General features: G+C 35.1%; 5 protein-coding genes across 6 annotated transcripts; 1 reads left to right on the top strand and 4 right to left on the bottom strand.

Annotated features, from left to right (window-relative positions):
* Nucleotides 1–29,398: 29,398 nt before the first annotated feature.
* Nucleotides 29,399–38,484, top strand: LOC121246500. Its single transcript, XM_041144675.1, is given in 10 exon segments — nt 29,399–29,560; nt 29,793–31,374; nt 31,377–35,099; nt 35,181–35,434; nt 35,528–35,708; nt 36,002–36,200; nt 36,284–36,616; nt 36,702–37,405; nt 37,616–38,192; nt 38,195–38,484. Coding segments are annotated over 9 exon segments (7,431 nt in total). The 5' UTR covers nt 29,399–29,560; nt 29,793–29,979; the 3' UTR covers nt 38,260–38,484.
* A 1,062-nt stretch (nt 38,485–39,546) lies between these two features.
* Nucleotides 39,547–42,715, bottom strand: LOC121247519 (caltractin). Its single transcript, XM_041145864.1, has 7 exons — nt 42,474–42,715; nt 41,640–41,760; nt 41,508–41,544; nt 41,398–41,425; nt 40,836–40,988; nt 40,658–40,760; nt 39,547–39,923 (listed from the first exon to the last, which is right to left on the bottom strand). The coding sequence occupies exons 1-7, from the start codon at nt 42,474–42,476 to the stop codon at nt 39,862–39,864; spliced, it is 507 nt and encodes a 168-aa protein (XP_041001798.1). The 5' UTR covers nt 42,477–42,715; the 3' UTR covers nt 39,547–39,861.
* Nucleotides 42,716–44,246: 1,531 nt separating this feature from the next.
* LOC121247066 (red chlorophyll catabolite reductase, chloroplastic-like) lies at nt 44,247–46,335 on the bottom strand. Its single transcript, XM_041145399.1, has 2 exons — nt 45,956–46,335; nt 44,247–44,995 (listed from the first exon to the last, which is right to left on the bottom strand). The coding sequence occupies exons 1-2, from the start codon at nt 46,292–46,294 to the stop codon at nt 44,384–44,386; spliced, it is 951 nt and encodes a 316-aa protein (XP_041001333.1). The 5' UTR covers nt 46,295–46,335; the 3' UTR covers nt 44,247–44,383.
* Nucleotides 46,336–52,273: 5,938 nt separating this feature from the next.
* LOC121247527 (heat shock factor protein HSF24-like) lies at nt 52,274–55,571 on the bottom strand. Its single transcript, XM_041145876.1, has 2 exons — nt 54,700–55,571; nt 52,274–53,263 (listed from the first exon to the last, which is right to left on the bottom strand). Exons 1-2 carry the CDS (start codon nt 54,901–54,903, stop codon nt 52,649–52,651), a joined length of 819 nt encoding a protein of 272 aa, XP_041001810.1. The 5' UTR covers nt 54,904–55,571; the 3' UTR covers nt 52,274–52,648.
* Nucleotides 55,572–69,064: 13,493 nt separating this feature from the next.
* Nucleotides 69,065–70,817, bottom strand: LOC121247874. Of its 2 annotated transcripts, none has more exons than XM_041146338.1 (2): nt 70,242–70,814; nt 69,065–69,365 (listed from the first exon to the last, which is right to left on the bottom strand). In XM_041146338.1, exons 1-2 carry the CDS (start codon nt 70,708–70,710, stop codon nt 69,283–69,285), a joined length of 552 nt encoding a protein of 183 aa, XP_041002272.1. In that variant the 5' UTR covers nt 70,711–70,814; the 3' UTR covers nt 69,065–69,282. The 2 variants fall into 2 exon arrangements, with proteins under 2 accessions (XP_041002272.1, XP_041002273.1); XM_041146339.1 differs by lacking the exon at nt 69,065–69,365 and adding an exon at nt 69,596–69,674 and having other exon boundaries at nt 70,242–70,817.
* Nucleotides 70,818–72,089: the final 1,272 nt, after the last annotated feature.

Genomic DNA, 72,089 nt, shown 5'->3' with positions numbered 1-72,089 from the left:
CATCGGAGAAAAGAGATCAGAGGCCACCCAGCCATGAGAAATTGGCAAAAGCTCATGATCTGATCATAAACTGCCAGTACTCGGCCGCCTAACTATATATATAACATGGAGATAGATAGTACGTAGCCTAAAAATATATATTAACCATTTGGTATGAATTATAATTCCAAATGAAACAGGAAAGATCAACCGGCCGGGCTTAAATTGGAAACCCTGCAGATACGTGCAAATGCTGCCATGACAATATTCCGGCCAATACTTTCACCAAAACTGATATATTTAGCTTCATATATATATATATATATATATATATGTAATAATTAAAGGTAACTACGTACTACGTACTGATCTTGGCTCTCTCAACAAAAACAAGGTAAGATTAATGCTGCATGGAACGTCACTGCACAAAACAACAGAAGTTGGCGTACGTACGTAATGATCAGAGGGTAGCCATTCCTTATACTTGTTTAGCTGTACGTACGTGCGTGGTCTTCTGGGGCATGCATGCAGGAATTAACCCAAATTAAGTTTCTTCGATCTACAACGTTTTGTTGGCCCCTGATCAACTCTTTGTTAATTTTCAGCTTCAACATGCATGTTTTCCTAATTCTTCCTCCTCCTAAATACCGAGATATAAATAGATCTCTCTTTTTTTCTTTCCCTTTTGGGGAGGGGATCTTGATCACAGTTCACATTAACTTAATTGTATAATTATATAGACTAATCGTTTTCTGTTTCTGTTAACTGATCATTAGTAAAATCCCTACTCGATCATGATCTGATCAGGCTGCAATCCCCCCTAAAAAAGTGCAATTTCGATCAAAGATCATATAATAGTTATCATGGTTTATTTAAATAATGAGAACTACAATCATTTTTATAACGTTATTTTAAATGAAAGATTGATATGATTATAAAATAGTTATAGGAGTATCATTACTTATTAAAATGTCCTCCATTTAAAGCAAAGTTGTAAAAAACATTGTATCTATTTCATTTTCCAAAATTTACTTAAGTTTCTTCAAAATTGAAATTCCCTAAATGTCCATGTATTGTAACACAACGTTCTACCAATTTACTTAACAAATTCGTAGTTGTTAATTATGCAACTATTTAATAATAAAGCAATAACATAAGGTAAATAAATTGCATAACACAAAAATTGGTAACAAAGGAAAACCTTTTAAAAATCTCTTTAAAGGTAAAATCTTACGGGGCAGCTAAACCCTGAAAAATCAATTTTATTATTTAAAAATCAAATACAAGTAAGTCTCAATTACAAAACTTTTGTTAATTCACTCTTTTACTTGACACAATAAACGACATGTTTGTCTCTACTGCAGCTTCAACCAGAACCTCAAACGATCTTCAAACATTAACTTTTCTACTGGAACTCCAGGGGCTAAATCACAATCACGCTATCTCAATCTTAGATCAACAATCACACTCTTTGAGAGAAACAATATGAAAATTCTCCAACGAATTTTCTCACCAAAATACGCATTGTAAAGTGCTTTAAAAAAATATCCAGAACTGAATCTCTATATATCCTAACCAATAGGATCCCTTAAATAAACAATCTGAAAATAATTTGAATTGTAGTAGGATTCTGCTGACAGAGTGTCTCTGTCGCGATGGACTTTACTAATGGAATGTTGACACCTAGCATTTTATCTCAATGTTTTGAATATCGTTTCAATCGAGGCATTGAAATGAGATATTTCGGTACCAATACCGTTTCGAAATAGTCTATATATAAACAAATTATATATATAAATATATAAAAATTATATTCCAAAATAATAGTCTATATATAAATAAATTATATATAAATTATAAATAGTCTGGTCTGAATTAGAGGTCTGAAAATGAGAAAGAAATGAAAAAAAAAAGAAGTAAGGTCGAAATCCGAAATATCAGCTGAAATCCGAAATATCGACTGGTACATGTCGAATGGCCGAAATTCTGATCGGTACGAAACTCGGCCCTTCTTTGTACCGGTTACTTGGCCGGTACGGTATATTTCGACCATACTAGCCGGTACGAAACGAAATTTAAAATTTTGCTTTATCTTCTTAACAGTAACAGTTCCCATTCAAACTCTTTTCTGAATAATACTAAAACTCTCGAAACTCGATTTTTACACTCTTAACTTATCTAAAATACTTCATAATAACTTCTAGATAGAATCAAAATAGTTATAGATAAAGTTAAAGTGTTTTACATTCATCCAAATTACAAAATAAAAAATAAGATGAAGTCTATATCATCTTAGTCACCTAGCTCTATCCAAATTTATCAACTTAGTCACTTAGTTCTAGCCAAACTCTTACATCTACAAAAATAAATAATAATATTCATACAACTATTTATCCTATTTTAATTACAATCAATCAATGTGACACTATTACTTCATTAAAAATATTAAAAAAAGTTTTTATTTGACATGAGCTCCTAATTTCATTTAAGATAAGATACAGTTTGATCATTACTCATATAATTTGAACCGACTATATATATTGAACTTTTAGATTTTATATATATACCAATAATTAGAGCTCATCTAATGAAAACAAGTTATCAAACTCCGATATTAATGAAACATCTTTTCATATAGTTTACGGCGGGGAAGGGCCGGGGCCGGGCATGCATCGGTAAAATTAAGAAGACCCGTGAACAGTTGGAAGAGATCTTGTTATTTCCAATGGGCCGGGACTTCATAAGTTTCCACTTTCTCAAACATCCCATGCATTAGCCAGGAAAGAATAATACGTACAAGAAACTTCAAAGAATGGTAGTCATGATCATGGCTTTGGTTGAAAATATATAGCTGTGATTACACTTTATGGGGTTTGCTTTTCTTCCCCTCTTTACCTTTTTGGACCTTAATGCAACATATGTTGTGATGAGATGTACTGTTGTGATCTTGACTTGTTAAATTGCCACTAAACGACATCCATTCTTCAAGATGCGTCCCCAAAGTCTTTTACTGTCTGCACTTACGTTGGTAATGAAGTCTAGACTTTTAATGAAGTCCCCAAGAATCTGGCCTCTTAATTTTTTTCACTCTTATTTATCTTATCACAGTAGTCAAATTGTATCCTGTCATCTGTCATTGATGTTCTTGGAACAATGTGGCAGAAGGAGCAATGTCATGACAAGATTCTATACGGATGGTCAGCATGCATAAATCCAACAGCTACACTTAATGAGGGTTATATGTACATATCCAAGTACTGAAACGTATTTTCACAAGAATAGCAATTATGTAGCAGCGATGAGGAAAGCATGAATGCATGCATCCACGTTTCACAAATGGGAAGTGATGGGATTGTTACTCTATTACTATTTATCTGTTATTAAAGTGTATTTTAAGTTTTTTTTATTTTTTTATTATTGTTTTAAAATATTTTTTTTAACATTCTTAATCATTAAGAAAAAATTAAAAAAATATATAACTTTATTAATATTCATTTTCTTAATCATTAAGTAAAATAAAAAATTAAAAAAAATTAAATGCAAAAAGAGTAATAGATGAATAGTAATAAAATAGTAAACCTATCATTATTCTTTACAAATTAACTTATCCGAACTATTGTCACAAAACTGACGAGAGCAATTAATTTTTTGTTTTTTATTTGCTTTGAAAATGAGAAATTAAGACTTAGTAAGATGAGATAAAATAATTAGAATATTATTTTTTAATATTATTATTATTTAAAAATTTAAAAAAATTAAATTATTTATTATATTTTATATAAAAATTTAAAATAATAATAATAATAAAATAAAATAAATTGAGATGGTTTACACTTTACAATCTAAACGCGGCGGGGCCTAAGTGAATAGATCGATGTAACTTCAAAAGAGACAGTGGTGAAACAGTGGAAGAGTACATGAGAGGGAGGTAGGTTGCACTGGGCTGGTTGACTGAGCTTTGACCCATAAGTAAATTGGCAGTGAATGAGCTGGCGATGCGGACGGATCGAAGGGACCACGCGATGATGATCAGCAGGTGATTATAAGAAGAATTTGAAAATATAATTATTCGATAAATAATATGAGATTTTTTTTAATAATCAAATATCTAGAATTACTGGTGCATGTATATTACAACAATTGCTCTTTATCTAAGGCTACAAATTAAAGAATAGGTTTTTCTTCAAATGTTACTATTCGTTTAGAACTAATACGACAAGTAATATATCTTTAGTCGCCGTTACTGATGATGATAGTAGATTCATGCCCTTGACAATTACTTTACTGTATATTACCAACTCAAACCATTCGAATATTGCCTCTTATAACTTGACCTAGGGGTGGGCTCCGACTCCGACGGAGTCGGAGTTGTCATTTCCGACCTCCGACTCCGACTCAAGTCGGAGGCGGATTTTCCCTCCGACTCCGAAGGTAGTCGGAGTCCGATTCCGATCGGAGGTCGGAGCTCCGAACTCCGATCGGAACTCTGAACGGAGGTCGGAGCCCCGAACTCCGATCGGAACTCCGACCGGAGTTCGGAGCCCCGAACTCCGATCGGAACTCTGAACGGAGGTCGGAGCTTCGACTCCGAACATAATTTCCGAACTCCTCACAAAATTTTGTTTTTTTTTATTATTATTTAAATTTTATTGTTCAATTTCGTTTCAGATAGTGAGCAACATATATATTTTTTTTAAAGTGAAACGATCTACAAATATTTGGTTTATTCAAGAGTTTTCAATAATTTAAATATTCGTTCTGATTTTGTTACTGAATTTTGATTATATCTTTAATTTGTTTTATGTCCGCCTGAAATTTAGCATTAAAAGTGCTCATGACTCATGAGTTGAAAATTACATAAATTTAAAATTTTATAAAAAAGAATGATGGTACGAATTTCTATAATTCGATTAATTTCAGTTGGATAATAAATTCTAAACGTTTGAGAGAGGATGAATAAGTACTAATAGAAATTATAGAATAAAGAGTACTTATCTCACGTCTTTACTCGGGATATGACTACATAAATATAACTATATAAATAGTTTAAAAAGTAAATAACATGTATGATGTAGCCATAAGTTATAACAGTCTCATTATTAACGTAATAACAATATGACTATAATTTGAAATATAACTACAATTCGATTAAACACGGATTTCAGTCAAATAATTTTTGTTCCATTGGTCATGCCTGAAATGAAGATAGAAAGTAGCAATCAATAGATGAAAAAAAATTGATAATAAAAAATTGAATACGGTAAAAGAATAATTTGATTCTTACCAAGAAAGGAGGTTCTCCCAACTCCATCCCAACTCTCAAGTAGCGTCCGTTCCAGACTCTCAATCATCGGTAATTATGTTAGGGTTCACAATTAGATCTATAAAATCATAAAAATTAGAAGTTAGAAACATTAAAAATAATTAAATCATCATTTAAAAGCATATAAACTTACCCGATTCAAGCCTATAGCTCTCGGCATCAACGCCAACGGTATCTAGTCCAATAGGCGTTTCACTTATCCAATTCTGTGTGCAAACGAGGGCCTCCACGGTTGACGATGACAATGAACTCCGATAAGCATCCAACACGCGACCTCCAGTGCTAAATGCCGACTCTGAGGCAACTGTAGTGACAGGAATGGCTAGCACATCTCGGGCCACACGGGAAAGGACTGGATACTTGGTGGAATTAACTTTCCACCAAGTTAATAATTGAAATACATCACTAGGTGCCTCGACAGCTTCCATAAAATATCGTTCAACCTCAGATATACAATGCATAATATTCCTTGTTGACATGAGTTGATGATACTGCTGTATAATACGATTGCCTCTAACCCCTACAGATGGGTCAGTATCACCTGAGGAAACTGTCAATCCTATCGGCCTCGAATGTGAGGAGCTACCAACTGCGGATGAAGGCTGAGCACTAGTACTGTAGTGATGATATAAGTCATCAACATCACTTTTTAGCAATTTAATAAACTCTGCAGCCTTCACTGCCCCGAGGACGGAATTTACCCAAAATTATAGAACGGCCAACTTAACTCGGGGTCAAGGATCACAGCTACAAATAGCAATCTATTTATCTTCTCAATATTCCCCCAATATTTATCATATTTGATCTTCATCCTCGTAGCCATAGCAGATAACAATCCAGCAGAGTCAGTACAACTATTTTCCAACTGGAAGTGAAGCTCCGAGAGCTCGTTGAAAAATGAGTTCGCAGTCGTATATTTGGATCTAGATAGCCGCATGGTTATCTCATAAAAAGTTCTTAAAAATTCAACAAAATAACTCACACTGGTCCAATCATGTGCGTCCGGCGCACCGAGCCCTTGTCCTGCTGGCTCCAACAAAGCATACCTCAGGCCCCCATCCTCGACCTCCATCCGCTCGAATACTTTTTGATACTTCTGTGCCACATCCAACATCATGTATGTAGAATTCCATCGAGTCGGAACGTCCAAGCACAGCATACTAGAACATTCAATCTTCAGATCTTCTGCTATTGCCTTAAACTTGGCAAGCCTTTGAGGGGAACCCCTCACATATCGTACGATGTTGCGGACTCGGGTTATGGAATCATGAACCTCTTTTAATCCCTCAACAACTATGAGGTTAATGATATGAGCACAACATCGAACGTGAATAAACTCGTGGGCCCGAATGACATCATCTCTCACCGTCGTGTTCCGCTTAAACCAATCAATTGCTGTTTCATTCGCACTGGCATTGTCAACTGTAATACACAGCACTTTTCGAATTCCCCAGTCCTTTAAACAATCATCCATCTTCGCCCCAATGGATGCACCTTTATGATCCACAATTTCTTTAAAACCAATAATTTTTTTATGCAAAATCCACTCACTGTCAATGTAGTGTGCTGTGATACACATGTAGCAGATGTTCTGTATGGAAGTCCATGTGTCAGTCGTAAAAGACACTCTCTGGCCAGTGGTAATAAACATCTTCCTCATCTCCTCCTTGTCCTTCGCATGTCTCTTCATACAATCTCGCATCACTGTATACCGTGATGGAATGGGAAATCGTGGCTCAACAAAATTTAGAAACTTTCGAAAGCCTCTTTTCTCGACTGTGGTAAATGGCATCTCATCAGTAATTATCATCTCTGCAAGCATGTCCCTCAACATCTTCTCACTGTATTGAGGGATGACCAATTTCTTAGTCTGTGTACCATCAGTGGCTGTAGAAGTTTGGTAACTGAGGTTGGTCTGATCAGTGGCTTGCAATCCCTTCGCTATCTTATATCGTTGACAACCATTTAGATGTGCTATTAACACACTGGTACCTTGCTTTTTCGAATGGCATCCACAAAGTGATCCACAATAATGGCATCTTGCTACTGGGTTCGCAATTTCACCAGGAATTTTGGTGAAATGCTCCCATGTCCACGACCTCTTTTTAGAAGGTCGTGGTGGTTGATCTTGCTCAATGGGCATCTCCTCCTCTTCGTTGAACATATCCTCATCCTCTATATCAACTGAGAGTGGGAGTCGACTACTCGCACAAGATGTAGCTGCTCTAGATGTAGCTGCTCTAGATGTAGCTGCCCTAGATGTGGCTCTAGGGGTAGAAGTACCCACCAGTGTAGGAGTTGTAGCATTGGCATCCGCCACATTCTTTTGTGGACGATCATCTCCACTATGTCTAGGATCCATATCACAATCAATGAAGCTGAAAAAATTAAATTAGAAGCAAAAAATTAGTTTAAAAATAAACTAGGCTATTGTATTATACAATAGGACATGTATTATTGTATCATAATATATTATTGTATCGATGTATTATTACATCGAGGTTCGGTTGACTTGCGCTCGACTCAGCGGAACCCATCCAGAGAGGTTCGCTCGACGTGCGCTCGACGTTCGCTCGAGCGGAACCCATCCAGAGAGGTCCGCTCGACGTGCGCTCGACGTGGCGCTCGAGCAGAATCCATCCAGAGAGGTTCGCTCGAAATGCGCTCGACATGGCGCTCGAGCAGAATCCATCCAGAGAGGTTCGCTCGACGTGCGCTCGACATGGTGCTCGAGTAGAATCCATCCAGAGAGGTTCGCTCGAAATGCGCTCGACATGGCGCTCGAGCAGAACCCATCCAGAGAGGTTCGCTCGACTTGCGCTCGACATGGCGCTCGAGCAGAATCCATCCAGAGAGGTTCGCTCGAAATGCGCTCGACGTGGCGCTCGAGCAGAACCCATCCAGAGAGGTTCGCTCGACTTGCGCTCGACGTGGCGCTCGAGCAGAACCCATCCAGAGAGGTTCGCTCGACTTGCGCTCGACGTGGCGCTCGAGCCAATGTTCAATACAACGTGCGCTCGACTTGCGCTCGACACCTCGCTCGAGCGCAAGTCTGCAATACAATGTAAAATTCAGGGTTTTGAACGCCGTGTTGGGACTATATTGAATATTCAATACAACCAATTTACAAGAATCACAACTACTGGCTCCAATTCATAAGATACGTGCTTGAATTAAATTTAGGGCTCATAAATTTAGGGCTCACCGTAGGTGGAAGCTGAATAGAGGAGTAACGAGGAACGGCGGCACGGAGGAGCAACGACGAACGGCGGCACGCTGGCACTAGGACGGAAGACGCGAGAGAGAAGGGATGGTTCAGTCACTGGGACGGGAGACGCGAGAGAGAAGGGAGAAGGAAGAAGAAGAAGAAGAACTGGAGAAGGAAGAAGAAGGGGGGGAAGGGGAACGTATGAGGCTCATGAGGCTTCCTTAGGAAGACATATGAAACGACGCCGTTCCATATTAAGTGGAACGGTGTCGTTCAATAATTTTTTTTTAAACCCAGTTGTAAAACGACGTCGTTTTACAGCTGGGTTTAAAAAAAAATTCAGAGTCGGAGTCGAAGCTACATGGAGCTCCGACTCCAACTCCGCTTCCGAATCACTAGTCGGAGTAGTTCCGAATTCCGACTCCGAATTCCGACAACTCCGACTCCGTCGGAGTCGGCGTCGGAGCGGAGGTCGGACGGAGTCGGAATTCTCGGAATTTTGCACACCCCTAACTTGACCCATGTTGCAATTTACTTCCTAACATAACATAAGACCGGGACTATTAGGTTATGTGAGTGTAGATGGATATGTATTGTATGTCCTATGTGGCAAAATCCTATTGGCTGATGTGAAAACTGAATTTTCACCCATCCGGTGGGAGCTTTTCCCACATATATATATATATATATATATATATATATGTTAGGTTGTATTTGGTATGTGAAGTAGTCTTAGATTATTTCACTACTATTTATTACCTTTATAACACCCCAAATCCAAAACTATAAACAGACAAATTAATTATGTCTATATTTTTAAAACTTTCTCCTTGATTATAAATATATATCAAATACATAACCTCCAAACCATTCACAACTATAATACACTAATTCTCAAAAATTCACTCACAAGTTCGGTTAGAGTTATTAAATTCTAAATAATTACAATACAAATAATCCGACAAAAATGGTAAAAATAACTAAGATATGACCATAAAGAAAACTCTCTGTACAACCAAAACTATTTTCAAATAACAAAAACATCAAACTCCAAAACTTCTAAGCTCAAGTGACAAACCTAAGTCCACTATGAAATCTTTAGCTCAAAATCTATCACCTCAAAATAATAGACCTTCTACGACTCTGAAAAAGATGTGACATAAAGTAACAATTTAATGGGAGTGTAAGAGTTTGCAATTTTCTTGACTATAATTATAGTTAATATAGTGAATAGATTTATAATAAAATAATGTGAGCAATACAATTTTATCTCAACCAAATACCATATTTAAGGCCACATGATAATAGAAAAATCACTAATATGCCACGAAGACATCATGACGTGAGGGGCATCATATACCACAAAAATATCATGCCACGAAGACATCATACCACGAGGGACGTCAAACATGTCACAAAAACATTCATATCATAGGTTCAAAAATAAATAGGACTCTCACATTTAACTTTCAAATTTAATAAGTCACATAACATTTCTCAAACATTCAAACCGTTACAAAATTTGCACAAATCCTACAAGCAAAGCCAAAATAGCATAAGAATGTGCAAATCCAAAGTTTACACAAGTTTGAAACATAATACTTAGTGTACCATTCCAAACAAAACCAACAGTTCTTTTATTAAAAACCCATTAAAGAGTCACTTACCTCAGTTTCTAGTAAAAAATAATCATGATATTCTTTCCCAAACGGTCACTCAGAACCTATTTCAAGACCATTACAAACCGTTAACTTCTACACTAAAAATGATTTCATTTAACTCTAAAATTTTACCAAATCCTTAATAACATAATTTAAACTTGTCCTAAAAGATTATCCTCCAGAATTGATAAATCCCAAATTTCTAGATTAAAAATATGCTGTTGGACAGAACCTACACCAGCCTCTATTCTCTTATTATTTCAATGTAAATAAAATCTACACTCAACCATATAATTGATATCAACATGGATTAATTCTAGCTAATACCCATCACTAATACTTGAATATTAACTTTACCTTCAACACATTCTATTGGTATAATCAACTAAGTATATTTTCAACAATTTACAATACGGATCTTAACAAATTTTACATTCAAAATTTATTAAATATACTACTTATAAGAGAGAAGAATTTATCTAATATTGTAAAGAAAAAAAAAAGCAAGGAGAAGTGACTGTGGGCGGAGGTTATTACGTTGCAAGGACAAGAATTGAAAGGGAAATGGATGTAAATAAATTACTAAATACAGAGAGAGAGAGAGAAGAGTGTGATATGTACCGGGGTTGAGAGAGAGAGATGAGATATGATGTTGAGAGAGATGGGGGTAGGGAGAGACGAGGTGAGGGAGTGGGTGTGCGAGAGAGTAGAGAATGGGGGGTTTCGTTTTTTTTGGAGGGAGGGTGTTTTGAGGTGGGTTGGGCTTTTTTTTTTAATTATTACAACTATTCACAAATTATTCGATATTTTTTTATTATTATTTATTATTATTTATAAATCATCTAAGATCACATCATTATTATAATTTTAATTGTTTAACACTTGGGTCTGTGAGAAAATTACGGAGTCAAGATTTCAACTTTTACCTTTTCTACCTTAATAATAAAATTACATGTCCCTAAAATCTAAAACAAAAAATCATTTCTTTTAAGATAGTGTTGGAATGTCCCTAATTTTCTGCCAATTTAAGGGACATTTCCATCGGCTAGAGTGGTGAATGAATTTTTAAGCTTGGTTTCAAGATTTTTTTTTAACCTTCATGATTTCTAATTCTATTATGATTTAAGGGACATTTTCATCGGCTAGAATGGTGAATGAAAGAGTAGGGATGTGTATTTTTGTAAAGAGTGTTGTAGGGCTGTGCAGAAAACATTAGGACCCGATCCGTCCGTCCGTCCGGCCCGACCCGACTAAAAAAACGGGTTGAAGTAATTTACGGGTCGAACCCGCTGAAACCGACATCCTTTTAAGTCGTATGAGAAAAAGTTCGAACCAAAGCCAGAAGATAAAAAACCCTAGCCTCCATCAAGAACAATATATGCAGTCTCTGCAGCTTCCATTACCGGACTCTACGTGGCCATCAAGAACAACGTCGACGTCGAGTCCTTGCTCGAGAAATTGCGCATTGGTGGTGTCGGCTCCTCCACCAAGGATCACGCTCCCCTTGAAGATTCTTCTTCTTCTTCTTCTTCTTCTTCCGAGTTTGTGGTCGAAAACGAGACATGGAGAGATGACTAAGATTTCGCAGAAGTTTCTGTTGTTGGAAACATTTCAGGGGGTTCTTGTGTTTTTTACCAATTTACAACAAGAAAGAGGTGTGCTTTTTGTTTTTCTCTGTGGATTTGTTTAGTTTTTTCTTTTTCTTTTTTCTTTCCTACTTTCCTATTTAGTATTAACAATATAGCCATTGGAGTGGTGCTATTTGTTCTTTTCTCAGAAGATTCTAAAGTTTAATGCTTTTCTTTGCTTTGTGTTTTCGTGGATGTTTGGGTCGAAGTGGAATCGATTGGTTCTATTTGTATTGATATGATTGGATTGTATAGAGATAGTGGGATTTGTAAGGTTTTTTTGGATTTGATTGAACTGCTTTGTAACAATGGTGTACTCTGTAACAATGGTTGTTTCCGATTGGGGTTCCCATTACCTCCTTCCAATCTCGAGTCGGGGTCGGCCCATATCGGATTGATCTGCTTTTGAGCCGGGTCGAGTCAGGTCGGCCCTAAACATGAACCAGGTTGGTCGGGTTGCAGCCCTAGAATGTTGTAAGAGGAAGGACAATATCATAAATAAACTAGGCCAAAATATATAAGGACAATTTCCTCCTATTACTATCTTCACGAACTTAGTAAAGGTGATCAGGATTGGTAAATAAAAGGTGTATGATTGGTAAATAACATTTCTCCTTTAAAAATAAAAGGTGAGGATTTATAAATAAAGTTTAGGATATCATCTCCTTCTAAATAATAGGATTGCTAAATTAGGATCTCTTAGGTGCATATACTCTTAAGGCCTTTATTGAGATAGAGAGATAGACCACTTGTACGACTCATACAAGATTTAGGTAGGGTTTGGATAGTGAGATGAGATGAGATAGTTTTAGATGAAAGTTGAAAATTGAAAAAAATATTTTTAGAATATTTTTTTTAATATTTATTGTTTTGATATTTGAAAAAGTTGAATTGTTTATTATATTTTATGTGAAAATTTGTGAAAATTGTAATAATGAGATGAGATGAAATAGGTTGAGATGGTTTTGGTATTCAAACTAAAATGTGCACACTAGTATAAATGAGTTTTTTTTTTCTTTAAGTATTTTTTAAACATCCTTCATCATTAAGAAAAAAATATATAAAATATATAAATTCACTAATAAATCACTTTCTTAACTATTAAGAAAAAATAAAAAAAATATGAGTGAACACATTTGATGGCCGTATTTGATAGTTATATTATCATTTCCCTTTAATAAAACAAATGTTGTAAAACCTATCTTAAAATTTGCAATAAATATCATCATAGCCAAGCCACTTCATTTCTCTCTTCTCTCTTTCTCTGGTCGCTGGAGCTTATGCGACAGATCATATAGACCCAAATTAGAATTGAAGAAAATCTACAGCACCATTAGTCTAATGTGTTTCATTTTTCTTTTTCTTTTTTTTTCAAATTCGAATAATATCAACTTTGGCAGACCACATTTGAAAACCATCTCATTATACCCAAAAACATATAGAATATTAGTTACAAAAGGATTTTTAGATGTCCAAACACGAGAAATAAATATCATGATCCAATCAAATGAGTGTTATTTAAATTTACTGTTAATTTTTAATTAAAAAAAAGGAAAAAAAAAAAAAGAAACTAAGGGTTAGTCTGTCCTCATAACATGCAATTGATTCATATTTGTCAAAAGCCATTTTATAACATATGAATTATAGATTAAAAGTAAGCGAGTAACTTACATGCATGAATATTGGGCTTTTCAGCCATGATAGGACTGCTGCTTTCTTCCATGTTGTTGAAAGTGACAACTTCACTCCGAACAGCTTGACTAGAATACACGATTGACAAAAGGAGGCAAGCGAGTAATCTAGTGTAGAAGACAACACAAATACATGCCATCTTTTTTCTAGCATTTGTCATTCTCATGTGTGTTCATAAAACAAGTTCACTTGTTTGACCCATGAACAAACAAGTTTAAAACACAAATGCACGAGCATATAATTCATAGAAAGAGATGATAAGGAGGTAAGCAAATCATCAAAAGTAGAATACACTATTACAAAAGAAGGCATAAATTGTGCTACATATCAACCTATGTTGATAACTTCATAGAAAGGATGGACTACACCTTCTTTGTTCATCTCTTCCAATTTCACTATAATCTCTTGATTGGGCAATGATATTTTGGTTCCAGTTCGCATGCTGAAACTTCTCCAAAATTAGATCAAGTTCTGCTTCAGAAAAGTCACCGTGCTGGCATGAGAAAAACAATATGCATGCCATATTTGCATGCATTAAAAAATCTAGGAAATTGTTAACTCTCAATCCCATTAATCTCTATAAATATGGGTTCTCGTGGACAACAAGATCCCTCCCCCCCCCCCCCCCCCCCCCCCCCCGACAAAATAAAAAAATAATAAAAGAAAAAGCAGAGAAAAAAAATTAAGAGGTATAGTGTTTTTATGTATCAGTTTCATATAATATCTTAAAATGAGTAAATTGATATTCGAAATAGGAGATACCCCTGACAGCAATACTTTGCTTGCATGGAAAAACCTGTCCTCCTAAAATTAACTCACAAAAATGGCAACTCCATGACTTGAAGTGTGAATATAAGAGAGCATGCTGACACTATAGAATGTGTTCATAACATCCATAAAGAGACTAGCACATGGCTGTTGAGTTCAAGTACACTATTATGCGAATTTCACATTATTCATATGGAATCTTTACCAAGTGTCCTGTGAGTTCCTAACCAAGCTATAACAAAGAGATCATTGACACATGAATTATGGTTCTCACTGCAGAACACCCATCAACTGTTCTAGGATTTTGAGAAATGAAAGAGAAAAAGTTGAATAAAAATATTATAAAGTTAAAATATTGTAACAATATAATTTTTATTTTGGCATTTGAAAAATGCTGAATTATTTTTTGTGTTTTATTTAAAAGTTTGAGAAAATTGTAATGATTTTGTAATGATTAGATAAAAAAGTTGACTATTGGAATTTGAAAAGTGTTTATGTTTGTAGTCTTGGATATGAGTAATGCTACATACAATCATGAAGTGTGCAAGCGTCAGTCACATTGAAAAATAGTGGGATCCACTATTAAAAATTTAATTTTTTTTTATGTAGGTCCCATATTTATTTACTTTTTTCAAAGTCATTACGCAGCGCTTGCATACTTACGACTGTAACTATCATTTCTCTTTGGATATTAAAATGAGATGAAATGAAATAAGATGAGATAAAAGAATCTTGCTATCCAAACTAGGCCTTAGTCTATGGATTAGTTGATCATGAATGGCTGAAAATTTAAAAAAATAAGGATTTGCGTGATCAGCCTATATAATAGCATCCACATTTGGCCTCCGTATATTATTTGCCAAATTTTAGTTAAAAACACCTATTTTCTATTTTACCTACTAAATTTTTTGAGACTTTCTACATCTCACTCTTTATTATTTCTCTATTCTATTAAAATAATTTTTATTTATTTTTTATTTATTATTATTTTTAACTTATTTCTTTTCAATTTTTTCTAAACAAGAGTTATTTGTTTTTTCATGATTTTAATTATTTATCTCTAACGATTATTTTTTAAAAATTCAAATTATGTATTTCTCACAAAAGATAACTTTTTGACATCTATAATTTTCTATTAATAATAAACTCATTTTTAAATGATGATAAAATTGTAACAACAATGATAAAAACATAATTCACAATAAAAAAAAATTAAGTTATAAAATAATTTAAGAAAAGAAAAATAAATATTATCAATTTATCGCATATCTATGAAAAAACAATTAAAAGAAGCAAACAAGAAAATAAATGATAAAAAAAATAATAAAGTAAGTTTAGGGAAAGCTACAGTAGCTCCCCAAATTTGAGAATCTACCGTAGGGAAGTTAAATTTATCCCTCGAAATGCACAGCCGGATGGAAGAAGATTTTGACACTTTTTCTCCAAATTTTGGTTAAAAAGCCTTCATAGGGGGCAGATGGGAATGCTCTAGTGAGTCTTAAGCATAAAATTTGTTATAAATATAATTTAATATAAGTTCTCACCTTTGCTATATAAACTCTCTACAATCTCTCTGATTAGATTTTCTAGAAAAATGATCGAGAAGCCCTTTGTTTCTCTTATACTCTTCCCTCATTTGATCCGATCCCGACCCAAAACAAGCAAGCTCTCTCTTGTTGCCTCTAATCGAGATTTATATACTTCGTAGTTTGGACTCGTTGCATTTTGATGATAATGATTTTGGGCACCAAATTGATCCCAAAAGATATGGACGTTTCCACATCTAACTCTTTTTGTCCATGCAAGTAGTAGATATATGAAAATAAATGATTTTGACAAGAGACTTTTTCAATGACCATGTTTGATTTTGAAAACTCTTCTAAAGGTTTGTTCCGGTTTTCAATAAATTTCAAATTTTTAAACCAAATATTTTTAAATTTGAAACATTTACATCATTTAAACTTTTGAAGTTCTTAACTCAAGCATTATCCATGTATAAAATTCAAACCACTTTTACTAAATACCGAAACAAAAATCATTCTTAAATTATATTCAAACATTTTTTAGACTCTAACTATCCATTTTTACATGTCCCAATACCGAATTTATTCTCGAAAAAAGAATTATTCAAAATTTTCTTTCTCATTTTCCAAAACCAAATAAAACAAATATTTAAAAAATCCTCAAACATTCTTAAAATCTTTTATAACAAAACATAGCCTAGTTCAATATTTTATTAAAGTGTTTTTTGTTTTTATGTCCTTTTTTGCCGTGGTTGCTAAAGGGTAATATAGTTTCTGCCAAAAAAGTTGGTTATCAATTTATTTTAGGACATAACCCTAATGTTTTTTTGGTCATGGAATATTAGCCTAATGAAGAGAGAGAAAAGAAGGTATGCAATATGTTTGGACTGTCTTGGTCTGATTTTTTTTTTTTTTTCCAATTATATAGCTAAAAAAAAGTGTTGATGCGATTTTCTACATAGCTATGCTAGTAAAGAGTTCCCCTTACAAAATAAAGAAATAGTCAACAAAACTTCTGGGTTTGAGAGGATCAGCAATACTCTAATAATTAAATCAATATACTCTCTATATTATGATCAATTCAATATGTTCCTTATATGAGTTTTGTAAGTAAGACCCATTGGATAATTTATTCTCACATATAGAAAAAAAGAGTAAAATGATACCCAAGGTTTGTAGAGTTTTTTTTTTTTTTTTTTCGTTTGTAGTACTAGTTTGATATGCTTTTCCAATTTGAGTAATGACTTTTGGTACTTCATTTATTTTTAATAAAATGCGCCAAGTTTAGGAAGAAATGACATTTTGCTAAAGATTAATGTCGATGAGACCAAGGAAGTAATCCTACTCCAGTGAACGATCAAAGGAAGATGGCTCCTGCACGGGTGTACGCACTCACTGCTAAAGAAAACGATACTTAGTAACAGTGTTGGATCGATGTCATGAAGAAGTTGGATCTTTCATTAAAAAAGAAAATTTTTGTTTCGAAGAAGCTTATACTATTTTCTTATTTTCATGTAATGACAATTTTTATGAATATAATCTTTGTTGCATTTTGGAGTGACTGAAAATCTTATTTCTTGATAATTGTTTTGGGTTAATAATTTTTTTTTTTTTTTTTTTTTGGTCATAACATTTTCTATTCAGATGGCACCTCCGCAATTTGAGAAGGAAAATGGAGAATGAGACTCTGAAGCTTATATCAAATATAAACTAGAGTGTGCTCGTGCTTTGGGTTATGAGATAATAAAATAACGATCTTTGATTGTGTGCATTCCCTCTGTTAATAGGTACAAGTTTGCCAGTTCGTCTAAATCAAAGACCAAACCCACCAGTAGTAAATTGAAGAGAACTCCGGCGATGCTAGCATTTCTTGAAAGGATCACGAAAGAATGTGAAGAGATGGATAACGGAGGTAACTTTTAAGTTTTTAGTTAGTGGCAATATTTTAGAGCTGAGATAAGGTTTAAGGATATATTTTTAGGTTAATTAAATGTGTTTAATTCAACGCATCAGATTAGGGATTGAGGTACTCATGTGGTTACATATAAAGTATATATAGTTATTAATTATTTTTGTTTGTTTTTGTAGTAAGAACTTGAGATTAGAATTTTTGGTTGAAGAGGAAAATTGCTAGAGATGAATTTATTGATTTAGGTGTTGCAACAATAGGCTTAATATTTATGCTGCAGTGAATATTTTTAATTTTGAGGATAAGAAAGAATAAGAGAGATAGAAGGATTGGATTAAAACTTAGATTAAAAGTGGATTAAAACTTAGATTAAAAGTGTTCTAGTTAGAAGGATTGGAGATAGTTGCTTGTTATCCAAATTTTGAGGACGGAATTTTATAAGGAGGGAAGATTGTAGTACCCGGCCTTTTAAGCTAGCGCAACCCATTAATTTTTGTGTGAGAGAGAGAGAGTTACTCACCGTTTTACTTAGGGCCTTTAATTCTACTTTTCCATCTTACGCTCACATCTTTCATCTTCTTCCTCCTTTGTTTTTCAGTTTTCATTCTACAGAGCAGCTGCACCTCTTCATTTCTTTAGCATTTTACGTTACCTAGTTTAAGACTCTTTTGGTCTCTCTCATAAATATCCATGAAGATGAAATCATCATTCTTTCAGACCTGTAACGTAGTTTCCTTAATGTACGTTTAACCATCAATTTCTTTTCAAGTGAATGGTTTTACCCTTATAAAAATCCCAAAGTTTTCTTTCAAGAGGATTTGGAAATCCCTACCACTTCTCTCTCATAATAATTTATCTCTCGAATCTTCCAACAACTTGGTGGATTTCTACATGTTCATTATCTTGTATTCATTATATTTTTTTTTATTCTAAATCTGATTTTTATTTTTTATTTATCATGGTGTTACTTTTTCTTAAAATTTCACTATGATTTCAATAATTTTTCATTGAGCCATCTCGTTTGTATTTGGGTTTTCCTTACTTAGTGTAGATTATAATTATTTTTCTTTTATACATACATGGATTCTTTTTATTTTTTATGTTACTGTTTTAGTTTTGATAAAAGAAAACAGATTTGATGAAAATCATTGTTGTAGGCCGGGACTTTGGATGTTAATTTGTTTAGAAATAAAATCTGGGGAATAGAATTCTTATAAAGCAATGAGGTAATTCTTAGAGTGCAAAAATGTGCACTCTAATATACATGAACGTATTTCTAGTATATCATATTACTATCAAGAGACAAGTATTCAGTTTAAATGAAGGAAGGTTAAAAGAAAATCCTTATTATATGCTGTTGGGAATAAGTGTAGCTAAGACAAACTCGAAGTATAGTAGCGGAATTAAACGAAAGAAATTGATGACAATCACACAGAAAAAACATCAAGAATTAAGTGGTTCGACTCAAAATGAGCCTACGTCCACTGGTGGGGTCGGTATCGAAGATTTCACTATCAACAGAGATGGAGTACAAATCAATACAACAAAACTTCACAAGGAAGTTATCTCTCAAACTCACTCTAGACTTCTCTCTCAAGAAAACACTTAAAACAAGACCAAAATGTATTCTGAAGAAGTGGGGCAAGAAGTGGGCGCCGTTTGATATTTATAGGAAAAGTGAGAATTCACTTTTGTGAACATTGGCTCGAGCGAACGTCGAGCGAGTGTCGAGCGAACGTAGATATTCTGTACTTCGCTCAAGCCAACAGTTGTGCGAGAGTCGAGCGAAGCTCTCTGCCTGAACTCGATCAAGCTGGGTGTCGAGCGAGGGTCGAGCGAAGCTCTCTGACTTGGATATTGCTCGAGCTGAATGTCGAGCGATACTTGAGCGAAGCTCTCTGTCTGAATTCGCTCGAGCTGAGTGTCGAGCGAATGTCGAGCGAAGCTCTCTGTCTGAATTCGCTCGAGCTGAGTGAACCTCCGCTCGAGCGAACCTACGACACATGCACTGTTCAATCTGAATTCAAGCCACTTCATAACAAATCTCCACCTTGGCTTGAACTCTGCCAAAACACAAAAAACCTCCGACCACAAAACCAATCCCCACCACCAAATCCCTTACGGGAATAACAAAATGCGAACACCAATTAAGTCCAAACAAAGTTTGAACTTGTATACTGCAACTGGCTTAGTCATCATATCTACTGGATTCTCTGTAGTAGCAATCTTCAGAATCTGTATAGCACCCTCTATAACAATCTCTCTGAGAAAATGGTACCTGATATTAATGTGCTTCGTTCTTTCATGATACATTTGATTTTTGGTCAAATGTATTGCACTCTGACTGTCACAGAATACTGAGATCCCATCTTGTTGTAAACCCAAATCATTGACCAAGCCTTTCAACCAAATGGCCTCCTTAACAGCCTCTACTGCTGCCATGTACTCTGCCTCGATAGTTGATAAAGCAACAGTGGATTGCAGTGTTGCTTTCCAACTAATAGCTGACCCACACAGAGTGAAAACATAACCTGTCAATGATCTTCTTTTATCTAAGTCTCCAGCATAATCTGAATCAACAAAACCAGTAACTTTGGAACTGAGATCGACATCTCTATCAAATATTAACCCAAAGTTCAGGGTTCCCCTCAGATACTTGAGTATCCATTTCACAGCCTGCCAATGAGTCTTACCCGGATTAGCCATATACCTGCTAACTATGCTCACGGCCTGTGAAATGTCTGGGCGGGTGCAAACCATTGCATACATGATGCTGCCAACTGCACTTGCATAAGGAACACTAGCCATGAACTGTTCCTCTTCAGTTGTCTGAGGAGATAGGCAAGCTGAAAGCTTAAAGTGCGTAGCAAGTGGTGTACTTACTGGTTTGGAATCAAACATCCCAAATCTCTGAAGCACTTTCTCAATGTACTTTCCCTGGGACAAGTACAACTTTCCAGCTTTCCTATCTTTGAAGATTTCCATTCCCAAAATCTTCTTCGCAGCACCTAAGTCTTTCATTTCAAACTCATTTCTGAGTTGGGTTTTTAACAAACATATGTCAGATATGCTTCTAGCAGCAATAAGCATATCATCAACATATAATAGCAAATAAATGAAAGACTTATCAAATAATTCCTTATGATAAACACAACTATCATAGTTACTTCTCAAATAACCATGATCAATCATGAAGGAATCAAACCGCTTATACCATTGCCTTGGCGATTGCTTCAAACCATATAAAGACTTCTTCAATCTGCACACATGATCTTCCTTGTTTTCAACAATGAATCCCTCTGGCTGATGCATGTAAATGGTCTCTTCAAGTTCACCATGTAGGAACGCTGTTTTAACATCAAGTTGCTGTAGCTCTAAGTCATACAATGCTACTAAAGCTAGTAGTAATCTGATCGAACTGTGTTTCACCACTGGAGAGAAGACTTCAGTGAAGTCGATGCATTCTCTCTGACTGAAGCCCTTAGCAACTAAGCATGCCTTGTATCTTGCATCTGTATCACCTTGGATTCCCTCTTTTCTTTTGAAAACCCATTTGCAGCCAACAGTCTTTACCTTCTTTGGCAACAGAACCAAATCCCATGTTTGGTTTTTGTGAAGAGACTCAATCTCTTCAGTCATAGCTGCGCACCACTGTGCAGATTCTGCGCTTTTGACAGCTTCTGAATAACTGGAAGGTTCCTGACCAACAATATTCTCTGCCGTAGTAAGAACATACATCACCATATCTGCATGAGCATACCTCTGAGGTGGTCTAATCTGCCTCCTCTGTCTACCAGTCGCTATACTGTAGTCTTGCTCACCTTGTGCGCCGCTACTTGAATTAGAATCATGCTCATCTTCAATAGCATGATCTTGGGCGCCGTTGGGCAGCCCTTGTGATGCTTCCACCTGAAACTCCACCTGCTTTCTAACATCCTGTTCTTGTCCTGTAGACTCAGAATTCTCCTTCCTCGGACTAAGCATGGATTTTTCATCAAAAGTGACATCCCTACTGATCACAAACTTGGGTGATTTAGGATCAGTACACCACAACTTGAATCCCTTCACCCCACTGGCATACCCAATGAATATGCCCTTCTGTGCCCTTGGCTCAAGTTTTCCATCATTAACATGGAAATATGCAGGACAACCAAAAACTTTCAAATTTGAATAATCAGCAGGAGTATCAGACCATACCTCATTCGGAGTCTTCAAACCAATCGCTGTGGCTGGAGAACGATTGACCAAGTAACAGGCCGTGTTGATTGCTTCAGCCTAGAAATCCTTAGTCAAGCCTGCATTAGAAAGCATGCTGCGAGCTCTCTCCAAGAGAGTCCTGTTCATCCGTTCAGCTACCCCATTTTGCTGTGGGGTATGTCTAACTGTACGATGTCTGGCAATACCCTCATTTCTGCAGAATTCATCAAACTCACCTCCGCAAAACTCCATACCATTGTCAGTGCGAAGTCGCTTGATTTTCTTGCCCGTCTGATTTTCAATCAAAGCTTTCCACTGTTTGAAATTAACAAATACATCACTTTTCTGCTTCAAAAAGTAAACCCAAACCTTCCGTGAGAAATCATCAATGAACGTAAGCAAATATTGAGCTCCACCTTTTGACAGGACGGAAGATGGGCCCCAAAGATCAGAATGAATATAGTCCACAGAACTTTTGGTTCTGTGAACCCCTGTAGAGAACTGAACCCTGCACTGTTTGCCAAACACACAGTGTTCACAGAAATCCAGTTTCCCTATCTTCTGATTACATAACAAACCCTGCTTACTCAGAATTGACATTCCCTTTTCACTCATATGACCCAAACGCATATGCCACAAACGAGTGACATCTGTATCTGGATCATCTGAAACTGACACTGCAGCTGCACCTGTCACTGTAGAGCCCTGAAGGAAATAAAGACCATTTGTATTATCTCCTTTCATCATAACCATAGAGCCCTTACTGACTTTGATAGCTCCACCTTCAACAGTGTACTTGTAGTCCAGAGAATCAAGAGTACCCAAGAAATAAGATTCTTTTTCAAATCTGGAATGTGTCGAACATTAGACAATGTCCGGACAATTCCATCAAACATCTTAATTCTGACTGAACCAATTCCAGCAATTTTGCAACCCATATCATTCCCTAACAAAACGGAGCCTCCGTTGACCGATTCATAGTTAGTGAACCAGTCCCTCTTGGGACACATATGGAAAGTCCAAGCTGAGTCCATGACCCACTTGTCACTGAAGCGACTATTGGAGTCGCTAATTGCTAGAACAAGATCTAGGTCGTTAGACCTATCATCAGCAACACTAACGGCATTAGATGAACTAGTGCCGTCCTCTCTGTTTTTCAATTTTGGACATTCGTTCTTGTAGTGACCAAACTTATGGCAGTAATGACATTTGACGTTTTTCTTACTAACCGTTGTTTGTGAACTGCCCCTGGATTTCTCCTTATTCTTCTCTGAACTCCTGTCATTTGATCTACCCCTGCTTGAGGACCCTTTAACAAACAAGCCACTAGCTTGTTCATTAGTGCTCTTCACACTCAATTTATTCCTCAACTCCTTAGAATTCAAAGCAGACTTTACATCTACCAAGGAAATTGTATTTCTACCATACAACATGGAATTCACAAAGTTCTCAAAAGATGTGGGTAATGAACATAAAATAATTAACGCTTGATCTTCTTCTTCAAGCTTAATATCTATGTTCCTCAGATCCATAATGATTTTATTAAATTCATCTAGGTGTTCAGAAATAAGAGTACATTCTTTCATTTTGAGAGTGTATAACCGTTGTTTCAAATACAACCGATTGGTGAGAGATCTCTTCATGTACAGATTCTCAACTGCCGACCAGAGACCAGTTGCAGTCTCCTCGTCAGCAACCTCTCTTAAAACTCCATCAGATAGTGACAAAAGAATAGTACTGTGTACCTTTTCTTCTTCTTCTTTCGAAGAAGCCGGAGAATCGTCAGATATCGACACTTCTAATACTTTTGACAAGCCCTGTTGTCGCAGTAAAGCCTTCATCTTGATGCGCCATAGACTGAAACTGTTCTGACCGTCAAATTTCTCCACTTCGAACTTAGCCATAGCCATCCTTCCAGATCACTCTGAGCCAAGCTCTGATACCAGTTTGTTGGGAATAAGTGTAGCTAAGACTAACTCGAAGTATAGTAGCGGAACTAAACGAAAGAAATTGATGACAATCACATAGAAAGAACACCAAGAATTAAGTGGTTCGACTCAAAATGAGCCTACGTCCACTGGTGGGGTCGGTATCGAAGATTTTACTATCAACAGAGATGGAGTACAAATCAATACAACAAAACTTCACAAGGAAGTTATCTCTCAAACTCACTCTAGACTTCTCTCTCAAGAAAACACTTAAAACAAGACCAAAATGTATTCTGAAGAAGTGGGGCAAGAAGTGGGCGCCGTTTGATATTTATAGGAAAAGTGAGAATTCACTTTTGTGAACATTGGCTCGAGCGAACGTCGAGCGAGTGTCGAGCGAACGTAGATATTCTGCACTTCGCTCAAGCCAACAGTTGTGCGAGAGTCGAGCGAAGCTCTCTGCCTGAACTCGCTCAAGCTGGGTGTCGAGCGAGGGTCGAACGAAGCTCTCTGACTTGGACATTGCTCGAGCTGAATGTCGAGCGATACTTGAGCGAAGCTCTCTGTCTGAATTCGCTCAAGCTGAGTGTCGAGCGAATGTCGAGCGAACCTCTCTATCTGAATTCGCTCGAGCTGAGTGAACCTCCGCTCGAGCGAACCTACGACACATGCACTGTTCAATCTGAATTCAAGCCACTTCATAACATATGCCATATTTTTCTAATTTTTTCGTAAACCAAAATGTTAGTACAGTAGGATAGATTTTTTTAAATGGTTTTAAATTTACAATATTAGTAATGAGGCATGTTCTGAATATTGTTATGATGATGGTTGATGTCCAATCAGCATTATTTTGATGCCTGTTTTTATGTGTAATCAGTATTACGTTGAGATGGACTTTAAGGCAAGTATGTGTTTATATTTTCTCTATATCATTTAGGTTCTGAGTAGTACAGCTGTGGCAAGTAGTATTTTTTATCATGAGGTAAGTATGTTTAATTAATCTGGCATTTTTATTAGAGATTCTGAACTTTTCTGAATTAAAAGTATGTATTGTACAGAAAATTTATTTTGCATCATATAGAAATATTAAAACATCTCCAAATAAATTGTTATATCATGAAATGTGTAACTTGAGCCTAAACTTATATGTAACTAGTCATGATTCATTTATATAAACTTTATGTGCATTATAGTTACACCAAATGTTATATAAGTTATATGATAGTATGTTTCTATTATTGATTTTTATTTGGAAGGATAACTATACCGAAGGACTTTGAGAAGGTATAGACCCATTAAATGAGAAATGTAAAGGGGGGATAAATACACTGAAGGATATTTAAGAATGTGTAGTTCCCAAAGGAAAAAAAAGATTATGAGAATGATATCTACCTTTGAAGGGGTAGTTTCCCTATGGAGAGTTTTTTGTTTTTTTAGAATTACATAGTATAAGCATTTTATTTTTTGGTGTATTAATCATGTTATTGACTATTATTTATTTGATGTATTGGTTAAATTAATGAGGCTCATATGTTACACCCAGTTTAATCAATCCTACTTACTAAGCTATGGACTTATCATTCCACCTGTAAAATTTTATTTTACAGATGTCAAAAAGGAGCAAAACAAAAATGGAGCTTAGATGATATGTGGAAGAGTTAGATTAAAAGTGGTGGAAGAAGTGTCGGTTATGGAATAGTATGAATTATAGTTTGTGGCATTTTTTGAACAAATAGTTTGAGTGAAATTTAGTGTTTTAAACTCTATTTATATATAAAGGTTTTCTCATACTTATTTTCTTGTTATTGTTACATTATCATTTTTCAATGTCAATGAAAACATCTCCAATACTTAGAAAAATTGGGGGTGTTACGGAAAGAGCATGTTGAATTTATCAATTGTTCTAATAAAAAAAAAATATTAGAATTTGATGTGGAATTAGCATGTTGAAACAACGTTACCAATCAAATTCTTATGCCGTCGAAGTAGGAAGAAGAATAGTGCCCGATTGTTTATTAATTACCTTTCCAATGCAAGGGTATTGTTAACTATGGTCGATGAAAGCTTAGTTGATGCCCCAAAACCTCCTTGTTCATGGGCCTTCTAACTTATACCTTGACTTTGGAACTTGAAAGCTCAAGATCCCTCACATTCACACATTTTTATTTTGCAAAAGGCAATTGCTTTTGTGCTTAAAACTTCTTGGAAGTTAGGTTTAAAGTCCGGGAATATGCATGCTTGGTCCTTTAATTTTAGATAGTCTGCCCCTTGCAAAACTTTACTTTGGAACTTCTTATTTTGCTCCACTCTTTATACTTATATAGACCTTCATTTCCATACTTATATAGAACTTCTTATTGTGCTGCACTCTTGCCCCGATATAAGTTGGAAGTTGTAGAGTTTTGTATTAGGGACATCCTCAGTGATGACAAGGCTACACAGTTCATTAGAGTATTGAAGCATGATATTGATGTCTTGTATAGCCGTTACAACAACAGTGGTGGTCAGTCTTCGCCATACTTATATAGAACTTCTTATTGTGCTGCACTCTTGCCCCGATATAAGTTTGAAGTTGTAGAGTTTTGTATTAGGGACATCCTCAGTGATGACAAGGCTACACAGTTCATTAGAGTATTGAAGCATGATATTAATGTCTTGTATAGCCATTACAACAACAGTGGTGGTCAATCTTCGAGTTCATGTGGAAGCTTCTTAAGACTGATAGACTCGACATTTTTCATAGATGACACACATTCAAGGAGTTCAACAGTTTTGATGTGAATATATCATCAAATTCGAGTATCAAGAAATATTATGCAGTGTAAATATGAGGTTGAGCGATATTTTATGGAGGATGTTGAGGCACCTATTGATACATTTCATATTTTAACTTGGTAAAAGGTTACTTTCACCAAGTTTCCAGTCCTTTCCTAAGTAGCCCGAAATATGTTGGTCATTCATATCACTATGGTTGCCTCAAAGTCGGCGTTTAGCATCTCCGGTCATGTGTTGGATGCCTATCAGAGTTTATTGGCTCTGAGAACTGTGCACACAAAACTGGCTAAGGTCAAAGTGTATTGGACTAGATAGTGTTGATGATATCGAGAGTTATAGGCTCGAGTCTGGCAACTTTAGGCTTTTAGCTTTCCTTCTTAATTGACTAATTAGGTATTTTTATTATTTTAATTCATTAACTTATAAATTTTATGTTTTTGTAGATCTACCTGTGAACCTCACAATAATTGAGGAGGACTGAGACAGATGCATTATGGGAGGAAGTTTGGTAGATGAATCATGAATTTAATTGTTTAACTTTTATGTTAGCTTTACTGTTAGTATTATCCTTTACTTAAGTAGTGTAATGTCTAAAATTTTTTAATTTTCAAAACAATGCAGGATACTTGAAGTTTGAGCTATTACTTTGTAACTAGTAATGGACTGTGTTGGTGGTGGAGACTATGGATTTAGATTTGTTGGAGCTGTTAGTTTTTATAAATTTGGAAGCGTTGGATTAGGGATTAGTTGTGATGTATATTGTTTGCACTTCGTTGGGGGTGTGCATTTAGATTTTTTGTTGTTGCATGCATGATTGTATTTTAATGTTTATGATTCTATGAAATTAGGTGTTTTGTTTCCATGATGATGTTTTTCAATTTACATTATAGATTTAGGTGTTTTTTAATATCCTTCATTATGGCTTTATTATTGTATGTTGGTTTATTAATAATCTCAAGTAATCATCCAAATTTTTTTTTTTCCTTTTGTTGAGTTTAAATGTATAAAGTTTTTAGTTTATGGATTTAAATTTATTCTATTGATTTATTTAAATTGTATAAGTTGTATTTATTTTTTTTAATTTTTTTAGTTTTTTTTTACCCAACCCGAAATAGTAACCCATTGATCAAAGTTCTAACTTCCGATTTTGACTCCGATTAGAGTTTTGAAGTCGGAGTACGCTCTTAATCGGAGTTGGAGTTGAAGCCCAACTTCGACTCTGACGGTCGGAGTCGGAGTTCAAAGTTGGACTTTCCAGCTCCGTCTAGGTCAAAGCCCAACACTAGCCAAGCTTCGTTATTTTTCAAATGTAAGGAAAATAGAAGTAACGACCAATTATACTAGACATAAAATCACATCTAGAATAGGTGAAAAAACTTATAAATTATTCATACAAAATATTCACTTGTTTTATTTTTTCAGTTGTAAAACATGTGGTTTCCTATATTTTATAGCGTGAATTCAGCTAAAAATATTACACCTATTTCTATTCTAGGGTCAAAACTCATGAATAAGTGAATACTATTTGCTGTATATTATATTTATATTGCACTTTCATCTCAATTTGTAAATGTGATACTTTCATTACTTTTGGTTCATCTTTTAATTTTTTTAGAAAATCAAAGATTGATAGGAGATAAAATATTAACATAATAAGATAAAAATGAGATTAGAGTACAGTATGCAGTATATGACAACTAATCACTCTTTTAAGTTAACAAAAAGGGTGAATGAGTGATATATTCAACTCAAATAAGCAAAGTGTAAGCATGCGAACCTTAGAAGATTGTTTTCATATATTCTAGAAACTAGTGTTAAGTTCACAAAAAATAATATAAAGTAAAGTTCACAAATTAATATGATTAGACATGATATGTTATATTTTGTTTAAAAATAATTATATTTAATGTATTACAATGAACTACATCAATTTGTGGTACATTAGATTAATGAAAAACAAAAAGTTTTTTTTAAACTTTTAGGCCTTGTTTGAATAGTAAAAATGTTTCATTTCATCTTATTTCATAATTACAACTTTTTCAAATTTTAACATAAAATATAATAAACAATTCAATTTTTTCAAATCTCAAAATAATAATAATATTAAAAAATAATATTCTAAAAATATTTTATTCAACTTTCATCTCAACTTATATCATTTCAACTCACTATCTAAACGGCATCTTAAACTTTTACGGATTAGTGATAGATTTCTTTATTTTGGAATTAGTTAATTTATCCTTTTATATGAGAGCTAATGATAAATGGTTTATTGGATTTTTCTTGCCACCCTAAATGACATGGTTTTTTTTTATATGAGAGGAAAGATTCGATCCTTAATTCTCTTAATGAAAAATTAAGATATTGCCAATTGGTCAAAAGAACCTTGGCCAAAGACATGGCTTTTTAATGTTAATGACATCTTCGTCTTTTGCAAGTATAATTAGGGGTGTTTTATGAAGTCTTAAAATAGGATTTGGATCAATTTAGAATATGATGATAGTTCGTGGAGGAAATATAATTACTTGTATACTATACTTAGGGGTGTTTTTTGAAATATTATAAAATGTTTTTTTTTTAATTTCAGGAATTGATATTTTGAAATCACACATATGATCTACTTAGACAAAATATTTGACTGTTTTCATTCCCTTATTTTTAGATTGTTTTTTGAAGTTATTTTTAGTTGAGATTTAATAGAAGGAATGTTGGATGTAATTGAGATATTCAGTAACCGGAGTGGGAATAAACAAAAATATAAACAAGTAAAGGGGTAACAAACACGAAAACAAGAAACACAGTTCCTCATAATTTGCTCTCATCTGGTGCGCCTTTTTAGCTCTCGCTTTGTATTGCTCTCTCTTTTCCGGTTAACAGGACTTTCTATCTCACGCTCTCTCCTCTTGGATTCTCCGCGGCGCACGTTAACTCCGGCCGTTCTCTAACCTACGCCCCCCTCCCCGGAGGTGAGCTCCTCTTCCACGCCCCCTTTTCCATGTACTTTTGATATCCGCCTTCTCTTTCTGTCGAAAAGTAAATCACAACCACACTGGAACCCTAATTTTCGAACCAAGACACGCATACATACACTTTAAATTATAGTTTTTTTTTTAATCACTGTTCTATTATTTTCAATCAATCGAAGTTTGAAATCGATCATAGCTTTTAATTTTGTTTTTGTTTTTTGGCTATGATCAGGATCGAGAGAGTTCCTAGGGTTTGGTTGTATTGGATCGTTGATTTTTACTAAAGATCTGTAATAGGAGAACAGTAATCTGTGCGGCAATTCTTTTCTGGTGGAGGGGAAATCTAGGGCTAGGGTTTTGATGCACTGGCGGAAATCCAAATCCGCCAAACGGGTTGCGTTTCGGGTCGGACCCCTGCCATGGCCAATCCCGGAGCCGGGACTAAGTTTGTGTCGGTGAATCTGAACAAATCGTATGGGCAACCTCATCACCATCAACATTCATCTAATCAGAGCTCTTATGGATCTAATCGAACCCGACCCAGTAGTCATGGTGGCGGCGCAGGAGGAGGAATGGTGGTCCTTTCGAGGCCTCGAAGCTCACAGAAGGCTGGGGCGAAGCTTTCTGTTCCACCCCCCTTGAACTTGCCCTCCTTGCGAAAGGAGCATGAGAGGTTCGATTTGTTGGGAACAGGGGTTGGGCCCGCTGGTGGGGTTTCGGGAAGTGGGCCAAGGCCAACTTCGTCCGGTATGGGGTGGACTAAGCCGGGCACGATTGCATTGCAAGAGAAAGAGAATGAAGGGTTTAGTGATCATGGAGCTGATGGAGTTGATCCAGGTTTGAGTAGTGTCGATGGGTTGAGCAGGGGGAGCAGCGTGTATTTGCCGCCCTCGGCTCGGTCAGGCATGGCGGGACCCCCGGCTTCTGCTTCAATTGGACCTCTACCACCACCAGCAGAGAAAGCGACCGTTTTGAGGGGAGAGGATTTTCCATCTCTGAAGGCTGCTCTGCCTTCCACATCATGTCCTCCACAGAAACAAAAGGATGGTTTGAGTCAAAAACAGAAGCAAGCAGTTGGTAATGAGTCAACCAACGAGCAGAAGGTTGGTTCCCGTTTGAGCTCTCAAGGTGGTATGCGCCCTCAAATGCAACCATCCCATCATGGTGTTGTTAATGGTTTGATCGAGAAGGGTGGTGAAAGTCACGGTTTTGGTGGTTCATGGACATCGGAGCGAGTTCGGAAGCAGGAAGAGTATTTTCCAGGTCCACTGCCGCTTGTTCGTGTGAATCCGAGATCAGATTGGGCTGATGATGAGCGTGACACAAGTTTTGGTTTGACAGACCGTAGAGATCATGGGTTTCCCAAGGGCGAAGCTCACTGGGAAAGAGATTTTGATATGCCCAGGGTTAGCGTTTTACCAAAGAAGCCAGTTCATAACCATTTTGACAGGTGGGGTCAGCGTGACAATGAAGCTGGAAAGGTTTTTTCCAGTGAAGTCCCCAAAATGGACCCTTTCAACAGAGATGTAAGAATGCCTAGTAAAGAAGGGCGGGAAGGAAACTCGTGGAGAACTGTCTCTCTTCCTAAAGATGGATTTGGTGTTCCAGGAGTTGAAAATGATCGAAGTAGTACCAGTGTGAGGCCGGCTACACTTAATAGAGAGACAATTAAAGAGAACAAATACACAGCATCACCTTTCCGTGAAAATGGGAATAATGATATTGGAAGGACAAATATCGGGTATGGACAGGGAGGGAGACACCTAAGGAACAACGCAGCAGATCTATATAGCAGCCGAGGGCTGAAGGGAATACACGAGACCGGTACAGCCATGAACAGCACACCAAATATAGGGGCGATGCTTTCCAGAATAACTTGGTATCTAAATCCTCATATTCCTTGGGTGGTAAAGGGCTTCCTGTTAATGATCCGTTACTCAATTTTGGTAGGGAGAAACGTCCATTCTCAAAGAGTCAAAAACCCTATATGGAGGACCCTTTCCTCAAAGACTTTGAAGCTATAGGTTTTGATGGACGGGATCCCTTTTCTGGGAGTCTCGTTGGGGTGCTTAAGAGGAAGAAAGATGTGCCTAAACAGACTGATTTCCATGATCCTGTAAGGGAATCGTTTGAGGCCGAACTTTTGAGAGTCCAAAAGTTGCAAGAAGAGGAGAGGCAGCGGATCATTGAAGAGCAAGAAAGAGCCTTGGAACTAGCTCGAAGAGAAGAAGAGGAGAGAGATAGGTTGGCTAGGGAACAGGAAGAAAGGCAGAGAAGGTTGGAAGAGGAAGCCAGGGAAGCAGCATGGAGAGCAGAGCAAGAACGACTGGAAGCCATGCAAAGAGCTGAAGAACAGAGGATAGCTAGAGAAGAGGAGAAACAAAGGATTATTATGGAGGAAGAGAGGAGGAAACAGGCTGCTAAGCAAAAGCTTTTAGAATTGGAGCAAAGGATTGCCAAGAGGCAGGCTGAAGCAGGGAAGGCTGGTGGTAATTATCCCGCTGCTGCAGATGAGAAGATGTCCGATATGGTAAATGAAAAAGATAGCTCTAGGATGGCAGACATCGGTGATTGGGAAGATGGTGAAAGAATGGTGGAGAGGATTACAACATCAGCATCTTCTGATTCCTCCAGTCATAATAGGCCATTTGAGATGGGTTCTAGGCCTCACTTTTCAATAGATGGCTCTTCCACCCTGATGGACAGGGGAAAACCTGTTAATTCGTGGAGAAGAGATGCGTATGAGAGTGGGAGCAGCTCAAACTTCCTCATCCAAGACCAAGAGAATGGCCACCATGGTCCCAGGAGAGATTCATCTGCTGGTAGGAGATCGATTTCTAGAAAAGAGTTCTATGGAGGAGCTGGATTTATGTCTTCTAGGACTCATCATCGAGGTGGGATTCCAGAACCTCACATGAATGATTTCACTCATCTTAGAGGGCAGAGGTGGAATCTTTCCGGGGATGGTGATCATTATGGCAAAAATATGGAGATGGACTCAGAATATCATGAGAATCTTGTTGAAAAGTTTGGTGATGCTGGATGGGGTCAAGGTCATTCCCATGGTACTCTTTATCCTCAATATTCTGACCGTTCGTATCCAAATACTGAGGCAGATGGGCCTTATTCATTTGGGAGGTCACGGTATTCCATGAGGCAGCCTCGTGTTCTTCCCCCTCCATCACTAGCTTCTATGAACAAGACGACCTACAGGGTTGAGAATGAACATCCTGGTCCTACTTTTCTGGAAAACGAGGTACGGTACAATCGTCCAGCTCGAAGTGAACCTAACATGCAGACTGGGTATGATGATAGTCATCAAGAGAATCTTGAGCAACGTGAACTTGGTAATGTCCAACAACAGAATCCTGAGAATCGGGAGCAAAATTTAGATAATAACGCCACACCAAGGTGTGACTCGCAGTCTTCACTCTCTGTTTCAAGTCCTCCTAGTTCTCCAACTCATCTATCTCATGATGATCCGGATGAATCTGGAGATTCTGCGGTGGCATCAGCTGCAGGAGAAGAAAAGGATGCTCCCCTGTCAGAACAGGAGAATGAACCTGTTGTCTTATCGACCAAAGCTGAGGAAGAAAGTATGGTGACCACCTCAAGTGCTGGTGATGATGAAGAATGGACTATAGAGAATGATGAGCGGTTGCAAGAGCAGGAAGAATATGATGAGGATGAAGATGGATACCAGGAAGAAGATGAAGTGCATGAAGGAGAGGATGAGAATGTTGACCTAAACCGGGAGTTTGAGGATATGCATCTAAAGGAGAAAGGGTCACCTGACATGATGGAAAATTTCGTTTTAGGCTTCAATGAGGGTGTTCCGGTTGGCCTGCCAAATGATGATTTTGAAAGGAGTTCAAGGAATGAAGAAAGTAGTTTTGTGATACAACAGGGATCAACAGATGCTTTTGAAGAACGTGGATGTTGTGATGGACAAGCCCTTAAACCTGTGGATGTTGCTCCTCAAGTGAGCAGTGATGGTTCTTCCAGAGTGTTCCAGGAAACTGAGAAGGCCATGCAGGATTTTGTCATTCAACCCAATTATGCTCATGCATCAGCAGCACGTGAGATTTTAGATCATGCGGAGGCTTCTAGTAGCTCTGGTATGTCAGTTCAGCATCCTGTCCCATCTGTAATCAATCTGGCCTCACATCCTTCATCTAGTCAGACTGTGATGTCTACTGTACCTGCTGTACCGATTCAAACTGAGGTGCCTGTTAAGTTTGGGCTGTTTTCTGGTCCTTCTCTAATACCACCTCCAGTTACGGCCATACAGATTGGCTCTATTCAGATGCCTCTTCACCTGCATCCTCAGGTTGGCCCATCCCTCACCCACATGCACCCATCACAGCCTCCTCTCTTCCAGTTTGGTCAGCTAAGGTACACATCTCCTATATCTCAGGGAGTATTGCCATTGGCTCCTCAATCCATGTCATTTACTCAACCCAATGTTCCAGCCAGTTTTTCCTTAAATCAGAACCCAGGAGGTCCTCTGCAAATTCAACTGGGTCAAGAATCTTCTGCTCATAATCCAACGAAGAACAATGCTGTGTCACTTTCAATGGATAACCAACCAGGCCTTATTTCAAGTCATCTGGAGCATTCCCAAGGAATTGTGACAAAAGAGGTAAATTCATTTGCTGCTAGAGAGAATGCTGGAAAAACTGTTAAAAAGCAGCAGGTTCAAACAGAGATTTCCAATTGTGGTGATGACAGTGGACGGTATGAATCATATCAGCAGGTAGAAGATCAGGGGCACCATAATTCAGTTGTGAAGAACTACAATTCCTTGTCCAATACGAGAGAAAGGCAGCCTCAATATGAAGCAGCATCATCTCAGTTGGTTTCAAAAGAAAAGGATTTAAGTGGAACAAAGACTCAAGGGCCGATATCTGGTGGCAGAGGGAAAAGATATGTCTTCACGGTTAAAAATCCTAGCTCAAAATTATCACATCCAGCTGCTGACACTTCTCACACAGACTTTAATGGATTGCAGAGGAGGCCCCGACGTAATGTTCAGCGCACTGAGTTTCGAGTTCGGGAAAGTGCTGATAAGAGACAATCTACTGGTTTGGTTTCATCTCATCACATTGGGGTGGATGATAAGTCAAATACCAATGGAAGGGGTACAGAAATATCCATGAGAAGTGCGCCTCGGAAGGTGGCTGTGTCAAGTAAGCAATTGAAACCAACACTAGACTCAGCATACTTGACTTCAGGTCCATCTAGATCACAGGAGATGGATTCGGGGAGCAGAAATGAAAAGGGATATGTAAAGGAAACCTTGCCGAGGAGTCAGAGCATCCTTCACTCCAGAGAGGGAAACCTTAAACGGAATATTGGTTCTGAAGAGCTTGTTGATGCTTCCTTGCAAAGTGGCATCGTGCGCGTCTTCGAGCAACCTGGCATTGAAGCTCCTAGTGATGAAGATGACTTCATCAAGGTGCGGTCGAAGAGGCAAATGCTGAATGATCGGCGGGAACAAAGAGAGAAAGAAATCAAGGCAAAGTCTCGGGTCTCAAAGGTTTGAATTCGGTTCCATTTCTCTTTTGGGTGTCCATTGCAGGAGTATTTTATTAGTTCTAATTGAAATGGTTTACGACAGATGCAGCGGAAACCTCGTTCTACTTCACAGAACACTATCATCCCAGCCAAGTTAAGTAAAATTTCTGCATCAACAAGTAGAGAAGCATCAAAGAGCCTTCGGCCTGACCTTGTTTCATCTGAGGGACGTGGCTTGGCAAACATTGAAGTATCCTCTGGATTTAACACTGCCATAGTCTCACAACCATTGGCTCCAATTGGTACTCCTTCTGTGAAAACTGATTCCCAAACTGATGTGCGATCCCAAGCAATCAGGTATGTACTCACGTGAAGACTATTTATATTTTATAAATGATACGAAATCTCATATTTTATAAATGATACGAAATCTCATATTTTCTTCTACAGATCCCTCCAGACAGGCTCCGTTCCTACAGTAACTGGTGGTGGCAAGAGCATTGGACCAGGAGAGATTTTTGACAGCAAAAATAAGGTCTTCCTTGGACCACAAGTGGTGATTGACGTGGTCCTTGATAATGCCCGGACATCATCATTGGGGCCTTGGAACAATTCAAGGATTAATCAGCAGGTATGCAAAGCTTTGCTGCTAACAGTTGGACTGTTCTCACATTCAGGTGCTTCCATGTATAATGTTCATAGTCAGCGCTACTTTTTGCTAGGTGTCTTACTCTCTCTTTGTATGAGTTGAATCAACTATGATTGGAAAATGAGTCAAGATATATGTTTGGCCAACCCCCTGGGGAATATTGCTACTCTGAAACTCAATCTGATTACAAGCTAATTGGCTCATTATTTTGTTGGTCTGTTGTAATAATTTGCTTATTATTTCTGCCAAGAATCTGACTCTGACTTCTCTGGCAGGTTATGGCCCTAACACAAACACAACTTGATGAGGCTATGAAGCCTGAACAATTCGATTCTAATGCTTCTGTTGTAGATCATAATAACTCTGTTAGTGAGCCCCTCATGCCATCATCATCCATCTTGACAAAGGACATGTCATATTCTTCTGCCACGAGGCCAATCAACTCCCTGCTTACTGGGGAGAAAATCCAATTTGGTGAGCATCTGCTCTCTTGTGTACTTTGAATATATGGGGATTGTAATTGTCTCACTTGAATAAAGATTTTGTCTCCTACACAGGTGCAGTTACATCTCCAACAGTTCTCCCTCCTAGCAGCTGTGTGGTTTCTCTTGGTATTGGCCCTCCAGGTCCATGTCGGTCTAATATCCAAATATCTCACAATCTTCCTGGAGCTGAGGATGATCGCAATCTTTACTTTGGAAAGGAGAAAAATGTCCCCAAATCTTGTGTTCACTTGGAGGATTGTGAAGCTGAAGCTGAAGCAGCTGCTTCAGCGGTTGCCGTTGCAGCCATCAGCAATGATGAGATTGTTGGAAATGGGCTGGGTGTTTCCCCCGTATCTGTGTCAGATACGAAAAGCTTTGGAGCTGATATTGATGGAATAACAGCAGGTGGTTTTTTCTTCCTTGTCCCATCCTAATATAACATGGTTTATTGGTATACATTATGTTGAAGTGTATTCTTAATCTTTGGCAGGTGTAGATGGTGATCTGCAATTAGAAAGTCAATCAAGGGCAGAAGAATCTATCAGTGTTGCTCTTCCTGCTGATCTATCTGTTGAGACCCTGCCAATTTCCTTATGGCCACCCTTGGCGAGTCCACAAAACTCCTCAAGCCAGATGCTTTCTCATTTTCCTGGAGGACCGCCTTCTCATTTTCCCTTTTACGAGATGAACCACATGTTGGGGGGGCCTATCTTTGCTTTTGGACAACATGATGAATCTTCATCCACCACTCAATCACAGCCCCAGAAGAGTAGTGCATCAGCTTCAGGGCCACTTGGGACCTGGCCACAATGCCATTCTGGTGTAGATTCATTCTATGGCCCTCCTGCTGGATTTACTGGCCCCTTCATCAGTCCTCCAGGAGGCATCCCAGGGGTTCAAGGCCCTCCACACATGGTTGTTTATAGCCATTTTGCACCAGTTGGACAATTTGGACAAGCTGGCTTGAGTTTCATGGGTGCCACTTATATCCCGTCTGGCAAGCAACCTGATTGGAAGCACAATCCTGGGTCAACTGCTTCGAGTGTGGGTGAGGGGGATATAAATAATTTGAATATGGTTTCTGCACAGCGCACTCCTTCAAACATGCCCTCTCCTATCCAGCATCTTTCCCCTGGGTCGCCTCTCCTGCCAATGCCTTCTCCTTTGGCCATGTTCGATGTATCTCCTTTCCAGGTAAAGATTGTGGGTAGGGGAAAGCCTCCCCTAAAATGCTTTACACACACGCACGTCTCTATGTATGTATATGCTGGCCGGAGGTGATTTTAAGCAGCATAATTCTAGTAGAGGTAGAAGGCATACAGGCCATCTAGTTTAATTCGTCGATATTGCTTTTCTCCTTCCTTTATGGTATAACTAACCGGGTGGTGAACATTTTTGTCCCAGTCTTCTCCTGACTTGTCAGTCCAAGCTCGTTGGCAGCACGTTCCTGCTTCACCTCTTCAATCTATTCCCCAGTCAATGCCATTGCAAAAACTGGCAGAAGGTGCTCTTACATCTCAATTCAGCCATGGGCCTGCTGTTAACCAGTCATTAACTGCCAACAGATTCTCTGATTCTCGAAGTTCAATGCCATCTGACAGCAGCCGGAATTTTCCTGTGCCAACTGATGCAACTGTCACCCAGTTCCCCGATGAATTAGGGTTAGTAGATCCTGCAAGCTCCTCTGGCACTGGGGCTCAGGCACAGGCTGTGGTCACTAGTAGCTCATCTGTAAGCACCGTTGCTGATGCTGGCAAGACTGATCTCCAGGCACGCAGTAGCAAAAACAGCAGTGGCCACAGCACAAATTCCGTTTTTAAGACTCAGTCATCTCAGCACAAGCAGTATGGTCATTCCTCGGGGTACAGTTATCAAAGAGGAGGTGGGGTTTCCCAAAAGAATAGTTCGGGGGCCGAATGGGCCCATCGCAGAATGGGGCTCCAGGGAAGGAATCAGTCTTTGGGTGCAGAAAAAAGCTTTCCCCTGCAAAGATAAAGCAAGTTTACGTGGCCAAACAGACTACAAGTGGGACATCAACAGTGTCATAAGGAACATAAAACGGAACTACTTGGATTCGAGGAGAAAAGCATCAGATTGACGCATTTCTCGTAATGACAATTTTGGTTACTTTTTGCAGCATTTATGGTACTACTGCTAGGATCCAACTAGTATTCAGGTGTGGTTTTTGTTGATCTATCGATCTTTATGATCGTTTTCCCAATTAAGGTTTGTAGAACTGGGTGGTAAATACCAAATTTTTAATCTTCTAGGTATTTTCGACGAGGAAGAGATGGGTTTATTGTGCTATTTGCTGGTGGGCACTTTTATTGGTGTCAATTGGTGCCTCGCAATCGGTCGTAGTCCATCATGTATGTTGGCTGCAAACCACATTATTAATTTCTTGGGATTGATGTATTAATTTTTTTTTAATGATCCAGGTAATATTTTTTGCTTGTGATGAATGTATGCCGAGGTTGCTTCTTTTACTTTTCCCTCCATTTTGAGCTTATTTCTCTTCTTGTGTTTATAAATTATATGTCCGGCTGTGGTTGATTCTGAATTTGTGCCAATATTTCCGGAATGTTGATGAAGACATACAACTAAATTTTGTTGGTTTTTATGCTCCAGATAAAAAAATGCACAAGATGGAAGATGGAAAGGAAGGATGAATTGGGACTGATTTGGTTATATAAACCAAACCAAATCAAACAATCCCATCTCATATAGGCCTTGTTTGGATACAGTGATAATTCATAATCTCATCACATCATTATAATTTTTTTAAAATTTTCACACAAAATATAATAAATAATTTAACTTTTTTCAATTTCAAAACAATAATAATATTAAAAAATAATATTCTAACAATATTTTATTCAACTCATCTAAAATCATCTTGATTCATCTCGTCTCGTCTCATCTCATCATTATAATTTTTCTAAACCCTCACACAAAATATAATAAACAATTCAATATTTTTAAATCTTAAAATAAAAATTAATAATATTCTAATAATAATTTATTCAATTCTATATAATATCCAAAAGAGGCTACGTGGTGGGTGTTTCTTGTTTCTTTTTTGGTTTCGTAAATGAGATGAAAAATAATCTCACGAGCTCGTCAGACTGTAGAGATTAGTGACTCTTAGCACACGTTTAAAAGAAATATAAGGAAATTTGCCAAAAGTTCACGTCGGATTCTAATTCAACAACTTAAATTGCCCTGCCAACCCAACCAAACAAGTAGTAAGGTCAGGACAGGAAAAGTATCGCCAAACTTTCTTTGAAATTAACTAGCATGGCAAACTTCTTTTTGTAAAGAATAATGATAAAAATAAAAAATTATTTTACAACCCACATTACAATTAGCTAATATAATTAAGTCAAAAGCAACAATATAATATACACGCACAGTAGTTACTAATTACCATGCCCTATCCTGGATCCAATCGTTCATTCATAAGGCAGAACACTTTAAGAAAAAAAAAAAAAAAAAAAAAAGGTCTTGAACTACTTCCATATTGTCCAATATATATGCTCCATAATGTGTGGCTGTAACAATAATAGTAAAGTACAGAAACAGCATAATCCAGAAATATCCCTTCTCTGCAAAGGATCAAACTCTCAACAAGCTTGATGCTCCGAGTAGGCCTAGTACCCATATGTTCTCTTCATCATCCTGATAAACTCGTCAGCACTAACTTCTCCATCTTCTATATGTTTCAAAAGCAAAACACGTCCAAAATCATCATTACTACAACTCATAAAGAGTAAATAATTTAATATACTTTCCAAAGAGAAACAAACAATAGAATTCGACGAAATGCATGAACAAAATAAAATTATCAACAGTGACACTAACGATCCCCCCCCCCCCCTCCAAAAAAAAAAAAAACGGCTGAAAATAAATGCAAGTCCAGTGTTCTGCATGTAATCAAAATTGGAGGGGTAAAATTGTAAAAAAAACCCTCAAAGTACCACCCCATTCCCGCTATAACCCATAACAGCTCACCCCTCAAAACCAACCTGTTGTTGCATTGCCTCTTCAATTAGATTGGAGAATTAAATTAGATGATATTACCCTTGTTTATAATAAAAATTATATAATTTTCGTCCACTCAAAAAAACAAGAAAAAAATAAAACAAAACAATGGTAGTCCACTATAAGAGTATGTTCAGGGCTCCTGTAGTGGTGGCCATGACTCTCATTGTGGGCCACCAATTTGACTCGATCTGACCAGGAAGCAACCCAGTACAAATTTGAGAATCGAGTTTAGAGGGTGAGGTATCATGTCATAGTTTGGAGGTGTATTTGAGAATCGAGTAATAGTTTGAAATAATTATTTTGAAATTCAACCAGATAAGTTTCAGACAATAAATAAAAGGTTAAAAAAAGAAGCTGGCAAAAAGTAAAAGCTACATCCAACGTGTAAGAATGCAAACTCACGATCACGGTCAGCTTCCTCAATCATGTCTTGAATGTCCTTGTCAGTGAAGTTCTCACCCAGCTCCTTCGCGATACGCTTAATGTCTGACACAGATATCTTTCCCTAAATGCAATGAAAAGAGAATACAGTTATTAACAAGAAGAAACATAGAAAACGTCTGACAGAACCAATCCTAACATTTTTATCTTGATCAATAATGCGGAAAGCTTTCATGAGCTCCTCCTTAGTGTCCCTTTCTCCAATTTTGGCTGTCATCATGTGCACAAACTCATCAAAATCAATTGCACCACTACCATCCTTGTCCACATCTGCAATCATTTGAGTGATTTGCTGGAATGACACAGTTGACAAATACGTTAGCCATGTTGTCAAAAGTCTAGAATCAAATTCCGGGACAAAGAGAAAACTACATAACTCAATATAAGTCAAGAACATTCTCCTAGGACTACTGAAGGAAGGAGAACCAGATACATTACATTAGTTACTAAGATATTACCCTGAAGAGAGTCTAGCATATGCCTAGACTTAACCAAGAAGATTCATGATTACAACCAAATTGATCGAGATAAAAGGAAATAATACAACATACAAGCACTACAGACACACATACGCGCGCGTGTGCACACACACACACAGAGATACATTGTATGGGTCCTAAGGTTGCCCCACCCCCCCAAAAAAAAAAAAAAAAACAAATGTTTATCTAAGGAGAAACTGTGGAAGGGTAATTAGTAATTACCTCTTCTGTCATCTCGAAACCAAGGGCCCTGTTAAGAGAAGATCCAAGTTATGATGATTTCATGACTAGTCAACTCAGAGTACTTGGTACACCAGGCATGAATTTCATACCTCATGGCGACATTCAGCTCCTTGGCATCAATAGTGCCTAAAGAACAAGGTCAAACAGAAAATTAATCGCAAAAATAAAAAATAAAAAATAAATGTTGCAAAGACAAATATAATAACAAACCATTTTAATACCTGAGCCATCAGTGTCAAATAGCTCAAATGCTTCCTTAATCTCTTGCCTCTTCTGCTGAGTTAAACCGTGCACACGTCCTCTGGGTTTATCTTTCCTGGATGTCCCTCTATAAAGAGTCGCCTGATGGGATGAGTACATATTGAAAAAACTGATATTATTTTCCAAGTATGGCTCTCTAAAAAGCGTCAAGAAAAATCAAAACAACACGATTAACATTTTTACTTGGTGCTCTATCCATTCAAACAGGGTGCTTCACTATGGCAGTAAACTACGTAGAATAAGGTCAGGAACCGTTAGAGAAAGACTTGTTGATCTTCTTATATTATCAAATAAGATGAAAGCGAGAGTATACTAGTCCTAAACGAAGTCGCTGCCTTCAGGTGTCCCTAACTAATTTTTACCATAACAAAAGTCAGCCGTAATCAAGATGCCAAATGGCTACAAACTGCCGAAACATATGGAAAGCACTCAGATTTTATTACATGTATTGCGACCTTAAAAGCATAATTCGAAAGTAAGTTCGTACGAAAATTAACCATATGAAAATAAGAACTCAAAAGGATAATTATATCATAATCAAATTACTTTTAACCATATCACCCTAACCCTTCGCATTTTTCTGATTGAAGTAAATTCACAACCGGAAGCATCGGTCTACCATATAATTTCGGGTTAATGCAACGATCATACCCTAAAACCTAGATCATGATATTAGAATTTTCAAAATGCAGAATAAAAAAGGCATCAGAATCAATCCCGGAGATTCACAAAAAAAAAAAAAAAACCTCGTAATCAATTGACGAATCAAACTAGGGTTTCGTAAGAAAACGTACCATTGTTGGCTTCGGTCTGGGAGAGGGAGTTCGCAAAGGCTTCAAGATTATTAATGAAAATCCTCGAACAAGCACCTTAGGGCTGGGATCCAAAAGTTTTCAATACGATCTGATATGCTTTGACGCTGTCGATTTGAGGAAAAATGTCGGGGAGAAGGCACGAAAGACGAAGGGATGCGGGTGGTGTTTGTAAGCATGGGCTGGAAGAGTGTAGACTCGGCCCATTTAGAATTGGCTATGTTCGAATGTCAGGATTACTCAAATGAATTATTGATGAGACATGTTATTTTTTTAACTTTTTAAAACTCATTTAAACTTATTTTATATATTTAAAATTTAAATAAATATCACAACTTATTTATATTTAAATACATCTCAATGAAACCTACCAAATAATATTATTTATAGATCAACTCATATTATCTGTGATCACGTTAGCATCAAAACTCAGCTAGAATAATCTTTGTCTTCCAAGTAATTGTAGTGTAGTGATTTTAGATGACAATTACACAATACATCGTCTATATAGCATAATTTGAGTTGTAATATTTAAATTTTAAAGTTTATCCAAATTATGTCACGTGTATGGTGTGTGTGGTATAAAAACCTTTAAATAGAATTATTCATTTTAAAATATTGGCTATATTTATAAGAAAAATATAAAAATAAATTTATAAATCTAACATAAAATTTCATCAATTTATAAATATAATTTTGTAAAATATCTCTGTGAACCAAACATTTCTCTAATTTTTTTAAGAGGTATTATTTATAGGGGTTATGTAAGAGTAGATGAGGTAATCTGAATATTTTCTTTAATGTGTTTTGTATTGGAGTCGGGTTTGCTAAAATGAATATGGTAGAGTTAAAAAGTTCGCAAATGATTAGTAGAGGAGTTCGAATAAAATATTTTTATAATCAAAAGATGTTTAAATTGAAACAGAGATTTTTTTTTTTTTTTTCTTTCGAAAAATTAGTTAGCCAAACATGGCGTAGAATTTGGACAAGTAATACTTTTGCCTTATTACAAGATCTCATATCATTAGATATTAATGATATAAAAGTAAATTTGATGATATGGAAAAATGTGATAGAATGATCGCTTATGTTTGGGGCACGGGATGAGACATAAAATTCTCATCTCATCTCATTATTATAACTTTTCTAAACTTCCATATAAAATATAATAAACAATTCAATTTTTTTAAATGTCAATTCAACTTTTTCAAATTTCAAAACAATAATAATATTTTAAATTTTCATCTAAAATAAAAAAATTCTCATCTCACTCCCCGAACCTTATTATATCAAGTTCCGCGAATATCATGTAAAAAACTCCTAATTGTTATAGAAAGTGAACTCCAAAATCCTAATAATTAAACGGAAGCATTCATTTTGTAGCAAACTAATATTGATGCCAAGAGAGCACACGATATATTAATTTCTTTCAGGAAATCAATAGGTAATGATGTACAAATGTATTTGGACCGACCCTAATATTAAACAAATACCATTCAAGTGAATATACGTGGAACCAATGGATAGAATGGAGAAATACAAATTTGTTAGATATATACACACACACACATATATATATATTTATGAAGACTATGTGACATGCGTCCAAGTGGATATCTACCATGATACTCATTACATGTGGAAAATATTTTACAAACTACCCAACTCTTTCTGATTTAATTGAGTAATATCATTTACAAACTCTTCGTTTTATTTGCACTCTGCATAATTCATTGCCAATTGCCAATGCCTCTCAACTTAGATGACAAATTTGGCTATTCCAATGCATTTGTCTTTTTACATCTTAGACAAATTTTAGATTGCAGCCTTGCAGGAGCATATAGCTTAAGCCAATGCGAGTGCTGAATACGCCGACCGAATCAATTAGCTCCTCATGCAGTGAAAAACTCCTGCAAGGATTCCAGGATTCCGTCTGCTACTTCCTGCCCAAACAACCTCGGCAAGCTCATGCCCAGATCAATTTCAATGGTCTTTTTCTTGACCAACCCGTCTCTCTTCTCCAAATAAGCTCTCTCGACCTCTGCCACCTCTCTCTCCCCACAAGCACAGCGATCCAACCAGATTTCCAGCAACTCCTTCGCAATGGGATTTATACTACTCTTTACGACCTCCTCCATGCGTCCTGGTCCACTTGCCCCGGTGTCGATACGAGCCATTATAGCAGTGGGAGAGACTAGAGAACGGATGTAGAGGGAGGAAGAGACATAGGGTACAACCTCGGGGATTTTCTCGAGCACCTGTCTTCGTGTCTCTAATTGGGTGTCTTCGTAGAATGTCTGAATGTAGTCCGGGTAGAGAACGAGTTCTTTCCGAGGAGGCAAATCGAGGATGAGAACTAGCGACGTCGGGCTGCTCTGGATGAGCTCGATTAGAAAATTTGGTGCATCGGTGGAAGAGTTCAGGTAGGCTGAGAGGCTTGTTATGTTCAATGCTCCTCCCGTTGGTAGCTCACAGTGTATCCAGCTACCCAATATAAAATCAATCTGATACATAATCTCAATGTTTAGACATTCAAAAATCAACGAAAACCAAAAGTCAGTTACCAAGACACATTCAAGATGCAACGAAGATAAATACGAGGCTTCCTGAAGTGAAAACTGCCCAAACAAAGACAACCCACCAAGCCCAAAACAAAGAATCGGTGGTGCAAGAAAAATGCAAAACTACAAGACATTATTGGTGGTTGTGCAGAAAGATTGACCTTTTCCCCATTGCTAAAATAAAATCCAAAGCCGGAACCAAGCTAGCGTGCCAACGTTGGTGCCAAGAGAACAATGCCTCATTCAAATACATTGCAAGTTTGATCTTAAAAGCCACACTTTTTACCAAAGCCTGTACTTATTAAAATCGGAAGTTCGAAAACGGGACATGCCCCTCATTGCCAATTTCACAGTTTTCACTGACGAAGGGCAGTACTCCTTCAGCATCAATGTCAATGTTATTATCTTGTTATTAATAAGCTCATGGAAACAGAGCTGGGATTGAATATTGTAAATTAAAGGATTAAAGGTTAAGCTTTTGGGAAAACTGGTCATCATTTAACGATTATGTCTGTCGTACAGCTTTATCCCGAAGATTAGGGAATTGTTCACATCGAAGTAAGACTTGTTCTTGGACTTTTTCCTCTTCGAGAGTGGGGCTTGGTTGGAGCGCTCGGGTCCTCTAATGGCAGCTAGGGCGGCGTCTTGGTTGAGGTTTTCAAGTTTGATGTGGGTGTGGAGGCCATGGAGGAAAAGACAGGGGATCGACCTCGAATAATGGAAGGAGGAATGCGAGGGAGAGCTGAAGTATAAATTGAATCATCACTTCCTCGGGAATCTGGGTTCGAATACAGACTCCAGATTATAACTCCCTTTCCCATTTAATTTAGAAATTCCATTAAAGTACCTCTCTTGGTACTCAAAATTTCATAAAGATCAAAAGGAGAGAGGGGGAAAAAATACTTGGGAGGGCTTGTGGCCCGATCTGACATGAAGCGTCGCACTGGCTGTCCCTGTCTGGTTCTGATAGTACTGTACATCCGGTGGCAGAGTGCATGGAAGCAGCTGCGAGCCAAGGCGGTTCTCCAATGTGGACACGAGATCAAGCATCAGGTCTCTGTGTGGGGCTGAGACGTATGGGAAATCCATGAATTTGGTTCGCCCTTGGTTGTGCGGCTCCATGCGAGCAGACGCTGCGGAAGCAGAGAAGGAGACCTGGGGCCTCAGTGGGTTTGAGGAGGATGAAAAGACGGGAAGCGGAAGAGGAGTAGAGAGTGGTGCACGGTGGAAGATGACAGCCATTCGTTCCAAGTTTCCAACTCTACAGTTCGTAAGTACTCTCGCTGATATCTTTATCTTGAATCCATGGTAACTTTATCCGTCCGTGTGAACAGTAAAATTACTGGTCAAATGAACAGTGATTATATTAACAGTAATTTCATTAGTGAAATTATTAGTGTCAATATCTTTATTTTTATTGTTTAAAAACATAAAAAATGAATATTATTTTAGAAAATATATAAAAACAACAATCACGATTTTTTCAAACAAAAATAAAAACTATAAAGCATAAAAAACTTAAAAAGATCGAAAAACATAAAAAAAAAAAATTATTTTTAAATTTAAAAGAAAAAATATTCTTACAAATGAGTTCGCGCACTAATGCTAACATATAAAATATTCATTTAATGAATCGGTATGAATTGAAATTTATTTTTTTCTGACCATATATGCATCCCCTTCAAAAATCATGTTTGAGAAATTTAACTCTAATACAACTCCATTGCCCTTCACAAAGTATTAAATTCAGCTATGATTGGATGACTTACAAAGGACTTACTCAAACAAAGAGAAGCTAGAATCTCCCCCTCCCAATCATGGACAATGACTCTACACCCATCCTCTTGTTCCTTGAGTTATAACTAGCATCTCAATTCACCTTTACCACATTGTAATCTGGTTTCCTCCATCTAACTGCGAATCTATTACTCTCAAGCCCCTTTTTGCATTAAATACTTCTCTGTATGCGCTTACTGAAATGCTTTAAGGTTCTCCACTGCTTGATGAATCGCTGATCTTGGACTTGCAAATCTCTTCTCAAAGATGAAGTTATTTCTTCTCAACCATATGTTTCTCATTCTAATTGCCAACAATTCTAAGTCTTTCTACTATAGAATCTTAACAATCTCCTCCCATAGTTGATGAAAATCTGCTACACTACTTGACCACTTCTTGACTGGACTTAAATTTTCTGCCCATGCATCATCGAGGCCTTACAAATTCACAAAACATATCATGTAGTCGTAGTAGGTAGTATATCTTTTGCTACCTTCCAAACAAAATTCTTAACCACCCTCGATACCTGCATCTTCCAAATTTCTTTCCAAAACACACTTTCACTTGTAGATCGAGAAGATTCAACTTTCAGATTTTTTCTGAGAAACATATCCAGGATGATAGACACTTTTCACAGAGAAAATGTCTACTTTAGTGTAGCCCCAAATCCTTCTCTCTTGAATCCCAGTTCTGCTTAGAGAGATGTTACATACTAATTTAGCTTCATCCTCTCCCAAAATGTCTTTTATGAACTCAAACTTCTAAGAGCCATTTTTTTAATCAATTAATTCCCTCGCCCAAGAACTTCTATTCATAACTTTAATTAGAGAATGAATGCAAAAGGAGGAAGGTGTTAAAATTCATTTATCTCCCCATATGTTGATACCTTGTCCATTTCCAACCTTCCAAACTAGCCCCTCATTAAACAAAATCAGAGAGCCCCACAGACTATTCCAGATCATAAATGGACCACAACCTAACTTTGCTTCCATCAGATTATCATTTCAGAAGTACTTTTCTTGAAAAGTTTATGTGGTCAAGGGGTATGGGTTAGACATAAATCTCCAACACTGTTTAGCCATCATTGCCTCATTAAAACTCTCTAAATCTCTAAACTACAATCCTTCATTAGCTCTAGGTTCCCCCATCTTTGTCTAACTTTTCCAATGAATTATTGTTCTCATTTTGCTTTTGCCCCCACTATAAACTTATCATCCTAAAAGATATCTCATTACGTAATCTTTTTGGTAGTTTGAAAACACTTATGCGGTAAGTCAGAATGGCTTGGATAACGACCTTCAATAAAATTTCCTTTCCAGTTTGAGATAGAAACAAATTCTTCCAGTTGTTCAATCTTTGCCACACTCTATCTTTAATATTTATGAGATATTATATGTAGATCTCCCTACCATGGTGGGCAAACCTAAATATTTCTCCATATTTCCACTAGCTCTAACACCCATTACCTCTAATATCGACTCTACTCAGTACCACTAGCATTAGTACGGAACAATATTGATGTTTTCTATTTGTTAAGGCACTGTCTAGGAGCTCTTTTATACTGATTAAGAACATTATTAATCATTCTCCACTCCAGCAAAGTTGCCCTACAAAAAATAATGCAATCGTCTGTAAACATAAGGTGAGTGATCCGAGTCCCTCCTTGTAACAAAAACCCCTCTTATCTCCCCCCTTTGTTAAGCAACATTGATAAGAGTGCGCAATCCTTTAACACACAACAAAAATAGGTATGTAACAAAAACCCCTCCTATCTCCTGTTGTAAAGTTTCGTTCATTTCTTCTATCACTCGAGATGATAAGGACAGGAGACATGATTCATTCACTTGTTTGGATGGTTTTGTAAATTTGAATATATTTTCGTAATGCATCTTGAAAATTCTCAATATCTCTTTGTCTTCCACTACTCTGTTGTGCGAATCAATAACTTGCCTAGATTTCTGGAACCTTTGCATAGAGTTTGAAATAGAAGCCCCTACAGGCCAATTCTGCTCGATAATCTTTTCACAATCTTCCTCCTTAATCCAACTAGCTTCAAATCTGAACAATATGGCTCTTTTATTGACGTTTGACTGTTCATTATACATTGACAGCAATAATGGCCTATGATAAAAACTTCTCATTGTTAGAGTATCTACCCATAGTGACTTAAAGCAAGCTCTCCATGGAGAGTTAGCTACTTTTCTATCCAATCTTTCTTTAGTGAAAGTCTCATATGTGTGTTTGTTGCTCCAAGTAAATATGGTCCATGTAAACCCAAGGTCAGATAAGAAGTTATCTTCTAGAGCCTCTCCAAATTCTAGCATTTGAGATTCACTTCTCAATCCGCCTCCAACTTTCTCTAATTACAAAAGAATTTCATTGAAATATCCCATGACACACCATACAATGTTTTCAGATGGGTTCAATCTTGCCAATAAATCCCAAGGTAAATTCCTCAAACCTGTCTCAGGGTGTCCATAAAAGCCATATAGTAGCCATTTTACTATAGAATTCTCATCTTTGATCCAAGCATTTATATGCCACTGTAAAAAATGTTCGACTTCCAATTCCACTTAACATTTCCAAAATAGTGCCAACCCTTCTCTTCTCCCCATTGGATCAACCACTAAAACATTATTAAACCCTAACCTTCTCTTGAGAGCTTTAGCCTTCTTGGAGAAAAGTAGTGTTTCAATTAGAAAAACTACTTCAAACTATTTGTCCCTTACCATATGGTAAAGGTCTTGAACTGTCTCAGGATTTTCAAGTCCTTAGCAGTTCTAACTTAGGAAAATAGGCGGGGTTGTCTAGCTGCCTTTAACTCTTCAAACACACAAACATCCCCTCCCTAATCATTTCTCCATTTTGCTCTAATTTGCATATAGTATCATCATCTTTAGAGAAAATTAGAGTGCGCTTGTAAAAGTTTGGGTTGAACTAAGTTACCTTTGTAGTAATCTTTGTTCGAGCTCTTCTCTTCTACCTACCGGCTAGTGATGGCTTAGTGCTAGTTCGTTGGATTACTTCTATGTTTTTCCTTGCTGTTTAGTTTGAACCCATAGTGTCTTGTTTACAGGGTTTTAAAGTCCCTGGCCCAAGCCCAACAACATCTCCATCAGGCCCAATACTTTTTGACTTATTTCCTCTATCTCTGACCTCATCACTGTGCTCGATATCCTCTAGTCTATAACAATATTTTCTTTGATATTCTCTTGCAATTTTCTCCTTATATCCTTCTAAAATTGATCCCATATTTTCAAATTCAAAAAAGTCTTCCATCCTCATATCACCCTCCGTGTTATCATCTTCACTGTTTTAATAGCCACAAATCTTGTCCATTTCCACTAATTTCCCTTAATTATCTCTTTTTGATGCTCCGCCTCCCTCCGTCGTCACCCTTGGAGAAGATACCCAACTATCTTCACCGTGAAAATCTTTCAGAAGGTTTCTGTCTCTTTTGTTGCCAAAATTATTGGAACTGGATTGAGCTCCACCTACTAATTTCCTTCGAAAGTTCGGCGCAACCTTTAACATGAACCGAATTAGTTCCCCATCATTGTGCTTTGCATTTATCCTAAACTAGACTTTGGGCACCCTGACTATCGTGCAAAATACGGCTACAACGAAAGCAAATTCGATGCATTTTTTCTGGATGAGAGGCACCCACATTTTCCTCCCTTGCAAAGTGACTGTTTTACCTCTCACAATAACCTTCTCTAAATTGAGTTTAATTTTCACACGTAAATAGTTTCTCCAACCTACCCCATGTTCTTGTACATCCACCTCTATGACTCTTCCAATGGACCTTGCAATCTAACTCCCAATTTGACTGTTTATGCACACCAAAGGCAGGTTGTGCATCTAAACCTAGAAAATTTCGTCATCAAAATTTAACATATTTGGATGAATCATTCCATAAAAAAGCTTCAGGATAAATAAAGAATTGTCAAATGGTCATGGGCAGCTCCTACTACTCACATCTTATCCTCTTGAGTTGCAAAAGTAACTATGAAAATCCTTGATCGAATCTCTTGGAAAGTCATCGTTTTTTCTACTTTCCATATCTTTACCATTATTGTGCATACCACTTCCTTCCCAATCATTCGTTTCGAACACACCTTACCTACCGGACTTCGTTCTCATTTCCTTCTAACCTCCTCAAATTTGCCTATAGAAATATTAGTAGACTTGTTTTCATCATCAATTAGTTTTAGTCGATCCCGAATCGCTTCTAGTTCCTCCATGACCCCCTCTACAGTCACCAACGCGACCCGAGACTAATCCCTCTTCTCCATTGGAAAAAAGGACTGAAACAACTTCACCTCTTACTCCTCAATAGAGAGAAGACAAAAATCCCTATTTCTCACTGAGAGCAATATCTGAAATCAAGTTGAGACAAAAAAGAAAGATTAGCTGCTATTTGGTTTGATGAAATTTCTCAATGATGATAAGTATGGTTTAGAAAAAACTTGGTTGGTGCTCAAGTTAGATTTGAGAAATTTAATTTTATCCACTGTATTCAACTTCTTTGTACCGTGTATTATTTTAAGCGGGACCAGAAAATGATAGTTGGAAAAGAGAATTTTTAATTATAATTCAATTTATATCATCTTCTCAACATCTTATGATGTGACATTAAATGATTAGCCCATAAGTTGAGTATAACAAATAGGCTCTAGTTATTTAAGAGAAATGATATTTACACTTTATAGTTATAGAGTCTGCAAACTTAGCACACTCTTTAGAAAAAAAAAAGGGATAAATCTAATATCTACATAAAAAAAATTATATTTTTAATGACAAACCTTGCTTTTTTAAAGAGAGTGTTTACGATTTGTACACTTTAGAATTGAGCATTACTCATTATTTAATGAACTTTTCCATTTGAATGTCTTTACACTATACACAATCCACATGACATAATTTGATTTAAAATATAAATTTTAAATTTTAAATATTATAAATTATATTATACCATGTGAATTATGTGAAGTATAACGAGTTCTTCTACTTGTGAACGGGTGTGCTTTTGATGTGTAAAGCAAATACTTTGTATTATTGACCTGATAAGACTTAAATTTTAAATTTGAAAAGCCCAATGAATAGCATTGCTCATTCGAAAAGTATGTAAAATCTAGAATCTCTTAGGTCACGTTTGAATAGTAAGATAAGATGAGATAATTTGAAATAAAAGTTGAATAAAATATTGTTAAAATATTTTTTTAATATTATTATTATTTTGAGATTTAAAAAAGTTGAATTATTTATTCTATTTTATATGAAAAATTAAGAAAATTATAATTATGAGATGATATGAGATGAGATAAAATAATTTCTATATCCAAACCGGGAGTCTTAGTTGATATATATTAGAATCACGTGCTTAGAAAAAATGGGAAAAAATCATGCAATAAGATTATAATCATATATAGCTGAGAAGAAAAATAATAAAACCAAAAGTACATGACTTAATGATGATACAGATCTAGAAATGTTCCAATGCACAAACCTTACGATTATTACAATGTCAACTTCCTAGTGATTAAGGTGCAAATTTCACGCATATAAACTATAACAGTGAAGGAAGGTGGAGATCCATTATTTTAATTTGAGCTCTACCTTCCGGGACAACCACTTAATCATGGTACATTATCACTTCAAAAACACCTAATTAATTAGAAATTAAACCCTGGGATAGTCCTTTTACTTTTATCCTGTTCCACATAAATTTTTTTTTTTTAAATAAACGGGGTGCACCAGCCCTTATCCAAAGCACCCACCCAAGTAGTCTTTTCTGCTAACGTGGCACACTATGGTTCGTCAATTACAAACCTTCATTTCCTTTGGTTGGGGTCCACTAAATCCCATTTTCTCTTCGCGCCCCCTTTTCTTCCTATCTCCATTCAACCAAACACCAAATAGTTTCAGACTCTCCCCGGTTTCTTCAGTCCCGTTGTTTTTGTCGTCATCATCTTTGTCGGAATCAACCCCATTAGCCTCAACAAACAATCCATGGCGGCTGGATCCACAGCTTCCTTGCCGCATTATGCGATTGACCTGATCTGTCCCCACCTTTAGATACCCAGTCAGAAATGCCACCAATTCGTCGCACTGCTGCTTCATTTGTGCCAGCTCCGAGCTTAGTATCTCGTTATCCTTCTTCAATTTCTCGTTTTCGCCTGATAAATCAGTCACCTGCGTTGTCTTCATCGTCTCCACCGAATCCGAATCCGGAGAAAAGGTAGAAGTTGAACCTAGGTCCTCGCCAGAGTCGGATGTCGAACCGCCACCCGTAGATTTACCTACGACTGGAACCTGTGCTGGTGCTGAATTCACCGTTTTACGACGCCGAATCTGCGAGAGTAGATCTTTTTGCCCTCGCTTGAAGTTCTCGTTCGAAAACTCCCATTTGTCGGGCACGATCTTTCGAAAGCCCTACAAAATATTATACAAATAAAACTTTAGGCAATTTGCATTTAAATTTTCCAAGCCGACAGATTAGAAAAACCACCCTGTCTTAAAAAAGTTAATACACGTGTCAGATGAAAGAGATTATTTGTTTTTACAAAATTGAATTGAAATAAAAATTAAAAATTAAGAATTTAAATTTATTTTTAAAATCAAATTATAACATATAAATATTTTATTAAATTTGCTCTATACACTAATTTGAGAATATAAATATTTTTTACAAATTAGAACTACCAAAATGAAGTTTACTAAAAAATTTAGTATTATTTGATATTATTAAGAGTAATATTATCTATCATCTTTTGTTTTATTTATTTGTTATCATCTTATGATGTAATATTTAAGAAGTAGAGATAATTTGTTATATTTTATTTTATTTATATATTATTAATTTAATGTCACCTCAAGATACGTTGAGACGAAGAAATAACTAAGAAATTCTCCATACTTAATCCCCGATCAACCACTCAAAAGACTTTTTAAAATACAGACATATCACACATCTATGTATATTCTTGTCCGTAGATACCTACACAAACTTTATGTCATTATTAACAAACTGGTTTGGATCCAGTTTTAATTAAAATTCAATAGAATATCTAAATATAAGAGGGTAAAAAATGAGTATAGTTCATTATAATTATACAATTATAATCTTGATTAATACTTTTAAAGCATATATTTGGATGAGATTAGAAAATCTATTTTATCTCTTCTCAACATGACTTAAACTAATTTTAATTTTAAATATTTAATTTTTTTATTTAATTATTATAATTTTTTCAAACATTTAATCTCGCTTGTTTTTGTGAGTTGAAATAAAAGTTAAAAATTTAATAAAATATTATAGAAATTTTTTTTAATATTATATTTATTTTAAGATTTAAAAAAGTTGAATTTTTTATTTTATTTTATGTAATAATTTAAAAAAATTATAATTATTAGATGAGATAAGATGAGAAATTCTGTAAAAATAAACAAGTTAAACAAAAAAAAGAAAAACACAAAAAAACTCAATTTTTTTAAATTTTAAAATAAAAATAATATTTCAATTATATAATATTTTTATTCAATTTTTTTTCTCTCACATTTTCTAAAATTCTATAAAATATCTTAACTCTAACTATTTTACTACTATTAACAAACAATTTCATTATTCACAAACTATTTCGCTTGGATTGAATAGATATTTAGGATCGGAACTCTTGAATCAATCTATCGGCCAGAAGATGGATAAATATTTTTTACGTAAAATAATTAAGGTATTCTATTGAATGGATTTTCTTAAAGCAGTATTGTAAATATTAATTGTTTATCTGTTTCAAAGGAGGGACATGATCAGGAGTGTTATTATTATAGGGATGAAAAGAAAAGATCAGAAGAGGAGATCATGAACTTACATATGTGTTAAGCTGGCGGACGAAGCTGGAGAAGTTGTTGTGTTTGAAACAGTTAGGCAGCAAATCCTTGGCGAAATCTGCAGTCTTCCACACCACAAAGGTGGTGCCACTTTCACCCCAGGATATCACATCGTCCGTGCCCGGATCATCCACCAACTGATACGTCTTCGTCAGGAACGGCGCCGGAACTGACCTCTGCGCCATTTTGTCCTCCGGATTTTTCCCCTCACCGACCTACCTTTGAAATGACCTCCCTTAACCCGAAACAAAAAGAAAACCAAAAAAAGAAAGACGCAAATCTAGAAAGGATGAATAAAATGAAAACGAGAACGATCCGATCGGTTTCCTACTACAGGGATTAATTTTGAATTTTTGATCAGCAACTGAAAAGCAGGAGAGCGGTCAAGAACTCCCAGCCCCAGCAATAAAAACCTGAGAGCAAGAACCGAGAATGAACCGGATTGTTGCTCCGATCAGATTCCATTGGTCAACAACGAAGATTGATGATTAGTTGAGAAAAATACCATAACTTCCAGAAAAGGCCCGGAGGTATTATTCTTCTTCAAAATTCCGAGGGAGCTACACTTTTATAATAGGAGAGAGAAGGGGGAAACGAAGACGTGGGTTGTAGACACCTGAGAAACGGCAGACAAAAGCCGCAAAGCATACTGTTTTTCAAAGTTGGAAAAGAGATGAGAATTCTGAAATGGGAATTGGTTGAATTCTAGACTTTCTGTCGCGAAGCTTCCAGTACATTTCAAAAGGGATTTGGGGACGAGTGTTATTTGAACGCGTGGATTGCACCGTATTTACATTTTCCGAGAAGAAGAAGAAGAAGAAGAAAGAGAGGCAGGGCGGTACGGGTGAGGAGGCCTTTTCTCTTCCCACCTACTACCTTCCAATTTTTCAATTGCTTCTTTTCATCGTCACTTGCATTGCATTTTCATCTGTGTGATATGCATGTCTATAAGTCAAACCGATTTTCCTAAAGTAGGTCCACTTATTTTCTTATTATTAATTTTAATCACATTTATTTAATAATAATCACGTAAAATATGACGCATAATAGATTTAATTTGAATGACTACGTATATAAGTTTAAGGGCTGAGATTGAAATAAGATGATAATTTTGTAAATAATAGTAAGATAATTTATAAATAGTAATGAAATAATTTAAATTAAATATGTTTTAGGTTTTAAAAAATGAGAGATATAAAATTGAATAAAAAATATTATATAGTTAAAATATTATTAGAATATAGTTTTATAATTTTATTTTTGTGTAGGAATTTAAAAAGTTGAATTGTTTTTTATTTTTTATTTGAAAGTTTGAAAAAATTGTAATGATTAATTTAAAAATTTTATATTTAAATAATGTTTAGAAAGAAGATAAAAAGAGATGATATGAGAATTTTGGGATGAGATTTATTTCTAAACAATTCGTAAGAATGCCATTTTTTATTAGAAAAACACAAAAAAATTGGTCCCAACTCTCATTCATTTATCGTACCTAAGTGCTAATAAAAATATTAAGAATTTTTTAATTTTAGAAAGTACTTTTTAGTTAATAAATAATTCTATTTGAATGTCTTGACACCACGTATTATTCACATGATATAATTTAATTTAAAAGATAAATTTTAAAATTTAAATATTACATATCAAATTATGCGATATAAATGGTGTGTAGGGGTGTAAAGGCCTTCAAATAACATTACTCAATTTATTATGACCTATTTTCATGACCATATGCATATAATTACGGATCGAGAGATCTAGTTATTTCATGTTGAGTTGTTCGATTAATTGCTATATACGCCGATATATATGTACTGTAATAATTTTTTTAGCTTTTCTTTGGGTTTTTTTTTTCAAGTTATCCATCTAGCTTTAACAAATCTAAAGGAATTCTCCTTAATCGGTTAGTAACTTATCAAATAATTTAAAATAAAAAGATCAGGGGATGAGATATTGTGTGATATATGCCTTAAGATGAGATAGAAATTAAAAGTTAAATAAAATATTGTTATAATTTAATTTTTATTTTAAAATTTAAAAAAATTAAATTATTTATTTTATTTTATAAAAAAATTTTATAAAATTTATAATGATTAGATGATATGAGATTAAATAAAATAATTTGTGAAAATAAAAAATGCGATAAACATCACATGCGTGAGGCATATGTCATATCATAAACTAACAAAAAAAAAAAAAAAAATCCAACTAGGTTTAATAAATCTAAAAGAATCCTCCTTGACTGGAAAATACTTTTAAAAGGATTAAAATAAAAGAGAGAACGAGGTCGTTAGATATTATAATTTCCACGTAGATGACGCATATGTCCCGTCATAAGTTTGAAAAACATGCAACTAGGTTTAACCAATGTAAAAGATAAGTCATGCTTGATTGGTTGGTAACTTAACAATTTGAGGGATATAATAATTAGATAGATTAAAATGAGATGAGATGAGATAATTTTAGATGAATTTAATCAAATATTATTAGAATATTATTTATTATTATTATTATTATTTTGAGATTTGAAAAAGTTAAATTGTTTATTATATTTTATATGAAAATTTGAGAAAGTTATAATGATGAGATAAGATGAGATCGTTTTTCTAATTCAAACAAACCCTAATTTAAATGTGATTGCCCACTTTGTGTTAGGCAAATGTTTCCATCAACTATATTAATATACACGTATAACTATATACAAGTTCCCAAATATTTCTTGTTTTGAATGATATTTTTCTTGGACAATTTTCCAAAATCAATAAGCAGAAAAAAAAAATAATTAGGGGAAAAAAGATTATGGACATATTTAACATTTTAATTAATGACTCCCTCTAACATCCAATATTAAAATGGGAACTATGGAGTACTGTTGTATAAAAATAAAAAATAAAAAAATGGAATTAGTGTTTTTTTAATTGATTCTTATTTAAAAAAATAAAAACTTGGTAATTATATGTACGTGCATGACAGACTGCACTTATATGCAATGAGTCTTTATTTTTCTTTTTAAGTTAATCTAATAATTGGTAGACGAGTGCTATTTGAAAGTTTTTACACTATTATGTACACATTATCTTAAAACTTATCTTACAAATTAAATTATGTCACGTGAATAGTGTGTGGTATAAAGATTTTCAAATAAAATTATTCTTAATATACACAGGACATGAGCATCAACATAGTGAGAAAAAATAGAGACGGATATCATGTAGGTAACATTTATATATCCTAGTTTTGAGGATCTGCAAAACTAGGATAAAGCCTTCTCCATGATAATTTTGTGCACATCTTTGAAGGCTGAACATCCATCTGCTATGCTTTAGAGTCTTTCAATATGCTGTTATATAGAGTCTCTAGACAAAGCCTTCTCCATTTGTCTCTCTCTCATGGCATATTTAGAGATGAAGGCCAAGATATTGTGAGGAGATAAACTTTTAAATTTGTTGTTTTTGTCAATATTGATTCTACCTAAGCTGGGCAAGATTTGATGGGTGGAACTAGATTTCTTGATTTTCTTCTAAATTGTATTGTCATACAGTAGAAATAATTGTTGAAAATCTCAACTTAATTAAACTGTTCTTATTCAATGCTAGCTTCAATGTACAGTTTTTCCTTTGTCTTTCATAAAGAAATAAAAAATGAACCTTCATGTCTTTGTAAAGTAACTCACCTGCTTTAGTAATGGTTAGACATTTCACTCTTACGTCGGGCATTGGACAGCACGGATATTCTGACCTCATGCAAAAGAGAAGAGTTTTTTTATCAGCGGGGTGATATGGCCATTGAAGCTTGGGTTGAGCTGCAGTAACGTGAGATATATATCTTCGTGTTTGCCACCTTTCTCAATCAAAGGTAATATGTAGAACTATAGGTGCCAATGCCGATGAAAAGTCCTACTTAAATAGAGTTGTGGAACTTGATAGCAGTTATTTTAGTGATAGTAGAGTTCTCAAATATGTTATAACAGTGATGTTTATCTATTATTTAATTAGTAGTTCAGTTTGTACTTAATATGAGTATAATGCACCAACCCAATGTATAAATACATATGAATTTGGATGAATTGATGCTTGAAGAAATTATTGAATTGGTTTTAATGGTCTCAACTATATTTGTTGATGGATTAGTTGATCATGTGAATCAGTGTTCAATTTTAATGAATGAAGGAAAAGTTGTTAATATGTTGACTTTAGGAACAACTAAAAACAAGACCCAGTAAGAACACTGGGTCAACAATCTTGATTAATTAGCTTTTTTCGGTGATTTTAATTCACTACCGACGAAAAAGGAGCGACAGGAAATCGCTTTAAAAACCTGAATTAGTAGTACCAGCAATTTAAGAATCGCTGGTAATGGATCAAAAACAACGATTTTCAAATCGCCGCAATTGCATATTCAAAACTGAAAATTCAATTATGGCGATTATAAAATCGCTAGCTATGTATATTTCCTAGCGATTTAAGAATAATTGCAACTGAGTTCACAAAACCAAAAATAATTTTGCAACGATTCTTAGATTGCTGAGAATGGATCAAAAGCAGCGATTTTCCAATCGCTGCATCTGCATATTCAAAACCGAAAATTCAATTGCAGCGATTCCAAAATCGCTAAGAAATTTACATTTATGGTGATTTTATAATCACCGCAATTGAGTTTTCAAAACCAATTAGTCAGTTGCAGCGATGTTTTGAAAACGCTGGAAAGGTGGTTTTGCAGCATTTTTAGTCCTTTTGGTGACAAAAAAAAAAAAATCACTGAGATTAGTCTTTCCCAACGATTATGAACTGAATTGTAAATCATAACTACGGCGATATTTTGTACTATTTGTAACAAATAAAATCGCCGGTAAAGATAACCTTTTAGCAGTGATTTTTGACTTCCGTTAGAGTAGATCAGAAGTGGAGAAATAATACCGACAAACATGCAACAATGTGTAAATGACTGGAAAAAGATAGGGAAGACGATATATAAGACGTTTCCGAGCGAAAATAATCACTGAAAAAAGTCACTTCCATTGTAGTGGGAGAAACAAAAAGTAATTACAACCAAGACTAATTTAGAAAGGAATGATAATATGGATTACCACATGATGATCTTATGCATGCACTGTTTGTTTCGTTGCCACATGAGCTATAAATTATTGGGTTTGCTAAAAATATAGTCTGAATACGAATCAGATATTTGCAACATCACAATCAACACCGCTTTTGTTTTCTTGGACCAGAAGAGAGAAGACATTATATATATAGTGTTATGAAGGAAACGTCGTAGTCCCTGCTGCATGTATCGTGCCATCACAAACGATGGAATTCCTTGTTCTTTCTTTATTTATCATCCATATATATCATATTGACTTTTGCATATCCATGCATCATCTCTATCTGCCTAAATTCGTTATCCTACTTTTCAAACTCTGGCTGCGCTGCGACCTCAAGCTATCGCCCTTCTGTTCTACATTGATGTATATGGGGGAATCATGAGGACCCGGCTATATATAGCCAGAAACTTCCAATATCACTGCAGAAAATAAGGATTTATAACAAATTATTTGTAACGAAAATTATTATTTATAATAAAAATAGATTCAATTTAATAGAAAATAACTGGGCACAAATAATTAACGGATTTTTTATAATGTATAGATCAACAAATATCTATCCCTTCTGTACTTGAGATGGGATCAAGTTCAATATCAATATCTAAATCCAAATTCGCAAATTTAAGATTTTTATTAAGAGTCTTATATATAGCTAGACAGATAAATAAAATTAATTCTACAACAAATTAAATATTTATTGAATATTTAATGCTATTTAAAAAACTCACAGAAACGTACAAGATAAATATTGTACGAGTTATCTAATCTTAGGTGTCATTTTCTCTCACTTAAATCCGTCAAATTGTAATAAAAACATAAAAGATGATCTTTTTAATTCGTTGCTAATTACCAGGTACGTACATTATATGTGGTCGCATGGAGAACCTTCCAAAGGCTAAAAAGGTATTTTAATGACGCCGGCCGAAGCCCCGCGCATGGCTAGCTAGTACCATTATATTACGTAATTACGTTGTTGTTCTTATTTGACCATTCCAGTAAGTTGAAAATTCAAGTGTGTGCATGCGTGCATGCCATAATATTCATATATATATATATATATTTATATATTAAGCTAAAAAACTTAGACCGAACAAAAACAAGTTCGAATTGTGGTTGATTTTATGGATAGCTAGAAAGGACCTCTTTTTAACATTTATAATTAGCTAGACAGAATGATGCAAGTACTCGTGTACGAATATAATACAATATTACCACATATCGACAGATTTAAGATTTGTTTGGATTAAGATAGTGTTTTATCTTATCTCATTATTATAATTTTTTTAAATTTTTACACAAAATATAATAAATAATTAAACTTTTTTAAATCTTAATTAAATTTTTTCAAATTTTAAATTAATAATAATATTAAAAATAACATTATAACAATATTTTATTCAACTTTCAACTTTCATTGAGCCTCATTTGTTTTTACAGATGAGATGAGATGAAAGTTAAAAGTTGAATAAAATATTATTAAAATATATTTTTTTAATATTATTTTTGTTTTGAAATTTGAAAAAATTGAATTGTTTATTTTATTTTGTGTGAAAATTTAAGAAAATTATAATGATTAGATGAAATGAAATGAGATGAGTTGAGAATAGTTATGAAAACAAACGAGACCTAATCATCTCATCTCATCTCACTATCCAAACTAGCCTTAGCGAAATATCTAATTCTAATTAGAACGGTTTTGTATTAATTCTTTAGTTGTGAATGCAGTACAAGTAGTGTATATATTATATATTATTGCTATAGCCCTTTTTTTTTTGGGTGCATGCATGGGTTAATCCTATCAAGCTTTCAACTATGAATACGTACATCTTTAACGTGTTAATGAGAGGATAGTTGGGCGCTAAGAACTTACCATATATCTTCAAAAGATTAGGTCCGGTTTGGTTTAGATTTAAAGTTAATTTCAATTTATTTCATCTCATCTAACCATTGCAATTTTTTTAAATTTCTATATAAAATATAATAAACAATTCAATTTTTTTAAATATCAAAATAATAATAATATTAAAAAATAATATTTTAATAATATTTTATTCAACTTTCAACTTTCATCTCAATTTACTATCTAAACCTCACCTAAAATTAAAATGGTTATTCCCAACATAATCTATACAAGTATTGCTGATGTTCATTGCCCGATCGAAAACTTAGGCCAAGTGATCATATATATGGTCACATCATTGTAGTTGGATCATACATATATATATTAATTTTGTAAAACCACGAGTATTGATCCCTCGAAGTGCTCAGACACACATGGGTACGTTTGACAAATACGTTCCACTTCAAAATTAAGACTACGAAATTATAACTATTTAATTTCAACGATGTGGTCTTTGAAAGTGTATGATAGGGTTATCGGTGGTTGGCCGTAAAACACATGGGACTTGCCCGCGAAACACGGCCCGTGACAATATCACATGATGGCATCTCTTCATTTTTATTTTTTATTTTTCTCTAAGCACGGTAGATATATAATATTAAAGTGCGTAGGAAGAGTATCACATGGTTATATTACTGAGTCACGGACTAGTGGATCCATGCCAAAATATAAAAGTTACATATAGATATAGTTAGAGGATGTAGAAGTTTAGTATATATATATTTTTTTAAAAAAAATAATGGAGTAGATCATGAAAAATATAATTTTTTATATGATAATCATATTTTTCTTTTTTTTTTGCAAAAAAGTGCGCAAGATTTATATATTATAAAACTGTATAAATTATTTTTCCTTACCAAATATTGAGAAGAGAAGACTGAACTTAACAAGGGTTTGTTATTAGCTCAGAGAAAAAAATGTATTGATTTCGTATAGCTGCTGATTGCGAAACAGAGTGCACCAATCGGTTTTGAAATTGATGAATATTTTGGAGTTGCTAAGTACCATTAAATAGTCTCTATGATGGTAGATGTGTCGTTGACGATCGTCCAGTCCTCTGATATTTTCGGATTTTGGATAGAAACGGTAGCTAGCCCGGGCCACCGTTGAGTCACTGGCCAGCTATTTTTGGCCAATTTACGATCGTCGCTTCTTGAATGGCTAGAAACGCTGCATATATAGAGACACACACATATAGGCTTCTCCTGGATTTTGATTTTACTAAAAAATTCTAGGAAAATCCAAGCCTGAGGTACGATAAAAAAAAAAAAAAATTAATAATTAACTCTAATTATTATATTGATTAATTTTTATAAAAAAATATAACTTTTCTCTCTTCGATAATATAAGATTCCATTCACCATTTTATTATATATATATATATATATAAAGTATTTTCAATGAGTTAATTTGTCTTATTTAATTTTAAGATTATTAAAAATCATTGTTCAAAGAAGAGGTATTCTAGAAGTTTAAAATATCAACAGGTGTAATTATATTTCAGGCAGAAAATAAAGAATTATAAGATCAGAGACCGAGTCTTTTACATTAATTATGATATGCATACACTTAACGTTTCTTAAACCCCAAATATTTTTCCTTTATTTGAAAAGGAGACATAATAATACTACATACAGTTATGAGTGCGTAAGTGCCGTGCAATCATTTTGAAAAAAATAAATAAATACGAGACCCATATGAAAAGAAATTAATTGTTTAATAGTGGATTCTACTTTTTTTCAAAGCGACTGAATCTTGTTCATTCCACGACTGTATGTAGCATTACTGCATTACTCCTGCACTCATATTCTACCTTTATTTTATTTTTTGAAACAAACCAAACTGAGCATTTTATGATCGGAATGATCAATCATTACAGAGTTTCTCTAGTGCCACTATATTACAAATTTCTCTTGGATAGTCTTCCATCCATATATGTTCCTCATTGTAATCAATGGTCAATTTTGGTAATTGATGTGCTGCACAATTTTCTTCTCTATATATGTGTTGAATCTTCCCTGCACTTTTTCTTTAAAAATAGTCTTGGCGTCTTCTACTAGCTGTCCAAAACAATGCCAACTCTCTTCTTCACTTCTGATGGCTTGTATAACATTCTTTGCATCTCCTTCTAAAATCACCCTAGAAAAGTTCAACTCTAAACATAACTCAATGGCCATCCACAAAGCATAAAATTATGCTATATATAACTGGGTGATTTACAAAGGGTATGCGCTTCCACAATGAAACCAAAACCTCCTATTCCCAATCTCGAATCTCCTTTTGTTCTTGGAGTCAAAGCTAGCATCCCAATTTAACTTCACCACATTCCATCATGGAGTTATCTATCGAACTTCTGCTCTCATACTTTCAGCCCCATACTGTAAAGTAACAAATCTTTCTGAACTTGCTGATAGAATTCTAGATTCTTCACTACTTGTTGCATAACTGTATTAGTAGTACTTGTAAATTTTTATTCTAAAAAATATAACTGTTTCTTCTCAACCATATTTTTCTCAATCAATGCCACCAATTCTAAATCACTTTGTGGTAGCTTTGTAACCATACTTCCCCATATCTGATGAAAGTTATGTTCATGATTTGACCACTTTTTTACGAGACTTAGACCTCTTGCGCAAACATTTGATGCATCTCCACAGCTCCACAAAACATGACATGTTGATTCCTCACTTCTTTGACAAATTGGACTTAGTAAGTAGAATATCATTTACTTCTTTCTATGTAAATGTTTTCACCACCCCAGGGAATTGCATCCTCCATATCTTTGTTTGTCCATATCTCACTTCATTTGTAGCTCGAGATGATTGACCACTCAAATTCTTCCTAATACTCATGTCTAGATGATAAGCACTTCTAAGAGTAACCTTATCTTGCAAACCAATTCAACTAATGAGAATATTACAAATTACTTTAGCTTTAGCTTCTTCAAACTCATTTTTTATAAGATCAATCTTCCAAGAACTCTTTTCTAAATCAATTAAATCACTGACCAGAGAAGTATTTTGAAGAGATTTAACTGGAGATTGGATACAAATTGATTATCCTCTCTGAAATATTTTTCCTTAAAAATCTTTGTAGCCAATGAGTGTGGATTAATAAAAAATCTCCTACGTTGTTTGGCCAACATGACTTTGTTAAAACTTTCCAAATTTCTAAAACCCAAACCTCCCACAGATTTTGCTGCCCCCGCCAATTTATCCCAACGAACCATTTTGTCATTGTCCTTATGTCCCCATCAAAAGCTTGCAATCATGGAAAGATATTTCTTTACAGTCTTCTCGGTATCTTAAAGACACTCATATGATAAGTGGGTATAGCTTGGCTAGCTGCTTTCAATAGTATTTCCTTCCCACACTCTTGACAAACATATTTTCTTCCAATTGCTCAATCTTTGTGATACTCTATGTTTAATGCAACTGAAAGACACGTACTTAGCTATCCCTACCATTGAAGGCAACCCGAGTTTCTCACAATTTCCACTTGCTCTAACACCCACTGCCTCCAAAATTTTGTGCTGCTCAAAATTACTAGCATTGGTACTAAAGAATATTGATGTCTTTAATTTGTTTATTAAGACACTGCCCAAATGCTCTCTCATATAAATCCAAAACTTCTTCAATCCTATTCCACTCCTGTAAAAGAGCCCTATATATAGAAAATGATGCAATCGTTTGCAAATAATAGATGATTTATTCTTATGCCCCCTTATCACAGAAACTCCTCTAATATATCCTTTAGATTCTAAATTATCAATCAAAGTGCTCAAACCTTCAGTACATAATAAAAATCAATATGGAGAAAAACGATCACCTTGTTTTAACCCTCTCTCTAGAAAAATCTTCTCACCAGGTACACCATTAACTAGGATTGAGTAATTGGGGACTTTAATGAGTATAATGGAACAAAAGTAATACTAGATACAATCATAGAGTATGCAAGCACTACACACTATATTTGAAAAAGAGTGAAGTTTATTAAAATATTTTTTTTTATATGGGTCTCATATTTATCCACTTTTTCCAATGAGAGTGCGCAATGGTTGCACACTTTATGACTGTATCTAGCATTTTTCTTTCAACCTATATACTCTTATATAGTTATTGGATATATTATATATATATATATAGAAAAATATTATTTGCAAATCGGTGTCTAGAGCATATCTAATAAAATATTTACGTAACATAATTTGATTTAAAAAATAAATTTTAAAATTTGAATCTTATAAATTAAATTTTATCATTTAAATAATATGGATGGTGTATCATTCGTACCGATTTAATAATAAAATAACTCATATTACTATAGCGATAATCAGATATATTTGAAATTAAATGATATATTTTGCACTCTAACTGTCCGTACTTTTTATTATTATTTTTTTCAAAGTATATCCTCACAATAAAAAGTTACCTCCGATGCATCCTAAATTATCAATTCTTTTAGAATTACGAAATTAGAGAATTCTGTACTAAATTATCATAAATAGCTATTTTTTTTTCTGTAATCTTGCCAGTAAAGTTTTTTAAAAACAAACAGATATTTTCTCATAGATTTTTTACATTTCAGTTGTAGTAGTAGTAGGCCTCTGCAAAAGAGAAAAAAAAGGGAGTAAAATATCGTTTGCCTGATCTTTAATTGGAGCAAAAAAATTGGACCACACGGTTCGTTTATTTATCGGGCTATATGATTACGGGCTGTGGCTTTTAATGGACTAAGACCAGATGCAAATCTTTCTTGTAAAATGATACTATATCCCTTATTTTGTCTTTTTATTTTGACAGCTAATATATTTTTTTTTCTTTTTTTTTATTTAATTATTAAGAAAGTAACTATTAATGTATTAATAATTTTTTAAAAAATTCATAAAAATATTTAAAAAATATGAAAAATAATAAAATAAAAAAGTGAGATTTAGTCTAGAGATACACCTAGCACTCACTATTGGGCGATACTCTAGCACTACCCTTCTAAGATTTACAGTAGGAACAAATATAAAATAGGTTCTATTTGGACATTTAATACTATCTTAAAAATTCATTTGGATAATTATAAATTTTGTAAAACTTATTTCATGTGCATATTCTTTCTCACTCTTAATTTTAAAATTTGAATAGAAACAAAATATGCTTAATAGAAAGGATGTACTACTTTACCGTTCAAAGTAGTCTGTTGCAACTTACCGCTAGGTTAAAATCTTTTTTTTTTCTTCAATTTTTTTCACATTTTTTTATCATTTTAAAATATTTTTAAAAAATATAAAAAAAATCAATAAACTAAAAGTCACTTCCTTAACTATTAAATAAAAAAAGTGACTATTAAGTAAAGGCGTGCAAAAAAATATATTAAGTAAAAAAAAATTAAAATATATAAAATGTCAAAATGAGAAACTAAGTTGAACAAACAAAATAACATTTTTCTAAGTGAAAGAAAGAAGAAGGGTTATATCTATGTTGATCCTACCAAAACAAACTTATATAATTATGTGATTTAAAGGGACATGTTAGATCTGTTTTAACATAAAATGTATTTTAAAATCAAGAGAAGTTTGTAAGTTTATATTTTAAAAATTGAAATAAATAATAATAATAATAATAAATAATAAATAATAATATCCTGTCACCGACCAAGAAAAAGTAAAAGTCTGTCTGAGTCCGACCCAACGTATTAGGCAGACACTTGGCAGCAACTCTTTGGTTTTGGGCTATTATGATTACACTCATTCATTATATTATGAACAGCAAGTTGATATATTTAATGAGTGGATCTATCTTTCCGACCCATTAAAAAAAAAAGTAGCAGGTCTTGTCATGATCAAGCTCCAGTACTGCAGTAACAGTAGCCACCTGTCCCTTAATTACTCAGCATAAAGGTTGGGTTTCATGACACTTGTTTGTAGTGTTCTGAGCAATCATAAAACACCCAATTTTTATGGTCCATATAGATTATATACTTTGTAATGATATATTCATAATATATTATATAATAATGTCTTAAATAAAGAATATTTTTATAAAATTATATTATTTTTATCAGATATTTTATAAAAATATTATTTAATATATTATTATACAAAATATTGTAAATAAATCATTTTTCTTATATATTATATGTTTTAGTGTAAACTTGTGCATTAAAGTAGGCACCAATGGTAATATCAAGAGCATTGGTTTTGTAACTCAATCCCATACCATACAATTTTTCAATCCCTTAAACCATAAAATTAATTTCTAAGTTTATCTCTTAGTTTTAACTATGAATTATTGTTATATTTAAATCTTAATACAAACTTTTAGTACAAGAGATGAAGAGATATTAAAAATATTTTGCTTGACTTCCACCATAAAGGACAAAAGGATGAAAATATACATTAGCCGTCCATGAAGTAATTGTTTATAAACTTCAAATTCATTAGCATATATATATATATATAAATATATATATATATATATATATATTCTAATTCGTAATTTCCAACTTCCAATTATTCATTGAACATGAGGTTTTACGTTGATGGAAAATCGCACCACTGTGTGTTTTTTATTATTTGTGTAAAGCCTGGTACACCAAACATTTTCCTTATTCATATAAAGTAAATTCTATAATATTTATTAAGAATTAATACTGAAAATAATAACACATAGCAAACCCACTTAACATGATACCCATTTCTCTCTCACTTAAAGTTAGAATAAAAGTTTGAAAGAAAACTTTGTAAACTTTCAGGTTAGGTTTAGATAGTGAGTTGAGATAAATTGAAATAAAAGTTAAAAGTTTAATAAAATATTATTAAAATATTATTTTTAAATATTATATATTATTTTATAATTTGAAAAAAATTAAATTATCTATTATATTTTATGTGAAGATTTATGAGAGTTGTAATGATGAAATGAGATGAAATAGACTGAAAGTATTTCTCAATCCAAACCTAACCTCACTCTTGTGAGTGAACTTTTCCTTTCCATGCAAGAAAACAAATAATCGAGGCCATCAAAGAAAACAAGCTATAGCATAATAATATTAGATACAAGTCTCGAGTAAATAATTCTGCGTAATTTTTTTTATAAAAAAGTAAATTCTACTAAAAAAAAAAAAAAAAAGGATGTTTTATCCTTTTTACTATAAAATCTAATTTTTTATAAAAATTTAGGCAAAACTTATCTATTCAAAATCGTACAAATAATTTATATTTTATATATCTTAAGACTTTGTTTTCAATCTAACAATCGACCTAACCCAAGTGAGAAGACAGGCCGCTAACAACACCACCCAATATAACCAAATCGAAGTACGTAACATATTAAAAAGGGAAAAATAAAAAGTCAATCCCAGTACAAGTTGGTTTGCTTTTGTTTAATTAATGGGCTTTGTTTTTACTTAATTTCATTTCACCAAATTAAAAAATAATCAAAGCCAATCAAGAGCCGGTGGGGGAAATCATATCAAACAAGCTGACGTTGATGTTTGGTTACTTTGCCAACTCTGGTTTGGTTTCTCTTAACCCTGAATCCTGATAAACAAAACAAAACCATATCTGAATAATTAGCTTGAACATTGCCGCACCGAACAACCAACCACCTGAGCCCACTGCTTCAACCTTGTCTTCACATTCTGCGGATCATCACCTTCACCAGTTTCCGATCGATTTTCCCAAGGAAACGAAAAAAGAAAAAATACAGAAGATTCAGCTTCGTAAAAATATATGTTTATGAGGATATCCAATATCTACAGCACTATATATATATATATAGCTAAATGTCTTAGCGCTCGTGCACACGGGTCAGACCGGCCAGAATGATGTTGGACTTTCACGTACGTGTAATAACGAATAAACAACTTTGATGAGAAGATACACGAAAAACCTAACTTTCAGGTTTAAAATATTATGCTGATAGGCATTTAGAGCACTGGCCGGCATATATCTTCTCATCAACCTAATAAACAACGTTAATGAGAAGATGCCCAATAAGAAAAAAAATGTATCTTTAAAATTTGAAAAAATATGGTTTGAATGATTTGTATTACAGTAATCAAACAATAGAAACTTAAACTATGAATTTGGGAGTGTTTTTTTATATTTAAAGATATACTATTCATATTTAAAAGTAATATTTTATTTTAAAAAATTAGACTCAATATTTTGATATTTTATTCTAAAAATCAGACCCAATTAATAGTCGAGAAATAAGTTGAGGAAAAATAATAGTTAGAAAATAATAATTTAAATAAAAATTAAATTATTAATAGTTACAAAATATAATTACAAAATATGAAAAGATAAATAAAAAATTTTATTAAAAAATAATATTATATTATTATTTTAACTAATTTAAGGTGAAATTGAAATTATGGTTCGAAGATTTTGAATTTATGGAAGTTATATATTTTAGTTAAATTTTAAAGATGACTTTGAATCGATGAAGCCAATCCTAGCTAACGTTGTTAGTGCCAGAAATAGAAGCTGAAAATATGGAGAAAACTATACATATATATATACTTACCAGCGGCGCCAAAGAGGGTGTGGGGACTAGTGCTACCGAGGGGAGACGGAGTAGATTCGCTCTCGGACGCCGTGGAAGAAGACGGCACTGTGGTGGTTGACTTAGAGACGGTGTCGTTGTAGTGCTTGTTGACGGCGTGGTAAAGGCCAAGAGCAGGCAAAGTGTCGGACAAGCGTTGATCCATCTCGGGCGAAGACGAGTCGTCGAAGCCGAAACCCAACTCGATGCAGGCCTTGAGTTCGTCGAGATCCTCATCGGTCACGCTCTTGCTCCGGCGATTCTTGCTGCTTCCTTTGCGCCGAAGCCATGCCTGTTCGCGGAAGGCGTCCGGGGACCACGAATGCTGCTTGTACAGAGGAGATATCATCGTCCGAGGCTGCGGTGTTTGCGATTGTTCAAGTGGTGGCGGTGGCGCGGGGGGCAGAGACATGGGGGCGGAGACCTCGAGCACAGCCCCGGGGGTGGGCATGTGCGGAGGTCGGAGGACGTACCGCACGGAGAGAGCTAAGACTATTTCCTTATAATTAAGGTGAAATTGGGCATTGGGGATGTTATCATTTATGGTGGAGTGGTAGTGTGGTTGGTCCCAGTCGTCATGACTTTTTCTTTAGCCTTTTTTTGTTTTCAAGTTTTCTTGTCTTACCTTCTTCTTTTTTACTTCATGTCTTTAACTTGTGTTTGGCAAGAAAATTTGGGAAACGCTTAAATTCATTCATCTGTCGGGAAAATTGGTTGTATATATATCTACAATGAGTCCCAACAATGCGTAGCTAAAATTCAGAAAATGATAAACACCAAGAAAAAAAGAAGAAGAGTGACTTGCATCATAACGATTGCAGAAATTCTTAATTAATTTAATATTGCTAGAAGGTTCCAAGTTGTTGGTTTCTCAAGGTTGATTTAGGTAAAAAAAAAAGATTTAATTTAGAATTATGGCGTGCAAATTTTCTCTTAAATAAAAATCTAGCAGAAAAAACTATAAAATTCAAACCCAAAGGCCCAAACCGGTTCAGAGTATGGGCCATGAAAGTAAGTCCATCACATTCAGGCTGCCAACCAAAATTCAAAGATGGATGATCCATATATCCCAAAGTATAGACCCACCCACCCAAGAATGAGGCGAGGGTGTCCGTCTTTATCCAAACCCAATTAGCATTGAAATTGGTGGACGCTTTATGTCAGTATTGGAGGGCAGAAATGCGGAAAAAATTAAGACCTCGTTTATATTTTGAGACGAAATGAGATAAGTTGGGATGAAAGTTAAAAGTTAAAAGTTAAATAAAATACTGTTGGAATATATTTTTTTTATTTTTAGGTTTAAAAAAATTGAATTGTTTATTATATTTTATGTGAAAATTTGGATAAGTTGTAATGATTAGATGAGATGAGATGAGTTGAAAAGAACTGTGAAAACAAACGAAGCCTAAATGATATGGTACTAATGATCATGCATCCATATTCTATTGGGATGAGCTTTTGTCCCTTTAATTTGCATGCAATTTGCTTTAGATTAGATGCTGTGTCTATAATTGATAATGACTCACCTATTCATCAAAGAAATATGGCATCCATTGGAAGGGATCTTTCCGCAGAAAAAGAATGATAAGCGAAAAATACAAGGAAACGTACAAGCAACACAAAAAAAGAAGGTAGAAAAGTGACATTGCAAACCACCTGAACAGTGCTTGATACCTGTAGGTGGTGCACTTGAGAGGAGGGGACCTTAGAGCAACTGTTTCATGATGTGATGAAAGCAAGGCCATGGGGCTTTTCCATTGTACCCTACACTATATTATGATTTGATCCATCTCAACCCACATAACTTCCAAAAACTCATGATATATAAGA

The sequence above is a fragment of the Juglans microcarpa x Juglans regia genome, chromosome 1S (assembly GCF_004785595.1).
Source record: "Juglans microcarpa x Juglans regia isolate MS1-56 chromosome 1S, Jm3101_v1.0, whole genome shotgun sequence".
Classification (NCBI taxonomy): Eukaryota; Viridiplantae; Streptophyta; class Magnoliopsida; order Fagales; family Juglandaceae; genus Juglans; species Juglans microcarpa x Juglans regia.
Note: the sequence above shows the minus strand (reverse complement) of the source record. Positions and strands in the feature narration are given on the sequence as shown.

Excerpts from the sequence above, each read along its gene's own strand:
- LOC121247527 (XM_041145876.1), bottom strand. The coding sequence starts at position 54,903 with ATGGCGCAGAGGTCAGTTCCGGCGCCGTTCCTGACGAAGACGTATCAG. Across the intron at positions 53,264-54,699 it reads TCCGCCAGCTTAACACATAT|GGCTTTCGAAAGATCGTGCC; the intron begins GTAAGTTCATGA and ends AATATTTTGTAG.
- LOC121247874 (XM_041146338.1), bottom strand. The coding sequence starts at position 70,710 with ATGCCCACCCCCGGGGCTGTGCTCGAGGTCTCCGCCCCCATGTCTCTG. Across the intron at positions 69,366-70,241 it reads CACCCTCTTTGGCGCCGCTG|GTGATGATCCGCAGAATGTG; the intron begins GTAAGTATATAT and ends AAACTGGTGAAG.
- LOC121247066 (XM_041145399.1), bottom strand. The coding sequence starts at position 46,294 with ATGGCTGTCATCTTCCACCGTGCACCACTCTCTACTCCTCTTCCGCTT. Across the intron at positions 44,996-45,955 it reads CGGGCCACAAGCCCTCCCAA|ATTGATTTTATATTGGGTAG; the intron begins GTATTTTTTCCC and ends ATTATGTATCAG.
- LOC121247519 (XM_041145864.1), bottom strand. Across the intron at positions 41,545-41,639 it reads ATTTGACACTGATGGCTCAG|GCACTATTGATGCCAAGGAG; the intron begins GTATTAAAATGG and ends CTTGTTCTTTAG. Across the intron at positions 39,924-40,657 it reads TGAGGAAGCTGACCGTGATC|AAGATGGAGAAGTTAGTGCT; the intron begins GTGAGTTTGCAT and ends TGAAACATATAG.